Below are 69489 nucleotides of genomic sequence, written 5' to 3' on the forward strand. Positions count from 1 at the left end.
TGTATCAAAGGATGGCTAGTGTCAGATGGCGGGTCCTATGGGTGTACTACTAATGCTCCCTAGCTGAAGCTGTGTGCAGGCCCAGGTCCCAGTCGAGGCTACCTCCTAGGGGCCATCGCCAACTCTTTCTTAGGTATGCTGGTCTACAGCCTCGACAAATCGAGCCTACGTCCCAGGGGGGCCAGGTACCAAGTAGGAATCGGTTACACCACACACAACAGGGACAAGTGGTACACAGATAAGTGCTAATACTGCTTGATAAATAGTACTCAAAAGTACCTTACGAAAAGCAAAAGTATTACATCCGCTTTCAAGCGGAGTCCTAGCTCCATCTCTACTCTGCAGGAATAGACTACTCTGCACCAGCAGGGTCGCGTTGGAAGCTAGCTCCGGGCAGCCTCACCAGCGGCGACGACCACCTCTACTCCGAGCGGCTCGCCTGCGGAAGCGGCCACCTCTTCACCAATGGCTCGCCAGTGACGGCGGACACCTTTGCACCGGTGGCTTGCCGGCAACGGCGACCACCACAGCGCGTGCGAAGAGGTCCTCGCCCCCGTCCTCCTACGGGGGTGAGGACAAGACCATCCAAGAACGCGCCCGCCACCCCCACGGCGTACGACGTCTTGTACGACCCCTCAGGCCGCGTCGGAGCAGTGAGGCCGGCAGCGTAGGGGACGCCACGGATGTGGCGGACCTGCGCACGGCGCGACCATCGCTCGTGCGGTGGACGGACAGCCACGCCCCGCTTGGCGGTGGGTGGCAGCGTCGGAGGCGGCACCAAAGCCATCAAAGCCAAAGAGATGGAGCCGCAGCACGGCTCGCTTCCCACTCCAAAGAGTTGGGGGTGCGAGGGATGGAGTCGTGGCTCAGCCTGCTGCCCACCTTCACGAGGCTGGTGATCATCCTTCCCCCCGAATGCTGGAGGAAGAAGCGGTAAGGAGCGTCGCCTCCACGGACATCCCGCTGAGGTAGGCGATGATGGTCGCCTAAAAGATGAAGCAGGACTCCACGGGTAGTGGCTGGAGGCCAAGCCCCTCCAGCAGCTGCACGAATAAAGATGGGATCGGCAGAGCCAACCCGCTGGGGAGTTTGGAAACAAAGAACACAAACTCTTCGGTGGAAAGGTCGCCGAGAAGACAGACATCAGCACAAGTCCTCCCGGCAAATACCGGCACATCCTATCCAAGTAGGCGGCACACCATGTCGAGCACCCACTCAGTCTGGGCATGCTCGAGATAGACTTACAAGGCCATGGTAAACTATGGCGACACAAAACAGAAACCTTGAAGGCAAAGGGGCGCAGAGAGCTCGAAGGCGAAAGGGCACCGCGAGTGGGAGAGAAGCAAGACATGGCTGCTACTCGAGGGATGAACCCCTTTTTTAAAGGCAGATTTCCCCGCTCGCGCCCCGAAGCGTCACGGGCAAGGTCTCCCCCGATGCGCACCAGGGTTCCCATCCTATGACACGGGGGCCAGGCCTCACAGGTCATACAAGCTGGCCCGAAACGCGAAGAAGGCGAACCGTCGCACAAGGAGCGTGCAACCGCCCCGCGGATGTGCGCCCCTTCATCTTCGCCGCAACCAACGGTCAAGAAGGCGAACCGCCGCACAAGGAGCGTGCAACCGCCCCGCGGTTGTGCGCCCCTTTATCTTCGCCGCAACCAACGGTCAAGAGGATGAACCGCCGCACACGGAGCGTGCAATCGCCCCGCGGTTGTGCGCCCCCTCGGCTTCGCCGCAACCAGCGGTCCAACCTCTGGCATGAGGGCTGTCGGGGACCATAATTAGGGGTACCCTCAAGACTCCTAAATCTCAGCTGGTAACCCCCATCAGCACAAAGCTGCAAAGGCCTGATGGGTGCGATTAAGTCAAGGATCGGTCCATTCGAGGGACGCGATCACGCCTCGCCCGAGCCCAGCCTCGGGCAAGGGCAGCCGACCCCGGAGGATTTACGTCTCGCCCGAGGACCCCCTCCAGCAACGGACACACCTTCGGCTCGCCCGAGGCCCAGTCTTCACCAAGAAGCAACCTTGGCCAAACCGCCACGCCAACCGACCGAATCGCAGGGGCATTTAATGCAAAGGTAGCCTGACACCTTTATCCTGACGCGCGCCCTCCAGACGACAGAGCCGAAGTGACCGTAGTCACTTCGCCGCTCCACTGACCGGCCTGACAAGAGGACAGCATCGCCTGCGCCGCTCTGACTGCTGTGCCACTCGACAGAGTGAGGCTGACAGCAGCCAAGTCCGGCCTCAGGCGCCATAGGAAACTCCGCATCGCCCGACCCCAGGGCTCGGACTCAGGCTCAGCCCCGGAAGACGACGAACTCCGCTTCGCTAGGCCTGGGCATTCGGTTCTTCGGTTCGGTTCGGTTCCTCGGTTCTTGTAGAAATTCGGTTCTTCAAAAACTAGAACCGAAATAGCAAGATAAAGAAATCAGAACTGACTAGTTCGGTTCTCGGTTCTTCGGTTCGGTTCTTCGGTTCTAACCGAACTGTCACAGCCACTCTAAAATTATGAATAGCGACAACTTTTGTGAGAAATTTCAGCAACATCTCCCCACAAACAACGACAAGTGCACAATGACTATAATTTCATAGATAATACATGGATGATTAGAGGTTCAACATAAGTCGATAACACAACATCCGAAGTTACAAACACATGTAACAAATTGAATCTAATACTTTTGAGTTTTTCGGTTCTTTCGGTTCTTTGGAGTGCAGAACCGAAAATATCTCATTTATTTCGGTTCTCAAAAAACCAGAACCGAATTTCATAACGGTTCCTTCGGTTCTGGTTCTCGGTTATTTCGGTTCGGTTCCTCGGTTCCGGTTCTTTTTTCCCAGGCCTACGCTTCGCCCGACCCCAGGGCTCGGACTCGGGCTCAGCCCCGGAAGATGACGAACTCCGCTTCGCCCGACCCCAGGGCTTGGACTCAGGCTCAGCCCCGGAAGACGACGAACTCCGCTTCGCCCGACCCCAGGGCTCGGACTCGGGCTCAGCCCCGGAAGACGACGAACTCCGCTTCGCCCGACCCCAGGGCTCGGACTAGGGCTCAGCCCCGGAAGACGACGAACTCCACTTCGCCCGACCCTAGGGCTCGGACTCGGGCTCAGCCCCGGAAGACGACGAACTCCGCTTCGCCCGACCCCAGGGCTCGGACTCGGGCTCAGCCCCGTAAGACGACGAACTCCGCTTCGCCCGACCCCAGGGCTCGGACTCAGCCCTGGCCTCAGCCGACGGTCTCCGCCTCGCCCGACCCAGGGGCTCGGACTCGACCTCGGCCTTGGAAGACAGACTCGACCTCGACCTCGGAGGAGCCTCCACCTCGCCCAACCCAGGGCTCGGACCGACCACGTCACAGGAGGCGCCATCATTACCCTACCCTAAGCTGACTCATGCTACGGGGAACAAGACCGGCGTCCCATCTGGCTCGCTCTGCTAAACAAGTAATGATGGCGCCCCGCACGCTCTATGACGACAGCGGCTCTCAGCCCCCTTACGGAAGCAAGAGGACGTCAGCAAGGACTCGACAGCCCCAACAGCTGTCCTTCCACCAGGCTCCAGCGCTCCTCCGACGGCCACGACACCACACGAACCGGGTGCCAAAACCTCTCCGGCTGCCACGATGGCATCTACTTAGGGCACTAGCTCTCCTCCGCTAGACACGTTAGCACACTGCTACACCCCCATTGTACACCTGGATCCTCTCCTTACGCCTATAAAAGGAAGGACCAGGGCCCTCTTACAGAGGGTTGGCCGCGCGGAGAAGGACGGGACAACGCTCGCGTAAGGACGCTCGCTCCCTCCCGCGTGGACGCTTGTAACCCCCTACTGCAAGCGCACCCGACCTGGGCGCGGGACAAACACGAAGGCCGCGGGTTTCCCCTTCGCACGCCTGTCTCCCTCCGGCTTCTTCCCCCCTTCGCGCTCCGTCTCGCGTCGACCCATCTGGGCTGGGGCACGCGGCGACAATTTACTCGTCGGTCCAGGGACCCCCCGGGTTCGAAACGCCGACAGTTGGCGCGCCAGGTAGGGGCCTGCTGCGTGTTGATGAACAACTTCCCGTCAAGCTCCAGATGGGCAGTCTCCAGCAACCTTTCCAGCCCAGGACGGTGCTCCGTTTCGGGAGTCTTGAGTTCATGTCCCTCGACGACAGGTACGACATGATACTCCTTCCCCCGCCGCGCGACAGCGACAATGGCGGCCGACAACCCGCCCGCCGGCGGCGGAATCGACGACGTCTTCCCCACGTGGTGGAAGAACAACATTCGGGCTTGTCCCGTCCCCTCCCCCGCCAACGGAGGAGGAGGCGGGGCAACCAAGGCCAAGCAGGAGGCGGCACCTCGTTGGCTGTCGAGCGAGTCGACGGTGCCGGCGCCCCAACGGGGGGCACGTCGGGCATCGACCTCGCGTCTGAGACGAAGACGAGCGTCGTCTCCCCGCAACACGCCAACCCCAAGCAAACGGACGACGCCAGCACGCTCGCAAAGGACTTGCTGGGCGTCACCCTCGTACCTGAGACGACGGTGCAGTCAGCTCCTGACGTGACTTCGTCACCGCCCGTCGACCAAGAGGTACCGACCAATTCCCATCTCGCGCCTTTTGGATTCGGCCTCGACCCACCAAGCGACTTCGCTTCGGTGGACGCTCTCATAGAGGCGAGTCCAAACCCTCTGGGGTATCGTATGCGGTCACCTTGGGACCGGCTGACGACCGACTCGACCTACGGGCCCTCGGGGTCCGAGGGAGATGACGAGCCCGACTTTAGTTGGGATTTCTCCGGACTTGGTAACCCCAGTGCCATGCGGGACTTTATGACCGCGTGCGACTACTGCCTTTCTGACTGTTCCGACGGTAGCCGCAGCCTCGGCGACGAGGACTGCAGCCCAAGTCGTGAATGTTTCCACGTCGATCTAGGGGGTCCCGACGAAGGCAACCATCTTGGTATGCCGGAGAACGGTGACCTCCCTAGGCCTGTGCCTCGCGTTGACATCCTTCGGGAGCTAGCCGTGGTCCCCGTCCCGGCGGGGGGTCATGACCCACAGCTCGAGCAAATCCGCGAGATGCAGGACAGGCTCGATGAGGGAGCAGGAACACTTGAGCCGTTCCGCCGGGACAATGGGCAGGAATGGGCGGGCCAACCTCCGGCCGGAGAAGTGCGTCATCTACCCCAGGGCATCCAGCACCGCGTCGCCAACGACGTCAGGGTAAGGCCGCCACCGGTTTCCAGCGGGGTCGGCCAGAACCTGGCTGCAGCGGCAATACTTCTCCGCGCGATGCCGGAGCCATCAACCACCGAGGGGCGGTGTATCCAGGGAGAGCTCAAGAATCTCCTGGAGGACGCCGCGGTCCGACGGGCCGAGAGCTCCGCCTCCCGAAGGCAGGGGTACCCCTCGGAACATCGCGCCGCGACTTCCCGATTCATGCGGGAAGCCTCGGTCCACACCGGGCGCACGCGCAACACAGCGCCTGCGGCCCCGGGTTGCCTCGGCAACGAGCACCATCACCGCAACCGTCGGGCCCACCTCGACGAGAGGGTGCCCGAGGCTACCACCCCAGGCGTGGGGGACGCTATGACAGCGGGGAGGATCGGAGTCCCTCGCCCGAACCACCCGGTCCGCAGGCTTTCAGCCGCGCCATACGACGGGCGCCGTTCCCGACTCGGTTCCGAACCCCGACTACTATCACAAAGTACTCGGGGGAGACGAGACCGGAACTGTGGCTCACGGACTACCGGCTGGCCTGCCAACTGGGTGGAACGGACGATGACAACCTCATCATCCGCAACCTCCCCCTGTTCCTTTCCGACACCGCTTGCGCCTGGCTGGAGCACCTGCCTCCGGGGCAGATCTCCAACTGGGACGACCTGGTCCAAGCCTTCGCCGGCAATTTCCAGGGCACGTACGTGCGCCCTGGAAACTCCTGGGATCTCCGAAGCTGCCGCCAGCAGCCGGGAGAGTCTCTCCGGGACTACATCTGACGATTCTCGAAGCAGCGCACCGAGCTGTCCAACATCACCGATTCGGATGTCATCGGCGCGTTCCTCGCCGGCACCACCTGCCGCGACCTGGTGAGCAAGCTGGGTCGCAAGACCCCCACCAGGGCGAGCGAGCTGATGGACATCGCCACCAAGTTCGCCTCTGGCCAGGAGGTGGTTGAGGCCATCTTTCGGAAGGACAAGTAGCCCTAGGGCCGCCCACCGGAAGATGTCCCTGAGGCGTCAACTCAACGCGGCGCCAAGAAGAAAGGCAAGAAGAAGTCGCAAGCGAAACGCGACGCCACCGACGCGGACCTTGTCGCCGCCGCCGAGTACAAGAACCCTCGGAAACCTCTCGGAGGTGCCAACCTCTTCGACAAGATGCTCAAGGAGCCGTGCCCCTATCATCAGGGGCCCGTCAAGCACACCCTTGAGGAGTGCGCCATGCTTCGGCGCCACTTTCACAAGGTCGGGCCACCCGCGGAGGGTGGTAGGGCTCGCGACGACGATAAGAAGGAAGGTCACCAGGCAGGAGAGTTCCCCGAGGTCCACGACTACTTCATGATCTACGGTGGGCAAGTGGCGAACGCCTCGGCTCGGCACCGCAAGCAAGAGCGTCGGGAGGTCTGTTCGGTAAAGGTGGCGGCGCCAGTCTGCCTAGACTGGTCCGACAAGCCCATCACCTTCGACCAAGACGACCACCCCGACCGCGTGCCGAGCCTGGGGAAATACCCGCTCGTTGTCGACCCCGTCATCGGCAACGTCAGGCTCACCAAGGTCCTCATGGATGGAGGCAGTAGCCTCAACATCATCTACGCCGAGACCCTCGGGCTCCTATGGATCGATCTGTCCTCGGTCCGGGCAGGCGCTGCGCCTTTCCACGGGATCATCCCCGGGAAGCGCGTCCGGCCCCTCGGACGACTCGATCTACCCGTCTGCTTTGGGACGCCCTCCAACTTCCGAAGGGAGACCCTCACGTTCGAGGTGGTCGGGTTCCGAGGAACCTACCACGCAGTACTGGGGAGGTCCTGCTACGCCAAGTTCATGGTCGTCCCCAACTACACCTACCTCAAGCTCAAGATGTTGGGCCCCAACGGGGTCATCACCGTCGGCCCCACGTACCGACACACGTACGAATGCGACGTGGAGTGCGTGGAGTACGCCGAGGCCCTCGCCGAGTCCGAGGCCCTCATCGCCGACCTGGAGAGCCTCTCTAAGGGGGCGCCAGACGTGAAGCGCCACGCCGGCAACTTCGAGCCAGCGGAGACGGTTAAATCCGTCCCTCTCGACCTAGCAATGATGCCTCCAAGCAGATCCGGATCGGCTCCGAGCTCGATCCCAAATAGGAAGCAGTGCTCGTCGACTTTCTCCGCGCAAACGCCGACGTTTTCGCGTGGAGTCCCTCGGACATGCCCGGCATACCGAGGGATGTCGCCGAGCACTCGCTGGATATCCGAGCTGGAGCCCGACCCGTGAAGCAGCCTCTGCGCCGATTTGACGAAGAAAAGCGCAGAGCCATAGGCGAGGAGATCCACAAGCTGATGGCGGCAGGGTTCATCAAAGAGGTATTCCATCTCGAATGGCTTGCCAACCCTGTGCTTGTGAGAAAGAAAGGAGGGAAATGGCGGATGTGTGTAGACTACACTGGTCTAAACAAAGCATGTCCGAAAGTTCCCTACCCTCTGCCTCGCATCGATCAAATCGTGGATTCCACTGCCGGGTGCGAAACCCTGTCTTTCCTCGATGCCTACTCTGGGTATCACCAGATCAGGATGAAAGAGTCCGACCAGCTCGCGACTTCTTTCATCACACCCTTCGGCATGTACTGCTATGTTACCATGCCGTTCGGTTTGAGGAATGCGGGTGCGTCATACCAAAGGCGCATGAACCACGTGTTCGGCGAACACATTGGCCGAACGGTCGAGGCCTACGTCGATGACATCATAGTCAAGACGAGGAAAGCCTCCGACCTCCTTTCCGACCTTGAAGCGACATTCCGATGTCTCAAGGCGAAAGGCGTGAAGCTCAATCCCGAGAAGTGTGTCTTCGGGGTTCCCCGAGGCATGCTCTTGGGGTTCATCGTCTCCGAGCGGGGCATCGAGGCCAACCCGGAGAAGATCGCGGCCATCACCAGCATGGGGGGCCATCAAGGACTTGAAAGGCGTACAGAGAGTCACGGGATGCCTTGCGGCTCTGAGCCGTTTCATCTCGCGCCTCGGTGAAAGAGGCCTGCCTCTGTACCGCCTCTTAAGGAAGGCCGAGTGCTTCACTTGGACCCCTGAGGCCGAGGAAGCCCTCGGGAACCTGAAGGCGCTCCTCACGAACGCGCCCATCTTGGTGCCCCCCGCTGTCGGAGAAGCCCTCTTGATCTACGTCGCCGCGACCACTCAGGTGGTTAGCGCCGCGATTGTGGTTGAGAGACGAGAAGAGGGGCATGCATTGCCCGTCCAGAGGCCAGTGTACTTCATCAGTGAGGTACTGTCCGAGACCAAGGTCCGCTACCCACAAATTCAGAAGCTGCTGTACGCGGTGATCCTGACACGGCGGAAGTTGCGACACTACTTCGAGTCTCATCCGGTAACTATGGTGTCATCCTTCCCCCTGGGGGAGATCATCCAGTGCCGAGAGGCCTTGGGTAGAATTGCAAAGTGGGCGGTGGAAATCATGGGCGAGACAATCTCGTTCGCCCCTCGGAAGGCCATCAAGTCCCAGGTCTTGGCGGACTTTGTGGCTGAATGGGTCGACACCCAGCTCCCAACGGCTCCGATCCAACCGGAACTCTGGACCATGTTCTTCGACGGGTCGCTGATGAAGACAGGAGCAGGCGCAGGCCTGCTCTTCATCTCGCCCCTCGGGAAGCACCTACGCTACGTGCTACGCCTCCACTTCCCGACGTCCAACAATGTGGCTGAGTACGAGGCTCTGGTCAACGGGTTGCGCATCGCCATCGAGCTAGGGGTCCGACGCCTCGACGCTCGCGGTGACTCGCAGCTCGTAATCGATCAAGTCATGAAGAACTCCCACTGTCGCGACCCGAAGATGGAAGCCTACTGCGATGAGGTTCGGCGCCTGGAAGACAAGTTCTACGGGCTCGAGCTCAACCACATCGCCCGACGCTACAACGAGACTGCGGACGAGCTGGCTAAAATAGCCTCGGGGCGAACAACGGTACCCCCGGACGTCTTCTCCCGAGACCTGCATCAACCCTCCGTCAAGACCGACGACACGGCCGAGCCCGAGAAGGCCTCGGCCCAGCCCGAGGCACCCTCGGCACAGTCCGAGGTACCCTCGGCTCGGCCCGAGGCACCCTCGGCTTGACCCAAGGTACCCTCGGCCCCCGAGGGTGAGGCACTGCGCATCGAGGAGGAGCGGAGCGGGGTCACGCCTAATCGAAACTGGCAGACCCCGTACCTGCAATATCTCCACCGAGGAGAGCTACCCTTCGACCGAGCCAAAGCTCGGCGGTTGGCGCGGCACGCCAAGTCGTTCGTCTTGCTGGGAGACGGGAAGGAGCTCTACCACCGCAGCCCCTCGGGCATCCTCCAGCGATGCATTTCCATCGCCGAAGGCCAGGAGCTCCTACAAGAGATACACTCGGGGGCTTGCGGCCATCACGCAGCACCTCGAGCCCTTGTTGGAAATGCCTTCCGACAAGGTTTCTACTGGCCGACGGCGGTGGCCGACACCACTAGAATTGTCTGCACCTGCGAATGGTGTCAGTTCTACGCAAGGCAGACCCACCTGCCCGCTCAGGCCCTACAGACCATACTCATCACCTGGGCGTTTGCTGTGTGGGGTCTGGACCTAGTCGGCCCCTTGCAGAAGGCACCCGGGGGCTACACGCACCTGTTGGTCGCCATCGACGAATTCTCCAAGTGGATCGAGGTCCAACCCCTAAACAGCATCAGGTCCGAACAGGCGGTGGCGTTCTTCACCAACATCATCCATCGCTTTGGGGTCCCGAACTCCATCATCACCGACAACGGCACCCAGTTCACCGGCAGAAAGTTCCTGGACTTCTGCGAGGATCACCACATTCGGGTGGACTGGGCCGCCGTGGCTCACCCCATGACGAATGGGCAAGTAGAGCGTGCCAACGGCATGATTCTGCAAGGACTCAAGCCTCGGATCTACAACGACCTTAACAAGTTCGACAAGCGGTGGATGAAGGAACTCCCCTCGGTGGTCTGGAGTCTGAGGACAACGCCGAGCCGAGCCACGGGCTTAACACCGTTCTTTCTAGTCTATGGGGCCGAGGCCATCTTGCCCACAGACTTAGAATACGGTTCCCCGAGGACGAGGGCCTACGCCGACCAAAGCAATCAAGCTAATCGAGAAGACTCACTGGACCAGCTGGAAGAGGCTCGGGACGTGGCCTTACTACACTTGGCGCGGTACCAGCAGTCCCTGCGACGCTACCACGCTCGAGGGGTTCGGTCCTGAGACCTCCAGATGGGCGACCTGGTGCTTCGGCTGCGACAAGACGCCCGAGGGCGGCACAAGCTCACGCCTCCCTGGGAAGGGTCGTTCGTCATCGCCAAAGTTCTGAAACCCGGGACGTACAAGCTGGCCAACAGTCAAGGCGAGGTCTACAGCAACGCTTGGAACATCCGACAGCTATGTCGCTTCTACCCTTAAGATGCTTTCAAGTCATTCATACACCTCGTTCACACACAAAGTCTAGTCATCAAGGAAGGGTCAGCCTTGCCTCGGCGAAGCCCGACCCTCCCTCGGGGGCTAAAAGGGGGGAACCCCCTCTGCGCTGAAATTTTTCTCAAAAATTTCGGCGAAGTCTTCCATCAAAAAGGCTTCTGCGTTCCCCGGCTACATCAGTAGCAGGACCCCAAGAACCGAACGAGGGCGCATGTAAGTGGCAAGGCTGACTGAGTCGAGGGACTCCTACACCTTTGGGATGCGGATACCTCACTCGTCACCTACCACAAAAAATGGCTCCTACTTGGGCTAGCCACCCTGCTACTAACGAACGGGGCCGGATATGCAAAATGGAAGGAAAAAGAGCACGACTTTATACTATGATAATAAAGTGTTCGGGCCTCAGCGGCCGCAAAAGACACATGTGCATTCAAGGAAAACTGCTCCAGCAGAGTTAGGCGTTGCCCGGAGAAGGAGCCGCGCCCTCGGCTTCGTCCCCGCCTTCGGCAAAGTCCACCCCGACCTCGGACGACGGCGCAGGCGGGAGGATCTCTGCCTCGAAGGTGGTCGCCAGCACCGCGCTCGAGCCCGCGGCGGCCGCGTCGAGCCTCTGGACTTCAGCCAGGGCGGCTTCATCTTCGTCAGGGAGGCAATACCCCTCGCTGACCCGCTCCAGATCCACGACGTAGTGAGAAGCAAGCACGGCGAAGGCCCGCCTGACACCGTGATGTAGCGCCTCGCGGAGTCTGCCACGCACATGGTCACCCAAGGCCTGCAGGCGACCTTGAGGGGAGCTTCCCGAGGGGACGTCGCCGAAGCCAAAGACCCGGCAGAAGTCCGAGATGGCCTCGGACATGGCCACGTGGTCGGCCTCCCTCTGCTCGGCCGCCTGAGCAAGCGCCCTGGTGGACTCATCAAGGGCAGACTCGAGCTCTGCGAACAGCCAAAGCGCAAGGCCTCAAACACAAGTGGAGGAAACGAGCTGAAACGAAAACCGAAACCAGCCAGGACATACCTCCGGCTCGGGCACGCAGCTCCGAGGATGCGGCTTGGGCTACGACTAGGTCTGCTACAAGGGCTCCGGCCCGGCTTTCGGCCTCAGTGGCCCGACCCCGAGATTGATCCCGCTCATCGGCGACCTGGTCAAACTCCGACTGCCGTCGCTGCACCTCTGCGCGTGCCGCTGCCGCCTCTACTCCCAGATCGGCACAGAGCAACCGAAGGTCCGCCACCTCGGCGCCCTGCTGGGAGAGGCGCGCGGTAGCCCTGGCAAGCGAGGTTCTCAGGGATCGCAGCGAACCCCAGACATCGACCTCGCGGTGGATGAACGACGACTTGGCGGCGCTCAAATCCGTCAGATCCTGAGGGAAGGAAGCGGGGCGTCACAAAGGACGCCTTGATCACGAAAAAAGGTATGCCTAAAATCATTACCTGGAGGATCTTGGGGACGTCCCTGCAAAAGACCTCCAAGGATGACCGGAGCGACCCCACCGTTGCCTCGGCACACTCGCGGAGCTCGTCCCAAGACTGCTCCTCCCGCTCATCGTCAAGAACGAAGAAGGGATCCGAAGCCTCACGGGTCCGGAACCTGAGCAACTGGTGCCGCCCCTCGGAGCTCCGCCGCGCAGGGACAAGGCTGCCGCTCGGCGGGACGGGTCGCGGTTCCACGCCCCCCTCCTCCGAGGCACCGAGTAGCGACGCCTCGGCCATCTCAGCATCGGCGGCGATGGGTCGCTCCACGACCAGGACGACAACGGCTTCGGCAGCAGCCGGCGCCAGCGCCGGCGGCATGTTTGGTGGGCCCGAGGCTACGTTTGCGCCGGCCGCCTCCCCCAGCGCGACGGCCGCCTCAACAGAAGAGCCGGCCTCGGGAACTCGCTCCACGGCAACTGGTGCCGCCTGAGCCCCCCGCTGTGGGGCGTCTTGCGAGAAGGTCAGCTGAACGGCGAGGCCCGACGCGGCACCGGCTGCGGAAGCCGACACCGTCTTAAGGACCTTCCGGGGAGCCAGATCGGTCAGTCCATGACTCCGCTTGCTGAGGAGGAAAGGAAAGTCAGGGTCGGGACATACAAAGGAGGAGCTGAGACGAAGACATTCTAAGGTACTTACCCACTCCGGGCCATGATCAACCGTGCCTGTGGGGAGGTCTCTCGAATCTCGACCCCCGAAGGTACCGCCGAGGTCCGCCTTGCCGCCAGCTTTGGTACCATCCTCGCCTTGGGCACCCTAGACGTCCGGGAGACGGACTGCCCAGGCGCTGCCACGGCGACCTGAGGGTCGCCCTCCTGCTCTGCCGGCACGAGCGACGGTTTTCGGGGAACAGGCACCTCGGCCTGACCCCCCGGGGTCACCTCTACTTCCCCAGCCGAGGGGTCGAGTACCCCCTCGGTCTGCCCCCGCTCTTCGGGCCGGGACCTCGGCGTCCCGACCCCAGGAACCGACGACGCCAGCCTGCTCGGGGGCTGGCATGACGACTCCTGGCCTAGCCTCAAACCCGGGCTGAGGCCAAGGCGGGCAGCCATGTCGTCATCTTCGTCATCGTCTTCATCGTCGTCGTCATCGTCAGGCGTTTCCGACGACGGCTCCCTCGGGAGCCCATCCCTCTCCTGCCGACGATGGAGCTTTTCCAAGGCGTCTCGGGCCCGCGTCCGCTCACGGGCCTGAGCCTTCTTCGCGTCCTTTTTCTTCTTCTTCTCCTCCGCGGCAACCCGCCGCGCTGCTCAGTCCACCGCGTCCTCCGGGACCCGTGGCCGGGAAGGCTTGTGACACCCTACCTCCTGGAGACAGATGAAAAGTCTCGGTCGTAAGGACCAAGGGCAATCCGACGCAAGGAGAAAGAAGGAGCGGACACTCACCAGGGACACACAGCCGCGGTCGGGACGCATCAAGGGCTGAGAAAGGGCGCTGGCGTCCGGTTTACCCAACGCGACGGCCACCCGCCCGTGGAGGACGTCGACAGGAAGGGGATCCGAGGACATCCGTGAGCCCTCCAAGTCAACCTCTGGCGTCATCTCCCAAAGCGGCAACCGCCGCTCCGCCAAGGGAAGCACCCTCCGGCGATGAATGGCGGCAATCACTCCCACAACGGTGAGCCCTCCTTTCCGCAACACCTCCAGGGCCTTGAGAAGGGGCTCGAGGTTCTTATGTCTGTCATTTGGGGTCCCGTAGCGCCAAGCATCGGCGGTGACGGTCACCACTCGTGAGAAAACGACGGGAGCCTCCCGTCATCATTTCGGAGATAGAACCACCGGTGCTGCCACCCTTTGTTCGAGGACGCAAGGACGACGGGAATATACTGCGACGCCCGCGCCTGCCTCAGCTGGAGGATGCAGCCGCCGGCCCGCATTGCCGCGCGGACCCTTCTCTCCCCCGTCGGTGAAGCAAAAAGCTCCGCGGAGAAGAAGTGAGTCCACAGGTCCCAGTGAGGGTCGATCCCCAAGTATCCTTCACAAACCGCCGCGAAGATGGCGGCTTGCGAAATGGAGTTAGGGCTGAGGTTGTGCAGCTCCACCCCGTAGACATGCAGAATTGCCCGCATAAAGCGGCTTGCCGGCACTCCGAACCCCCGCTCGTGGAAGGAGACGAAGCTCACGACATACCCCGGTGGCGGGGACGGGGCGGCTCCGCTCGGGGGGGCATCCACTCCGGCTGCCTCTCATCAGAGAGAGGGCGAAGTAAACCCTCAGCAACGAGGGCCTCTAGGTCATCCGCCGTGACTGTGGAGAAAGGCCATGGGTCACGCGGCGGAATAATGGTCACCCGGTCGGCCATCACCAAGCAGAGGAGGTGGCGGCGGAAAGGACTGGGTGGGCGGTTTCCTTTTCTCTAGCTAATCCCTTAGGTTGCGAAAACCTAAGAAGGAGGCAAGCAGCAGAGCAAAGAACCGTCACCGGACCCTCCCCGAGTATATAAAGACCTAGGCGAGACCTGTTCAACACGTCGCCCGAACCCACCGCGAGATTCAAAACTCAAAGCGAAACGACCGTTCCTCGAACGGCTCGCGCACGCGCAACGGCTGCCCCGCGAACCACTCGCCCCGTCGCATTAACTCCGCGGCGGGACAAGCGGCACCTTTGGCAGGAGGAGCGAGCGACGCTTCACCTTCGCCATAATGACCGCGTCAAAAAAGGTGCGCTGCGTCATCTCGATTTCGTATTCTTTCCCTTTTCCTCTTTCTCTCTCTTACAACAGGGACCGGGAAAGGGGGATACCCCGAAAGGGATCCTTCTCCGCGAAGGAAACGGGCCCCGAGCCCCCCTACTGATCAGAGGTTCGAAGGTCGGCCCCTCGGAGGGGTTCAATAGCCGCCTCAGAGCGCTCGGGCTCCGCGCCCACTACTGGTCAGAGGTTCGAGGGCCGGCCCCTCGGAAGGGTTCAACGGCCGCCTCAGGCCACTCGGGCTCCGCGCCCACTACTGATCAGGGGTTCGTAGGCTAGCCCACGAAGGGTTCACAGCCGCCTCAGACACAGAGCGAGGGATGACCCTGGGTACGTTCGATACATAACCAAGGCTTGGGCTACACTCCCGAGGTACCCTAGGACATTTCCGAGACCAGCGGGAACGATCTTGTAACGGAATCCCATCAGAGGGAGGCATCGAGCCCTCGGACCCCGTCAAAAGGGGACCGGGTCCGGCAGATCACCCGCTGGTACTTTTGGAGCGCGCCTCCGGGCCTCTAGCCGACCCCTAACAAATGGGGCACGGGCGTCCACTCGGATTACCCGTCAGCAGCTCACTGGAGACACCATGTTCGGCGCCCTCCAAGGGCAACATGGCGCTTTTCCCCCTCCTCCTTGCGGAAAGGCGACGCAGGGGCGTATGTAAAAAAGTCGAGTCTGTCCTTGACCGTCCTCTCGCCCTGTGCGGAGGCTCGGGGGCTGCTCTCGCAAACCCGGCTCTGGCCAAACCGTTGACAGCGTCAACATACTAGCCCGAGAACTTGGGACCCGACCGTGCACCCGGGCTACGGCCAGCTCGCATGAGGGAACAACCAGACCAGCCGAAGCGTTGCGAAATGCATTAAGACCTCGAAGGAGTCAAACCACTCCTCCGAGGCCTCGGGGGCTACACCCGGCAGGTGCGCTCGCGCGCACCCACCGGCACAAAACGCAACCAAGAAAGGCTGGTCCCCTTGCAAAAAAGTGCGACAAAAGCCTCCAAGCGAGTATTTACACTCCCTTCGAGGCTCGGGGACTACTGTCGGGGACCATAATTAGGGGTACCCTTAAGACTCCTAAATCTCAGCTGGTAACCCCCATCAGCACAAAGCTGCAAAGGCCTGATGGGTGCGATTAAGTCAAGGATCGGTCCATTCGAGGGACGCGATCACGCCTCGCCCGAGCCCAGCCTCGGGCAAGGGCAGCCGACCTCGGAGGATTTACATCTCGCCCGAGGACCCCCTCCAGCAACGGACACACCTTCGGCTCGCCCGAGGTCCAGTCTTCACCAAGAAGCAACCTTGGCCAAACCGCCACGCCAACCGACCAAATCGCAGGGGCATTTAATGCAAAGGTAGCCTGACACCTTTATCCTGACGCGTGCCCTCCAGACGACAGAGCCGAAGTGACCGTAGTCACTTCGCCGCTCCACTGACCGGCCTGACAAGAGGACAGTGTCGCCTGCGTCGCTCTGACTGCTGTGCCACTCGACAGAGTGAGGCTGACAGCAGCCAAGTCCGGCCTCAGGCGCCATAGGAAACTCCGCATCGCCCGACCCTAGGGCTCGGACTCGGCTCAGCACCGGAAGACGACGAACTCCGCTTCGCCCGACCCCAGGGCTCGGACTCGGGCTCAGCCCCGGAAGACGACGAACTCCGCTTCGCCCGACCCCAGGGCTCGGACTCGAGCTCAGCCCCGGAAGACGACGAACTCCGCTTCGCCCGACCCCAGGGCTCGGACTCGGGCTCAGCCCCGCAAGACGACGAACTCCGCTTCGCCTGACCCCAGGGCTCGGACTCGGGCTCAGCCCCGCAAGACGACGAACTCCGCTTCGCCCGACCCCAGGGCTCGGACTCGGGCTCAGCCCCGGAAGACGACGAACTCCGCTTCGCTCGACCCCAGGGCTCGGACTCAGCCCTGGCCTCAGCCGACGGTCTCCGCCTCGCCCGACCCAGGGGCTCGGACTCGACCTCGGCCTTGGAAGACAGACTCGACCTCGACCTCGGAGGAGCCTCCACCTCGCCCAACCCAGGGCTCAGACCGACCACATCACAGGAGGCGCCATCATTACCCTACCCCAAGCTGACTGAGGCTACGGGGAACAAGACCAGCGTCCCATCTGGCTCGCTCTGCTAAACAAGTAATGATGGCGCCCCGCACGCTCTATGACGACAGCGGCTCTCAGCCCCCTTACGGAAGCAAGAGGACGTCAGCAAGGACTCGACAGCCCCAACAGCTGTCCTTTCGCCAGGCTCCAGCGCTCCTCCGACGGCCACGACACCACACGAACCGGGTGCCAAAACCTCTCCGGCTGCCACGATGGCATGTACTTAGGGCACTAGCTCTCCTCCGCTAGACACGTTAGCACACTGCTACACCCCCCATTGTACACCTAGATCCTCTCCTTACGCCTATAAAAGGAAGGACCAGGGCCCTCTTACAGAGGGTTGGCCGCGCGGAGAAGGACGGGACGGCGCTCGCGTAAGGCCGCTCCCTCCCTCCCGCATGGACGCTTGTAACCCCCTACTGCAAGCGCACCCGACCTGGGCGCGGGACAAACACGAAGGCCGCGGGTTTCCCCTTCGCACGCCTGTCTCCCTCCGGCTTCTTCCCCCTTCGCGCTTCGTCTCGCGCCGACCCATCTGGGCTGGGGCACGCGGTGACAATTTACTCGTCGGTCCAGGGACCCCCCGGGTTCGAAACGCCGACAAGGGCCCAGGCCCACATTTCATGCACCTAGCGCGCCGGTTTCTGCGTACAGAGAAGTCGCATCGCCACTCGCGTCAGTACCACGCCTCCTTGGGGCCGCCGCAGAAGACGGAGAAGTTAAATTTTCAAGACCAATGCAGCGACTCGAGGCACCCCACGCATAGCCCAACAAATGCATTAAGTGCGGAGGTCACGGGTCAGTCAGCCGCGGGGACAGGCGTGGCAGTCAGCGTGACTAAGGGCGGACCGTCAGTAATTGCATCAAATGGGCGAGCCAATCAGTCAAACTTTGGCCCCACCTGCAGGCTCGTATCCTCCCCTAAGGCGGGCCCGGGGGCCACTGTCGGTACCCTAAATCAGGGGTACCCCTTACTACAGTATGAAGACACGGTGCCCGTACGACGATCTCTAGCCGCACGGAGAACAGCACCCGACCCTGCCACGTGGACAGCTCAAGGGGCACCACATGGCGAGAAAACAAGAAGCATCCCAGGATGTACCAGTTGGATCGGACCTCCGCGAGGAAGCACCGGACCCCTGTACGCGCAACCCGGACCCCCGATTACGGTCCGGGACTCCCAAGTAAGCATGCCGGGTCCCTTGGATGGGGTCCAGATCCCTCCGAGTAAGGTCCGGGCCACAACGGGGTCCCGAGACAGGGGATACCCTGGCATAAGCAAGGGTCCGGTACTGACACGTGTCAGGCCTTATCCTATGCGCTTGCGCTCCCCGCTCAGGCGGAGACCCGCTGCTGCCGCGTGGCTTGTAGCCCGTGACATAAGCCAGCGGGCGGAGCCTGACGTAAGGCCTCTAAAGCCGCGCGATCTCTGCATTTATTGCGGAGAGGACGCGTCGCTTGCCCACCCTGATGACAGGCGATGTGCCCCTCAGCATTTAATGCGTCCTGTCCACTCCGCTGGCAGGCGGCGCCAGGGCCATCCTGCAGACGGCGCACCTGTCCAGTCCATTGTCAAACAGTGCGCCCGTGCCGCGCGACACACTGTGCTCATCATCCCTTATACGAGAAGCTTCCCCTGCACGCCGATGCTACGCAGATTTCAGAGGTCAGGGCGCAAGAAGATTGCTCCAGCAACAAACATTAGTAGCTCCAAGTACTACATCTGTTATGTTCCTAGGCCCACATGTCGGGGCTCAGTACCCTTGTGCATGCCCACTTAGCTATAAAAGGGGAGGCATGCAACGTTACAAGGGGAGCTCTCTTAGACCAAGCTTAGACAGAGACTCTCAACTCTCAAGCTTCCACAGCAATCCAACACACAGTAGAGTAGGGTATTACGCTCCGGCGGCCCAAACCATTCTAAATCCTCGCGTGTTCATGTGCTCGGTAATCGCTTAGCAAGACAGGCAAAACGCTTAAACCCCTTCCTCGTCTTAGGATTTAGGGCGGGTGCATTCCGCCACCCGGCTGGAGAATTCCCTCTCCGACATCTTATTTAAATGACACTCCTTAAGATTACTACTCGGGGAAATGACAAAGATCCTAAAGCCCAGTTCGTTTCGTTAGAATTGAGTTTCATTCTAATAATTATAATTTAAACAAAACTAATTATGTTAATATATTTGTATATCTAATTTATTTGTATATTATTCTAAATCATACGAGAGATAGTTATAAACTACATTTATGTTATAGAAAAACAAATAGAAGAGTGTGCTATAAGTTGTACATCAAAAAAGTAGCATTTAATATATAGAGTCAATTTTCATCTCTAACTCCATGAATTTAAGATAGACTTATATATAAACTTTAAAAATTTGTAGAATATCACATTCTAAAAAAATAGTTTACTCCATTAGTTAGATTTTAATTCCTCGAAGTAAAGGAAAATAAACAGGGTTAAGGAAAATTTTGTTTTCAAACTAGCCCTCAATAGGTGTGAAAGACTTTGGGCATCCGCTCCCTTCGGTTCCAATCCATCTTTTTCCTCCTCATCCAAAAAAGGAAAAATTCGTTCAGCACTCTTTAATTTAACCAACTAGAAAATGCCACTCACTAGTAAGACATCTAGGAAACGCTCCTCGAATGCAATTCTTCTCGCATTATAACACCTTGTATATTTGGTCTTTTTATTTTATTTCTAATCTGAAATTAACTTAAAATGAAAAATATTTGTAATCTAAAATTATGATATTAAAAACCATCAATACTGGTGTGTTTGGTGCAATTGAAAAAAAAAATTGGTCGTGCTAAAAAAGCAAAATGTACTCGTATGCAGAATTTAAAAAATAGGAGTTATTCGCTTCGAATTAAATCTAGCTATTTGGACTGCTCCAAATCTAGCTATTTGGACTGCTCTAACTGTAATCTATAAAGACAAAAATATTGTAAAAGCAGTAGAAGGCGGTACAAATTAAAGCTAAGCGAATAGGTTAGTTTTTTTGTTGCGAAGAAAACATGTATTCTGTCTTTGTTCCAGACCATTTTGAAGTTAATTTCAGATTAAAAATAAAAAGAAACTAGACCAAATATACAATATGCTATAATGCGAGAAGAATTTAGGATCTATTTGATTTCTTTAGTCTAAGGACTAAAGTTTAGTTAGGTAATTTAAATTTAGCTTCTATCCTGTTTTGGTTTCAGGGACTAAAAATATTCAAAAGCATTAAATGAATAATAAGAGGACCAAAATACTTTTTATTATTCTCCTGCCATTAGTGCAACTGAATTATAGGAGAGTCAATTAATATGGTTAGTCCTTTTTAGTCACCTATTGAGAGACAGAGAGACTAGAGACTAAAACAATTTAGTCACTATTTTAGTTACACTGTTTAACAATTTAAATACTAAATGAGATTAAAATAGAAGGATTAATCTTTAGTCACTCAAACTAAACAGAGTCTTAGACTCTCTCCAGCAAGGTGCACTATATGCTCCTCTACTCTATATTTAGCGTACTATGGTCAACTTTTTTCCTCCAACAACATGCGCTAAAGGGTCTGGTAAAATAGAGGACGTCCTCAACCACCTCCAAATGTAGCAGCTCCTCTATTCGTGTCTCTTCACTTCAGGTCCGCTATAAATGTACAACAACATGCAGTAGAATAAGTATTATAGCTGAATTAATGAAGAATGAGTAGCAGCAAGCAATACTATTTTAGGTGTCTGCTCAAATATGTATAGTAATTTTTCGAGATCTGCCAAGGAAACTTTGTAATAAAAAGGCATACTATTTTAGGTGAAGAAAAAAATTAATATACATCGTATTTTAATACGGGATATATAAATGATATTTTCCCGTGTGTGTCTCATGCGGGAAAAAGAATGTAGAAAATAAAGTCTGGTAACATTGTTTATATAGAGGATGAAATTTAGATGACACTGCTGGAGTAAAAAAAGATATAGAGGATGAAATCTTTTAAAGAGTGCTGTAAAGAACACAGAATATTTCTTTAGAGGATGGAATTTAAATGACGTTGCTGGAGACAATCTATATCAGCGAGGGGTGTTTTCGAAGGCCATTTTCTATATAGTCAAGTTAATAAGTGGCGTTGACCGAATCGGCTCCCCCTACCCAAAAAAAAAATGGGTGCAGGTAAACAGCTAGTATGAAGTGTGGAGCCGGCAGGCCCCGTTCTGAGAGACTGGGACCGAGCAGTGTGTAGGGCTGGGCATTCGGTCTATTAGGGTAATTCGGTTCGGTCTATTCGGGTTTGTGAAATTTCGGGTTCTGAAAAATGAGAACCGAAATTTCCAAAAATATTTTAGGAACCGAACCCGAATAGACTCACAATTTCGGTTCGGTCTATTCGGTCCACCGAATAGACCCGAATTGTAGAGAGACTAGTATATTTTGTTAAAATATATACAATGAATAATTAATTGAAAGTACTATTACTACAACAAGTGACTATAAAAATTAGCATACAAAGATATATATACTATTGTTAAGATGATATCATTATTTCTAGCTAATAAGTTCATAAATCATATAATAATACCATCACATATTAAGAGTTTTTTTATATTTCGGGTTATTAGGTCTATTCGGGTTTTAAAGGTTAGGAACCGAACCCGAACCCATAACCCGAAATATAGCACATATAGGAACCGAACCCGAACCCGAAAACCCGAATAGACTCACAATTCGGTCTATTCGGGTTCGGTTCGGGTTCGGGTTCGGTTTTCGGTTTTAAAATGCCCACCCCTAGCAGTGTGAATGACTGAATGGGCAGAAAAGTAACGGCAGGCAGAGGCGAGAAGCAAGAAGAAAACTTAGAAAAGCGAGGCGAGCAAGCAAATCGAGGCAAGAAAACGGGGGTTAAGGGCAGGGCCTGCAGTCCCCCTCCGCGGCCGCGCCTCGCCGCGGTTTACAGCCTGTCGTTAGGGATTGCTACCGTTGGTCAAGTCGCGCTGAGGAGACGAGGGCAGGAGGGGCGGTGGGCTGTGGGATGATGGAGGCGGGCGGCGCGGGCGCGGGAGCGGGAGGAAGGGACGAGAGGGTACCGCAGTGGGGCGCGCAGGAGACGCGGGAGCTAATCATGGCGCGCGGGGAGATGGAGCGGGAGACCGTCGCGGCGCGCCGCAGCGCCAAGACGATGTGGGAGGCCGTCGCCGCGCGCCTCCGGGAGCGAGGCTACCGACGAACCGCCGAGCAGTGCAAGTGCAAGTGGAAGAACCTCGTCAACCGCTACAAGGTAACACAATCATTCATCCCTCGTCCGGCTTATCCAGATAACTTTCTACCCTAGTCTCGTAAGGCTAGATTGACTGGTCTGATCTGGACCACCAGGTAACGATGCTCTAATGTACCGTTCATGTGTTGATGGCAAAATGATATGCATTGCTGGCTTGTGACTTTATCCTTAGGCTCAGCGTCCCCAAATTGGTCTTCTATCTTCTACAGGTCTATTTTGGGTTGTTAGCAGTGCGTCTACAACTCTCCCCCACGTTCACTTTTACTGCATTATTTCCACAACCATTTCCATAAGTAAAGGACATTGAGAAACCTTCGTGTTGAATGGAATGATGTTCAATGCAATGTTATTCACATATTCCTTCTAATTTGAATGAGTGTACACGCCCCTGCCTTTTGTTACAAGAAAAAGAAGGGATTGTTCAGTCGTGAAGTTCTGCTGCCTTCTCTTGTTACTGATTAGAAATTGTTCATTTCTTCCAAAATTCAAGGGTGATTAGTATTTCCTCTATATGTTCATGATACTATAGACAACTGATTTTGCAGAATATATCATTGCATTGTGCTACACATGGTGGAACATGATGCTTCCAATTACACATTTTGAAGTAGGTGGATACCTAGTAATACTAAGATTTATAGATAAAATATATTTTATCTTGTACTAATTAATTTACAGCACATCATGGGGTTTCTGAAACTTTTGTTTCTGATTTCATGTTGTCTTCACAAAAATCACATAGAAGCAAGGTTCTGTTACTATATTTTGTATATTTTTTGGCATTAAAAAAGGTGTATTCCACTTTGTTTTGTTCAGAAATAAAAACATGGTACAAATGATTTTAAGAAGCTATGATAACTAAACAGATATCTAAGGTAATGAATTATTACTAGTGATAGAAAGGGGAATCCATCCATCCTTATCTTTGTTGACTATGAGTCTATGATGCATGAAAAGTCAATGTGGAACCTCAAGGGTTTGAGGGGAATTGAGTTGCAAATTATCCAGAATTGGTGGTTCAGTTAAAGTTTAAGATTTTCACTTTTTGAGATCATGGAGTCATTGTGAACCCTAATGAAGACTTTCTTCACATTGGTTAGTTTGCTTGTGAAATTGCACTTGAACTGGCTCAGAATGTGACATTTGTCCTGCATAACGATCGAAACTAATTAAAGAAAAATTATAGATGGCAAAAAGAGGGAGGGGTGTTAAAATTGTGATACTACCTGTTAGGTGTGTGAGAGCATGCATGCATTGATTTGGTTTATTGAGAGAATAATGTACAAAATCTGTGCATTATTGGTGATGTTCCTGATGACCACAATAGTCATGTGTTATTGGTCTTTTGCTGCAATAGTTATAAAAGACTTTGTATTTTGTCTCAGCGAGAATGTCAGGAAATAGACCAATTATATATTTTTAATCAGGAGGGGATGAAAAATTGGAAGTTCCATGTTAGGTTCAGATTGACTCTGCTGTTGGGTTGGTTGGGTGGTGGGTCCAATTTCAAGCTTTGTATTAGAAGTTTTTTCTTTTATGCTTATGAAAACCCAGTTCCTACTTACAGAGACTGATTGATTGTTTATTGTTTGGACACATAGTCGGTCCATCTTTGTCCTGTGGTCTGTCCACCTTGTTTGCTTTGTGATTTCAATGATTAGTTAGTACCTTCATTCTTTAGTTTATTATTAGAGCCCACTCACGTGGGAGCTTCCAGCACTTGGTCTGTCCTTTCTTTATAGGCACGAGCTCATAATTTATGCATCCTTTCGTTTCATCAGGGGAAAGAAACTTCAGATCCAGAAAATGGTAGGCAGTGTCCCTTCTTTGAAGAGCTGCATGGTGTCTTCACAGAGCGTGCTAGAAATATGCAGCAACAACTCCTTGAGTCTGAATCTGGAGTTTCTGTCAAAACGAAACTGAAGCGACCTGGTGGTGACTGGTCATCTCGGGAGTCTGACGACAAGGAAGATGATGGTGAAGAAAGTGACGATGAGAAGCCGATGCACAACAGAAAGAGGAAAGCTGATGACAAGAAACAGCAACATCAAAGAATGTCTGAGAAGTCAAGAACAGGAATTTCGAGCATCCATGAACTGCTGCAGGATTTCCTGGTGCAGCAACAGCACATTGATGTCCGGTGGCGGGAGATGATCGAGAGACGTGCCCAGGAGCGGGTGGTTTTCGAACAACAATGGCGGCTGACAATGCAGAGGCTGGAGCAGGAGCGGTTGTTGCTGGAACACTCGTGGATGGAACGGGAGGAGCGAAGAAGGATGAAAGAAGAAGCACGAGCTGAAAAAAGGGATGCACTCCTGACCACTCTGTTGAACAAACTCCTGCAGGAAGATCTATAGCAGGATAAGCTTGCTCTTCGTTTCATCAGGGTTTAGCTGCAGAAGTGGACATTTTCTCACCTTGTTTTATCAATTCTTTGTAGCTACTACATTTATTGACATGTGATTTGTCAATTTCTTTCAGCATCTGTATTAGGTTCCTAGGGCTCTTTTTTCCAGTTATTTAGTAGAGCAAAGCTAATTTTATGCTTAATTGTGGTTGTAAGTATCATACTGCCAAGTAGGTCTACAGACCAATGCTAATATGCTTGAGAGATAATTGGTTTCTCTGTCAGCAATGGACAGAAGTTTATGTAATCGGCCTGTACAAAAATAAGTTCATGTGGCCTCAAAGGAAAAAAAAACCTGATATAATCAAATTGACCAAAGATAAATCTGATTGTTCGAAAATAACTTCATGTGGCCTCAAAGAAAAAAAGTTCATTTGATATATTTTCTGAAAGATAAGTTCATGTACAGTCGGCAACCGTCATATTCACATGTTTGAGCAAAAATGCTTTCAGCGGGCAACCGTCATGTGCGAGAACAAGTGAACAAATAAGGCCCTGTTTCAATCTCGCGAGATAAACTTTAGCAGCTTTTTCTAGCTACTTTTAGTCATTTGTAATCTAAACAGGAGAGCTAATGATGGTAATTGAAACTAAACTTTATAGCTAAAGTTTAGCAGGAAGCTAAAGTTTATCCCGTGAGATTGAAACGGGGCCTAAGCCCATCAGTCGCAGAAGGCCACTGCCTGGACGGCGACTCCGAGAACGAACCGGGCAGCACCCCAGCGGCAATGGAGGGCCAGCCGCTCCCTCTCCTCCTCGGTCTTCGCCCAGCCCCACCACCCTCGCCTCATCCTCAACCACCCTACCCGCCTCCGACTCCGCGTACACCGTCGCGAGTCGAACCAGCTCGCCGCAGTGCGTTTGAGGCGTCCATCGGGCAGTCAGACGCACATGGCCCTGACCGTAGCGGCTGGGAGCGGGTGCCGACGCTCTGGCGGCGCTGGTGTTCCAGCTGACCGTGTCCTCGCTCCCTTTTCTCTTCCCCAACCGTGCCCGAGTCCTCGCGCTCCCGCCCCCTCTGGGGGCCGCTGCGGTGGTTGAGGCGACGCAGGAGGACTGGAGGAGGACAAGGAGTGGGACTTGGGAGGCTGCGCTGCAGAAGTGGAAGACCAAGACTTACGCGCTCTCGGTGCCCCTCCGGAAAGGCGCGCTACGCGGCTCCTTCCCTCCATCTTGGATTAAGGTCTGGTCGCCCTCATCCACCATAAGCAAAGCATCCCCCATTTGCCAGTTTAGTAGTTAAACCATAACATAACATGATTGCATAAATTTGTGTGAGCATGGAAGCTTGAATGGTGTATGGCCAGGGGCGCTGACCCTGGAATTCATTAAAAGAAAAATGAATGGTGAATGGTGTGAACTTTAGTGAGATGGTCCTTTTCTGTTTGTAGGATTTCGTTGAAGTTCAGGGGAAGAAGCTCAAATTCAGTGCCGAGCTCCGTGCTAATCTTGATGGGATCTTCTCTGAGATGTCACGGTGTATGGACAAGGGTCAAGTTCAGCCAAAGTCCGCAATGGCAGCTGATGTCGTGTCCCTTGGTGACTCCTGGCTTGGCTATGCTATCTGTAAGGAATTGCTAGAGCCTGTCAAGAATGCTGAAGAACAGGATTGGTTCCGTAGACTGAGTGACAGATGGAAGGTGAGAAGTGAAACATTTACTTCTTTACGATGATTATCACTTATGTATACCTCAGAAAAAGTTTGTGATCTTGCATTGCCTTGGTAAATAATTTACTTGTTCAATTTGATTACATTGTATAAACTTGTAAGGGGGTGTTTGAATGCATTAGAGCTAATAGTTAGTTGGCTATAAAATTGTTAGTGGAATTAGCTAGCTAACAAATATCTAGCTACCTATTAGCTAATTAATATTAGCTAGACTGTTTGGATATCTCCATATAATTTTAGCAGCTAAATATTAGCTCTAGTGCATTCATGTTGTTTCTTAATGAAATAGGTGGAACCCCTTTCCGTAAAAAAATATTGACTGCCGAGACATACTTTTTGCTCGTACTTTTTGATTAATGTTGACTATCTTTGCTGTGATAAACCTGATAGGTGTTGAACATTTTGCTTTTTTGTCTGTAGGACTGGGAGGATTTATGGAGGCCCGAACTTGCTGGGAGGATTTCAATGGTCTACTAGAGAGGTGATTGGTGCAGTTCTGAAGCATCTGGGGTCATCATATAACACGGTTGATATGGAAATAGAGGTCAATGGTGGTAGAGCAGCAGTCCTGAATAGCTTTACACAACTACAGAAGCAGGTTTGCAGCAGATACGGCACATCCTTTTTGCCTCTGTCTTGAGTACATACAATCTACTTATGGGCCATCCGAAATTGTGTTATTATTTGTTGATCTGGATTTGACATTGGCTGTCTTTGGCAGGTCCAACTATTCCACGGCATGAACTATCTGAAATCGTTTAGTCTCGGAGATGTATGGGTCGCAGTGGGTTGGAGCAGCGATGTGGTCGTTCCCTGCTGCAAAGCGAATGTCTAATGTCGCGGTGGTCGTTCCCAAGTCTGGCAGCAGCCTATGGGCTGATCTGTGGGTATGTTATGGTTTTCCTCATCCGCAATGCATTGTCGTTTCGAACTGTCCTTTTGATTGTTATGGTTTTATTCGTCGTAGGCAACACCGCGCGCCACAGGATTCCAGACCGACCAAATCGGTAGCCGAACCAGAGGCCCATCTTCTCCACTCATCCACCAGTGGTTCGACTTCTGCCTGCAGAGTGCTAGGAGCCTACCCTTCTGCCAAGACGTCATCCCCGGAGCATCTCCGCACTCCGCTGTACCTCGAGAGCCCCGTGCCTCCAGAGGCCCCTCGAGATAGTAACAAGCGGAGGACGAAGCTGGACACGAACCTTGTCAGGGGAGTGCCGCCGCCCGAGATCCTGGAAAGATGCGAGTTTTTGGAACCCCTGTCAGGTAAGGCGCTGGAGGATTACCGGTAGCTGGTGTCCAGCGTGCAGAGACCTCGGCTCGGTTTGGTTGGGAATGCAGAAGATGTCAGCTGTACTAGACTTCAGAGAAAGATTATAGAGCCACTGTAATGTAATTGACCAAAGGGGGTGCTACTTATCGTTCCGTATATGTTTGACGATCACGTTATTCTTATTTGCGGCAGTGGTGCGAGTGGTCGAGGCAGAGAAATGGGCAAGCAAAATGACGAGCCAGCTGTCCTGCTTCTGATCAGAATTCAGAAACATGAGCTCAGACTTCAGACTCAAGACATGACACTTGCACTTCTTTTCTACTAATTCTTCAGTCGTCTCGTATACGTAAGGGGATTGACACAACACCTCACTTCTCACAAGCGTTTGCCTCTTCAAGTTCACACAAAACGAAATGGGAGAACCAATTTAACCATGTACAGGGACCATCCTAATTGCCGTGGGAAGAATGTCTGACAGCTGACCAGTAAGTAGCCAATACTTGGACGTCAGCGCCGAATCAAATCACTCTAGCAGACAGAGCCTACCATACAATTAGCTCCCGATTCCTGGATACGGCCGATGCAGGTGCCCGGCAATCATCTCTTACAGTTTCAGTTTTCCCAGGTCAATCTTCTGCTTAGGGTATGTGTAGGCTTCGTAGTTTATCTTCTGGCCAAGGGAGCTCAGCTTTGTGAGTGTAGTTATCAGGTCAACCTGTCATACATAACAAACAAGCACAAGTCAGAATAGCTGTGCACTGCCAGCGCATACAGATCAATGAGTCCTTACCTCATAGTCAGTCCGGGAGACGGTCTCGCGGCTCCGCTGGTACTTCTCCACCCATGGACGGCAATCCGGATCAGCTATCAGTCGTCCCTCCGTAGCAGCCTGGTCAGGTCCAAGGAACGCTGACATAACAGCAAGCTGCAAAAGGAGCCTTCTTCTGTTAAACATGAGACTGCTTTGTAGTTTTTTACTCTCTATTGTGATCAGTTAAGACAGTTTATTTCAGCGGTCTAATAAGGAGGTAGTAGTGACCTGGCGAGGACCCAACCCAACAGCGACGAACCTATCCTTCATCTCCTGCACAGAAGCCTTGCTCCAGTCAGGCACTCTTCCCTCTGGATCTGCTTCCTGTGCGTCTGCTCTCCCGAACGTTCTATCGAACAGACCCCACTGTGGTGACAAATTGTCAAAACGTAGAGAAAAATAAATTGAACACTTTAAATTACGAGCAGCTTGTGCAGCGTATATACTGAACATATGCAGCAGCAGCATATGGCATAAGGAGCGATATGGCATAGTGCATACCTGCCCATTTGAACCATATGCAGAGTACAGTGTTCTTCCCTTCTCTTCATTTCCACCACATTTGGCAATGGCAGCGTCAAGAAACGATCTCTTCAGTGCTGATTGTGCTGTTTCAAGAAAAAAGACACAGTCCTTAATTTAAAACTAGCCCATGTGCGGAAGAGCCTGCCAGTAAAGATCAACAAGTTTCACGATGGTTGTAAACTGCACTGGGAATTGTCGAACCTGCAAACTGGATCAGATCTGCAAACGAAATGGGACCTCCCTTGGAAAAGGAATCGATCTCCTTTTTGGCTTCAGTCAGCAAATCCAACGCGGAAGAGAGCCCACTGTTCTCAGGTCTGCTTGTTTCTGGGCTTTGTTTCAAAAAACTAAGTATCAAATGCTGGAGCAACGGATGGTCAAGGTCGAGAAACTTGTCACTTGTTAGATTATCTTCAGCTGACCATTTCCTTCCCTCAAAACAAAAAACAAACAGAAGAACTGAAGCAGAGAAGGGGGAAAAAGAGAGAGAATGCTACCTAGCCTGATAGATCCATTTGCGCCTCCAGTTTTTGTGGTCTGCAGAAGAATTAAACCAGCTCTCTAAACCAACGGAGGGACCCAAATGCTAACGATACAAAGCCATTCAGAGACCAGACCTTGTCGTATGTCATGGCATCATTCAGTGCCATGGTCAACAACGATGGAACGAGCTCTGGCTTAGCCTTCAAAAGATTATCAGGATCACTGTTTCAGGCAACAGAGAGTGATAGATAGGTGAAAGGAAAACACAAGGAACTAGGGTGTCTCACCTTTATGGCTACGTAAAGGGTGTCTTTGATTTTTGCTGCAAAAAACAGTCAAAATACTTCAATTTTGATGGTGAGAATAAAACATAGCATTTTCAAGGGGGGAGCAATGGAAATAACAATACGAGTTGACCTACATTGGAACTCCGACCTTTGTCTACGCTCAATGAGATCAGCTGCAGTAGCCACTCCAGAGAAACTCGTAGAGCCGTCGATCATTTCCTAACCCAAGACATAAATAAACGAAGTTCACTTTATCACCTCTGAACTGAAACAAAAGGTGCGTTTTCTCAGAAAAGTTTGCTGGGGCAACAACTTGATGCTCTCCCATCATGCTACATTTGTTTACTTCGATGGCACCAATGCACAAAGGGCATTGATCTTTTTATCAAAAAAAAATAAAATAAAATGGTAGCACTGACACGTACCAAACCAATAGCGGTGCCGACGCAGGTGCCGATGAAATCTCTCCGACGGAATCGAAGGCGCTCTTCATGGGCATAGGCCTCCATAGCCTCAACGTCAGCCCGGCAGCACACCCGGATCTGCAGAGGCAAACCAAGAATCACGCGGTTCCCTCGGGTTTGAAATGGAACCTGCACAGGCAAACCAGTAAGTTCAGGGGGCGAACGTAACGTACTTGCGGGTGCCTCCGTGTCGGAGTTGAAATAGAAGAGCAGGCAGCGACGCCGCGGGCGACGAGCGCCGCGGTGGAGAGGAAGTTCGCTCCCGCCATTTCTCTGCTCGCCTCTGACGCCGGCTTGGCTGGTTGAGCGCTCTCGCGGGAGGCAGGCTTGCTCACGCTTTGGTGCGGCAGTAGCAGAGGATAAGGCAGCGAATCGGAGATCGCCCGCTGCGCCACACGTTACAGATCGCGGGCTGCACCCTCCGCGTCCCGTTTGCCTGCATCACCGTTATCTCTACCAGAATGTGATGGTGACGGCATGCATATGACTGCCAGTGGCAATGTGGCATCATGTCACCATCAACAGTTTAACGGGTTGGAGTACTGGAGCAGTTTGTGAGAGGGGAACGATCGAACGGACGGGCCCCTTCCGAGATGATCATGCGGTATATCATATGATAATCATCAACAGTTGATTAATTTCTGGCTAAAACGGTTTCAAAAATTATAATGCGTTAGTTCAAAGGATACATCGTTCATATCGACTGAGGTACAAGCCCAAATGCATAATAAGCATATACAGCTTAAAATGCGCGGCAAACAGAACGGATGCCATTCTCATATGAGTAGTGGGGAGTTGCTGCTGCATCTTCAGTACCGCATTTGGACACTTGTGGAAACCGTGACATTTTACATCTTCAGAGACGGAAACATCATCTCTGGTAAGATTGGTTCTCCCTCCGCTTCACATAGCGGGTCCGGTCACTGTACCGTGGTCGATCCTGAGCTCTCTGAGGCACTGGCTCCACCCTTCTCTGCCTTTCTGGAGATCGCTGAACGATTTCACCGTTCACAAATAACTCAGCTGCGAAGGAAGATAACTTCATCAAAACATAAAATATGTTTGTATTAAGAAACGTAAAAGAAATGCCAATGACAGTCTGAACTCGGGAAGGATTGAAATGTAAATGACACCACACTTGATAAATTGGGAAGCGACAAGGCATTGGATAAAAAAGCTTTGAACTGTAGTCTATGAATACAACAATTGAAACCGTGACGCTTCCAATAAAAGTGAAATTTCATGCCGTACGGCAAGCTAAACAAAAATAATCACAGATTCACAGGAAATGTTGAAATTGAAACTAATTCTATAACATTGAATAACAAAAAAACTAAATGTTATTCGCAGTTTCACACTGATTTGCATCTCTTTCAAACAATATTGCTTCACTTAGGTCCAAGAAACGTGCAATACACAATAATATGATTGCTAGATTAAAAACTACTATAGAATGAATCTAGGCAAGACAAAAGTTATTGGGAAACAATAATAGGCAAGTGGAAACCATACAGCACAAAGTGAGCTTTTCTTCCAGCACAGTGACAATTCAAAGATATATCAGTAGCTAGCATGAATTAGTCCTCAAAAAAAATGAAATGAACAACACTCAACAAAACCTACAGGACACTTTAAGCAATAAACTTACCACCATAATCCTTGTTCTCAGCATCAACGTAAGAGTCAGGAAGCACAAAAAGAACCCCTGGAAGGCCTGTTTTATCCAAACACAAACCACAGTTAGCGCATCTAGTGAATTAGTGATACATGTAGTGCACTAAAAGTTCATAAGATTTATATCTGTGAATGCTTTAGAAACAAGCACGTGCATATCATGTCACCGAAGAGAGAATAAGCATAGTACATTTCTAGTGGTAGAAGTCAACACGTCACTTTACCTGATATAATTGCTCAACGAACATTATAACATACAAGTAGTACCTAAGCTCAACCAAGTAATGTGCCAGACCATAATAAAATACAATTAGTACCTAAGCTAAACCAAGTAATGTGTCATGGACCGAATCATAAATAGACTGCAAAACCGTAACAGTTTAACATAACTAGGCATTCTGCACAAGCAGAAATCTTAATTTTCCATGCCATCCATCACACTATGCAACTATCAACATTATAGCGCAACGCAAAATACATTAACTGAAACAGAAGATGAAATCACATTGCACGTATTTACTCTTGAACAAGGAACCAAACAAGTCACCTTCGAGTTTGTTGGAGGTCTCCTCGTCAATTTCGCATCCGAATCCAAAATAGCGCTCGCAGGACACATTATATATCCTCTTCTTCGCCTCCTCTTCACTGCAACAACAGACAGAGAATTATCCAAAACTGTTTCTCATCCCGCCAATCATCCAAACATGATATGTGATTGAACCAGGAGTAACACTTACCTCCCTACCACCTGGGCAAGGGTCTGGATGTAACAATCTATCATTTGCTGCTTGGTGGCGCCCTCGCCCCCGGGCTTGTCCATGACGATGAGCCAGTGCTCGTAGTCGCAGCCAGGGAACAGAGGCGCCATTTCAGTCGGTGCACGGTCACCGCCCTGGCCCGAACGCAGCGGGGAATAGGTGGAATCCGGCCGCCGAGCCATGCAGCGGACGCACCCGACGCCAGCACGTTGCCGCGCGGGACGGATGGAAGAGGAGGACGGGAGGCGCCGAGACGGCAGCAGCGGCCGTGCCGGGCGTGCGGCGACGAGGGCGCGTGCTGCGGTGGCCATGGCAGGACGGGAGGGGGAGGGGAGGAGCGGAGGCGGAGGTGAACTGGCGAGAAGTGGGATTTGGAATTGGATGGGGTTTTGAACTTTTGGTGAGGGACACGGACGATCGGAGATATTTTTGCTGTCCTGTCCTTCAGCCTATTGAGTATTGACACTCCCATGGGCCGTCCGTTAGCCTGCGCACACTCGGACTCGAACTGAAGGCCCAAACAGATAGCATAGTTCAAAAGGCCAGTCCCTCCTTATATATAGGCAGATAGGCTACGCTACAAAGGCGGCAGATATTCATAGCTACTACAATACGTACTAACAGTGAAACATCCACCGGCTAGAGTACTTTCAAAAAATGGGATTATTTCGGAGCTCAAAACAAACTCAGTCCAAGCTCATGAAACCTGAAACAGCGGCGCAAGTGAATGTGCAGTTGCAATAAGCACAAGACCACAAGTAACAAGGCCAAGGCCTACAGCCACCTTTCAATGTCCTAAACGGCGCCGTGGTCTACTGCCCGCCGTCAGCCCTGCCATGCCGCGCCGCCGCCTCAGCCGCTGCCACCAATGCATCTTCTTGGCCCGCACCCGGCTCAGGCTGGCCTTCCTCCTCAGCTTTATGCCTGCCGCCGGTGCCCTCCGCTTTCCCTTCAGGTGCCGCCGGACCGCGTCAAAGAGAGCGCGCATGTTCCCGCCACCGCCGCGCCTCTTCTCCGCCGGCACGCCTACCGCCGTTCGGATCCTCGTGCTCTTATCTTTCCCTTCCATCGCGCGGTGGAACATGCTCGTAAGGAACTGCCACGGCGAGTTGTGGCCCGCGCCGCGGACGACGCTCCTGGACCTGGACGAGGGGCCCTCCTCCTGGCCGCCCCCGAGGTGGTGGTGGTGGTGATGGTCGTGGCGGTGATGGAACACCGCGCCGATTTTGTCCTTGAGCATCCGCAGCCGCGCCACCCGCTTGTCCAGGACTTCCTGTCGACGACGCCTCCTCGTTGAGCGCGACACCTGCTCAGGTGCGTACACCGGCGGAGCAACGCCCCGTGTCACCACCGGCGGCGAGTAGTAGTAGGGGTTAGCAAAAGCACGCGGCGCCGGCGCCGGCGCCGGCGGCGTCGGGCTTCTGGAGGCGGCGCACGATGAGCTTCTGCTACCGCTGTACATGCTGCGGTACATGTCCTCGCTGGAAACGTCGTCGCTGCCTTGTTGCCTCCCGCGTGAACGTGGAGTCCTCCCTTGTACTGCTGATCGGCGCAGGGAGCGCTCCGTGAAAGGAGTGCTGCTTGTTCTGATGCGGCTTCGAATGGTCGCCACCGTGTTGCTCGAGGAAGAGCGTTCCGGCGTAGCCACGCCGCGTCCGGCACGCTCCACGCCATGAAGCGACGCCATGCTCACGGACAGCCCAGAGTCCAGCCTCTCGAAGAGAGGCACCGAGGAGGAGCTATCCGCTCCCACGTGCCGCGGGATGGTGGCGCGGCCATGCAGCCTTGACGATTGCCCCAGAGACAGCTCACGCGACACGGAACGCCGCCTGCTGCTGCTTTCCAGCGCCCACTGGTCACCACGGCCAGAGCTGCGATAGATACTGTCCCGGCGGTTGGCAAACGGAGTACTTCCGGTCACCGTGCCATGTCTCGACGTTCCAGCCACGGAGAACCAGTGGAGGCTGAGGTTGGAGTGCCGTTGCTCTTGGCTTGGACGATGCCGTGCTGCCGGCAACGTGGTTCTCGACGAGCGATTGAAGGGGAGGCGAGCAAGGGCAAGGGTAGGCTCTTCAGGCTCTTCCGCTGCATGGTGAAGGCCGTCGGCGTGGAGGCCGGATCGGCTTGACACCGTAGAGTGTTGCAGGTTAAGCTGGCGCGATCGCTCACTGGCCAGGAGGCTGGGTCTGGGACTGGGTGACGCCACTGGCCTCAGGCGCGGATCGGCATGCCCTGTCCGGCAGTCTGATCGCATGGAGAGCTCTCTCTCTAGCGCTGGGGACACTAGAGAACCTGATAACATCTGCAGAAAGACAAATCTTAATTTTGGTTGGCGTTGGCATTTCACCAGAAGATAGTACTGTGAAGGTGTGGCCGTCTACAATTAATGGCACAACAAGAAAAGAAAAAAAACAGGTTACCTTTGCCTGCCTCCGCACAGCGTCCTGGGTGGCATCTCCTAGTACCTTCATCAGGAGAGCCCTGGATGCCTCATCTAACTGCACAAAAGCAAGAACAAGAACAAAGCGACTGTTTGCATTACACTGCAAACGTATTTCTCTCCCACAGAAAAAAAAACTTTAGACTTTGAACTTTTGGTCTCGCAAAACAAACATCGAAATTGGTTCGCATCGCTTCAGTTTTGCTCCATGCTTGCAGTTAGTCAGTGAGATATGGAAATCAGAAGTATTGCTTCGGTTTAGGGTCTACCATGCCTGAATTTAGTTTTCACTAAAAACAAAACCTGTCTTAATGTCTTCGAGTTCTCTCTCGCTTCTCACAAGACAACAGTGAAGCCATGAAAAAAATCCTTACATCTTCATCTGCAGCAACACCCTTGTGAAGCAGCATGTATAGTCTCGTGAGCGCCTGCAGATCAGACGAAATCTCCTCCGTCGTCTCCGCTTCTTCGGGCAATTCCATTTCAAAAATAGAACAAGGAAATGAATGACTAAACTGCATGGAAAGACGGCGAAGAACAAAGGTCGGATCAGCCACTAACCGTTGCTAAGAAACGATGAACTCGACGGCGTTGTTTGATCTGTTTTCTTCGGAGACGTCAGAGTCAGACCAAGAGAGAACGGAATCACCGAATCAGAAGCGGTAGTAAGATCCTGCTAAATGCTGTACGGTAGGTAAGAAACTCTACAGAAAAAGAAAATTGCTGAGAAGGTGGTGCAGTTTACAAATTACGAGTACTGGCACGAAAAACAAATGGGTTTTTTTTGAAGGTGGTGCTATCGGTTTCAATGTTGTGCTCGTTTTTACCCTCTGTAGACTGGAAGAGCAAAACTGAAAAAAAAAACACGACTAAGATTAAAAATGAGTTGCTCTTGCTCAGTAGAGCAAGGCGGGTAGCACCATCGAGCAACTTCTTCAGAAGGGCCTTGGACGTCTCATCTAACTGCACAAATGTAGTGTCATCATATGCTTCAGAACTGCAAACGTATTATATTTCTCTACCACCACACACAAAACAAAAGGAAAACGGAACTGTGACATCGAAATCGCAGGGCTTCCTTTCGAGTCAGTTTTCCCTCATCATTGCAGTTAGATCTACCGTTCTCGTGGTATGTCTGGACAGAGTTTTCGAATGAAAGAACGAGATTTGGTTTGTTCTCACCCTTTGGAGCAGCCCGTATAGCTTCTTGAGCGCACGCAGATCAGAAAGTACTTTCTCCATCCCTGTTTCTTCTGGCACTCCACCATCTGAAAATTTTACAGTAAGAGGTTGCAGATTAAGCCCATCGTCTTCCATTCCCCAACAAAAGGGGAAAAAAAGTAGAGAAGGGAAAGACGGTAGAGAACTAAAAAACAAAATTCGAGCGGAAACTTACCGCCGTTGCTGCAAGGCAATGATACAGTTTTATCCATCTACTTTGGAAACACGATTGAATAAACCAATAGAAACGGTAAATAGAAATCGAGAGCAATAGAGATCCCACAAAATTCAGTGCAGCGAGGAACCTTAAAAAGGTTTTTGCTGTAAGAATGCAAAACATGTTGAATAATTTGACAAATTCCAGATTAAATTCCGAATATAAATCATGACAAAATCAGAAGCACTGAAGTAAAAAGTCAAATCAGATGATGCGAACTGATTAGACATACTGATAGATGGCGCACGCCGGAATCAGCAGGGTCGACGACGTCGAAGTAGCGAAATCAGTTGAGTTGAGATTTTATAGCGATCGGTTAGGATAAACGTAACAGCCAAAAACCAAAAAATCAAACGACAAAATGTAGCCGCGTCCCCGCAAGGCGAGGGGCCGGATTTCGGCGGACCATTCACGCGCATGACGTGCGCCCGCGCCCTTCACCCCGTCCCGGCCAGACAAGCGAGCACGTGCGCGTGTGGCTCTCCACACTCTCTCCTCTCATCCATGACTTGGTGAGTGAGTGTGGCTTTCATATTTAAGCTAGCTCTACTCCACTAGAACTAGCAATATGGTGTTATTGGTTCCACCTATTCCCTAGCCATACACTTATATGGGCTTTTGAGATTTTCCAGAGATTTAATTGAATTTCTCAATTTGGGGCTTAGCCCATAAATCCTAACAAAACAAATGGCGCTCGGTCGAGCGGTCGGTTCGAGATAATTGTATTTTTGTCACTTACAATGTTGTATTCTTGTTATAATTACTACTGTGTCTATGAATTATGGGTCCAGCTAAGTCTATGAAATGTGAGTCTAATTATAATTTTACAAATATGTTTCTTAGTGAAAGCAAGTATCAGAATCTCTCTCGTTCGGTTCCTCCTGCACCAGGAACTAACGAATGGGCAGGAGTTTTGCCGGCGACCGTATGCGCTAGGCCTTGTTTGCATGGACCAAGAAGCCCAATTAGTCAAGTCGGAAAATATGTATGGACCAAACGGGGGAGTGGGAGTTAGATAAGGAACTAGCTAGGGTTTAAACAACGGGAAATTTAGATCTATATCATTAAAATATTATAATTTTAGATATATATCATTGCTATCTTACTTACATATGGATTTTATATAAGCCAATAATATTTAGAGACAATGGTATGTATCTAAAGTTACAATTTTTTAATAATACAAATCCAATTATTCCTTAAACAAACTATAGGCATCCATATTTGCTAAAAAAAACTATAGGCAATTAGCCATACACCCGAATTCACCGATACCGTCTACGTTCCACAAGACACGTATCTCTGATTTTATGCGTTTGATGTATGCTTATAAACACGTGTCATAAATCAATGATAATGCCCATGGTTGCTTTATAGAGACACTCCCCTCAATTTGTTTGGGGGTCATACCCACCGCGATTTTTGGTAGAGAGAGATTTCGCTATCCTAGCTAATAATCACCTACCGTAAAATGATTTAACAAATTTTCTATTAACTAGCTCAGTGCCCGTGCGTTGCAACGGAATCATATAATATCTCGATAACTTATATATACAAATGTGTGTTATACTGTTATGAGATGGAGGACGACATCCACGAGCCGTCCGGGATGACGTTGAAGAGAAACTCGGGCCTGTGACGCAAGAGCACTCACCTAGTAGTGTAGTATACAAAATTTAACAAGACAATTTAAAGGCAAAAATTTAAGAATGATCCTTCATAGACTACTGTAAATTCATGACTAAAAGCTCACTGTAATTGACTTGCTTGAAGAACACAATAATATCACTGTGAATATGTGATACAACTTAATCACAATAGTAAAATTACATCTGATGTTGTATTTGGTAAAAAAAATATTTTTTAGAGCTCAGAGCCAACAACTAAACTCAAGTGTTACAAGGTACAACGAACCTTACTATTCAAATTATTAATATAAAAACTCAAGACAGGTGTAATCCTCAAACAATCATAAGCAATGTGTATAGGAATTTTAGACATAATGGTGCCTACCACATGCTTTAGTATTCAGATTATTAACACAAACTCATGACATAATGACCAAAAAATATTAACACACAAACATGGACATAATGTTGTTTAGGAATTTCAGACATATATAGAGGTCAAATAAAGGAATTTCAGACAATGAACAATTATCATCATCAATAGGCTAGAGTTCAAATTCTTAATATATGAACTTGACATATAATAGTGCCTCTAGCAGTATCGCCTTAGTTTAAAAGCAGTAATATGGCATAGAGAGGAGAGGAGAGGAGAGAAGAGAAGAAATAAATAATATCTATTGCTTTCCATATAAACTCACAAAGTTATATATATTCCAATCCCATGGAGAGATGAGGGGAGGAGAGCTACAAAAACCAATCCTGTTCTGTTTCTCCTTTCAGGCCTAACCCTATGCAGCAGCATATTCATCCAAGAAACCAACAACCTGTAACATATCCCTTATTATCCTACCCATTACAAACTTGTCATTAAAATTAAATTCAGTACTGACTAATATTATCTCGATCAATCTTCAAGGATATCGAGCTCGATTTTGCTATGCCACAGAGAATGGTGCATGTGGACCCTTCTTCCTTATATGCATCAGGTGGTCTAAAGTTGGCTTTAACCTTTAGCGCACCTTACATTAGAGATTTGGACATCAAAAGAAAGCTAAAACATTCTGAAGCTTTTAGATCTCTAAGTTTAGAAGAGGGAGGCAAACATGCCCTAGAATATTGGAGATCGCAGCTGCTGCTATCACCAAGTAACACACTAAGATATCAAAGACCGCAACTGCTGCTATCACCGTTTAAAGTACAGGATTCAGTGGTGGTGCTTTTGCTTCTACCTTAACAACTAAGATCTCAATCCATCTTAATTTATCCAACCGAACTCTGAATGAAAAAAAGGAATCGTATTTTAGGAATGATTGACGAGTTAGCACAATGCAGGTTCAGAACCTTTAGTTATTTCCAAAATAAAGACTTGCATGTATGGCTATAACAATTTATACTTTTAAAAATGGATACTTATTGAGACCTGATAACCCCATTTAGCTAGCTTAGCAGGAGGGAGCATGCTAACTCATAATGCCTTGTAATTACTAAATACTGATGAACCAGCGGAGCCATACCTCATTGACATCCTCAAGTAGCTCTGACAAACAAATTAGGGGACATGACAAACAAATTAGGGGACACTATCTCTGTGTATCTGCACAAGGGCCCAAGAGAGGTGGGATCCAGCCAAAGGAACGAAGCTCTCAGCTCCCACACCGTGCACCAGTGAATGCGAGCAGCTAGTCTGGCCTTCCAGTAATCCGATCTGCATGTAGTGTGATCCAGGATTCACGTGGATAAGAATGAAATCAAGAGAGCGCTAGCTAGGATCACACGCCAATAGCATAAGGAAGGAAGGAATGAGCGAGCGAACCTTGAGGAAAACATCGCCGATGGGCTTCTTTGTGTGGCTCTCCGTCGTTGGTCGCAACCCCCGCCACCGCCCTCACTCGTCGCACATCGCGCTGTGGCCACGGTCGGGGCTGCCCTTCCGTCCGGTCGACCGGTCGAGCATGTGGCGATCAAGCAGGACACGAGGAGGAGGTAGCGGATTTATGGTGACGGATCGGGGTAGCGGGGCCAAGTGTGGGTTGTTGGGTTGTTGCGCCTGTGGGCATGGCAGGCGGGGGTGGGGGCGGGCGGAGGGATCATGAGCTAGAGGGGGAGATCGTGGAGGGAGTGGGCAGTTTGGAGGGAGATCGTGGGGGATTCCTTTGCGCGAGCGTCTGGGAGTGAGCGGGTGCTCCTGAGATGGCCTAGATCAACGATGAACAGGAGAGCATGGGACGGAGACGGCGCTAGCAGGAAGAGCTAGAGGCCAAGGGCTCGCTGGGCAGAGAAACCAAGAGAGACTGACCCTAAAGCCAAGCTGGGTCAGGGTAAGAAGCGTGCGGCCTCCTGGTAGCTACTTGGGCTGCACCAAAGAAACACAGCCCACGTGACCTATGTCGTCGTCACGGCTTGCACATTTTTATGACCATATCGGCCAGCCAACATAGCTTCTACCGGTTTATAAGCCTTCCTTCTTCAGAGAAAGCAATCGTGGTCAAATGCTCCTGCCAGTATCAAATTGAGGCAACCTTTTGCGTGAGCAGACATGGGTCCGGTGTGTGCACAACTAAGGGTGGCTGTCACGTGGGCGCCCGTAGTCTGCAATGTGGGCCCAACGTCCGGAGTGTGTGATGGTTTGCACGATAGGAATGGCTGAATGGGAATGGGGGATTTTGTCACATGGGACCGGAGTGCCCCAAGTCAGGAGTTGCTCGACGTCCCGCGTCACAGAATGTGATGGTTTGCTGGACAGCAGCGACGGAGGAGCCATTATGGCTTAGTGTGGCATCAGTCATACCTTACTTTTAATAACACTCATATCTTCTACTATAACAACAAAATAAGACGTGGTGTGGTGGATATGTGTCTCTAATCTAGCAATAGGTCTTGAGTTTGATTCACAATTCTTACAAATTTTATTTTTTACTGCCAAACAGGGACGAGGGCAAAACAGGAAATGAAAAAAGGCAGAACAGAAAATGGCAGGCTACCCTTACAGCCTTAATAAGTAGTAGAGATTATCAAGTTATTCGTAAATATTGTTAAATCATTTAAGGATGCGTCGCCTAGTTGACGAATAGATTTCAGATACAAGGGGTTTGATCCACCGCACGAAAAGCAAATATAAGAATACCACACTTGGTCCAGAAAATCCCACTCTAGTATTTTCCCCCATTTTTTCAGTCCAAAAGGAAAAGAATATGGTGTGGCTGTGGCTGTGTGATCACAACGTACGGGTGGGTGCAGCTCTGTGTAGAATAAATCGGGTACTCATAGTACACGGTTGTAAAGAAACCTCCAAAATAATCACGGTCACGGGATGATGGACTGGATTTAGGGCCTGTTTGTTTACCCCATGGATTATATAATCTGGATTATTTTTGGAGGATTATATAATCTGGATTATATAATCTGAGTAGTCATGTTTGTTTACCCAGATTATTTGAGTTGTTAATAGGATTCTTTTGTATGAGGAAGACAAGAATGCCCTCTATATTTGTACTAGGTCGAACCAGACAAGGGCACCTGGAGCCCGGCGGCTAGGGTTAGGAGGAGTCGAGGAGGAATTATGCTGGATTTGCTAGTCGCTGGATGCCGGATAGGCGCAAAAACGATTCGGTGGATTATAATGGCATTGGTGGGTAATTTCTAGGAAACTTGAAAGGGTAGTGGGGAAGTGGGAAAAAAATAATCTGAAATAAGCACCTCCTCACTTGCTTATGGATTATCATAATCTAAAGGGTTAGATTATATAATCTGGACAAATAAGCTAGACTGTTTGTTTGCCTCTTAGGATTATTTAATTAAGATTATATAATCTGGGGGTAAACAAACAGGCCCTTAAGATTAGGGACCCATTAAACCAGAATCATACACCTCATCGATATAGCTTTATTTCCCTTGCCCTTTTCCAGGGCACACCCCCTCCAGCTCTCCGCCGTCGGCCATGGGTCAAGCCTGGGGTAATCTCCAAGATAGGCTCCAAGGTAACCCGCCCCTCAACTCAATCGTGTGGATTCCCATCTTATTCGCAGCGATCGTCCCCAGTCTCGCGAACAGTCGAATCGCTAGAGATGAACGACGAATCGATTCGGTGCAGGGCGGCGGTGGAAGGAGCACCAGGTGAGGAAGATCACCGACAAGGTGTTCGACCGCCTCACGGAGGACGCCCAGAAGCGCGACAAGGAGGCCCTCAGATTCGAGGAGGTCTACATCGCCGTCCTCTGCGTCTACAAGTACAGAAGCGAAGCGGGCCGTATGCTACCTCGTAACACCCTGCAGTTTTCATCTGTTTCTGACTGATTGGTGCCGTTCTTGTCGGTGGCAGTGACATCAATAAGTACTTGCCGGGGCCGCACCACGACCCCCCGTCCAAGGAGAAGCTCAGGGCCATGATGGAGGTAACCACATCCTTCTCCTTCGTTTAGATTTTGCTGTTTCAGTATGGCCAATCGAATATCGTGTTCTTCCGGCTGTTCCTTGAACTGGAAGCAAAGTGTTCTTGATTTATGTGTTTAATTATGGTCACAAAGTCAGTGATTTGATTTGGAAGTCTAGAAGTAATTATTGTTTTTTCCCCTTGTCGAGATCCCAGTTGCTTCAGCTGCCACAGCCTACAGGTAGTTCTTGGGTTGAGTCATTGAGTGTGGTTTATCACTGGCTTGGTTCCTGCAACGCGCAGGAGTACGACGTGAACCTGGACGGGCTCCTGGACCGCGAGGAGTTCGCGGAGTTCATCCGGAAGCTGACCGCGGACTCGCTGTGCTCGATCAGCGTGAAGCTGCTGATCACGCTGGTGGCGGCGCCGGCGCTGGCGATGGCGACCAAGCGGGCGACGGAGGGCGTCCCCGGCGTGGGCAAGGTGGTACGCAAGGTGCCCAACGCGCTCTACGCCTCCGCCATCACCCTGGGCGTTGTGCTGTTGCAGAGATCAACCGAGGGCGTCGAGTGACTCGCGCTGCTGAAACTGCAATGTCGTCGGCTGTGTAGATGGAGCAGCGTATCTAGGATAGGTGTTGGTTCTTTACGGCTTGTGCGGTGAATTGATCTGTGTATCAATTCGATGTGATTTATCCTGGATTTGGGACAAATAGTTGTGGATCCTTGTGAATTGTCTTGCTTTTTTACCTTTAAGATCCGGAACAAGGCTCAATAAGAAGAGAGAGAGTTACATGCGTCAGCGGCGCAAACAACTGTTCAATTATACAGGCTATCAAGATGGGGAGCGGGGAGGGACGACTAGCTCCAACAAGGAGCTCTAAAGGGTCCTGTACCCTAAATTTAGAGGACGAGGACGTCCTCTACTCCCTCCAGCAACGTTCTCTAAACGGTCCTCTAAATTTAGAGAACGCTGCTGGATCCTCTATATGTAGAGTTTCTCTAAACGGTTCTCTATCTATTTGAATACTTTAAACAACCGGTTTAATAAAACTAAAATATATACAATACATTTAAGAGTATGACAAATACGTATGTACAAAAATTAAAAAATTAAAAATGTCTTTAATATAAGTATTTATATATAGAGGACGTGATTTAGAGGACGTTGTTGGAGAGAAAGTAGATATAGGAGATGAAATCTTTTAGAGAAGACTGTAAAGGACGGATATAGAGGATGTATATAGAGGACGTTGCTGGAGACAGTCGGTTGGCTCCAACAAGGTCCTCTAAAGGGTTCTCTACCCTAAATATAGAGGATCAAACGGTTCTCTATGCTCTCCAACAACGTCCTCTAAACGGTCCTCTAAATTTAGAGAACGCTACTGGATTCTCTATATATAGAGTTTCTCTAAACGGTCCTCTATCCATTTGACTACTTTAAATAACCGGTTTAGCAAAACTAAAATATGTACAATACATTTGAGAGTATGATAAATACGTATGTACAAAAAATAAAATTTAAAAATGTCTTTAATATGGATATTTGAGTATAGAGGACGTGATTTAGAGGACGTTGTTGGAGAGAAATGAGATATAGAGGATGAAATCTTTTAGAGGAGACTGTAAAAGACAGATATAGAGGATGAATATAGAGGACGTTGCTGGAGACAGCATAATAGACTCACATCCATGGGTACAATGAGGGACGATGGGCCATAACATCTTGGCACGCACCTGAAGAGCAACATAACCAATCTACACCATCTGATTCACCTAAACAAACTAGCAACTATAAACTGGAGGTGTCATTTCACCGGTCACATTTTTCAGTACGTCGATGACACCATTTTTCTTATTCAAGATTGCTTGGAAGGAGCCAGGGACGGATCTAGCGGTGGGACGGACGGGGCTCGAGCCCCCCCTACCGTTTCGGATCCCATGGAGCCCCACTACAGCCTCCCCTAATCTAAAATATATACAATATAATGTAGAATGAGTTTTTTATACTGCAGTAATTTAGTTCAGTCCCTCCTAAACTTTTTTCTGGCTCCGTCCCTGGAAGGAGCCAGAAATCTTAAATACATATTATGTTTGTTTGAAAGCATGTCAGGGTTGAAAATAAATTTTCACAAAAGTGAAATTTTGTGCTTTGATAATGCTAAAGAGATAGACTATTTGTATGTTGATATCTTTACTTGTCCTATAGGAAATCTTCCTATGAAATACTTAGGGGTGTCAATTGATAAGAAGAAGATTAATAAAAATCTTTGGATCCCCATGATTGAGAAGCTGGAAAAAAGACTAGCTGGGTGGCAGGGTAGATTCCTGAGTCTTGGTGGTAGACTTACTCTTCTAAATAGTTGCCTTTCTAATGTTCCTTATATATGCTCTCGATTTATCCTGTCCCTAAGTCAGTTATAAAAAAGATTGATATTCTTAGGAGGAGGCTTCTGTGGCAGGGGGGTCGTCAGTCCAAAAAATTTCATTTAGCTGATTGGGAGTCAGTGTGCTCTCCCAAAAATCAGGGTGGATTGGGTGTCTTGAATCTGGAGTTTATGAATGATTCCTTACTATCTAAATGGCTTTGGAATATTGAAAATTCGAAAGGCTTATGGCAAAAAATTATTGCCAGTAAATACATTAAGGGAAAACACCTTATTTTAGTTAAGCAAAAACAAAGTGATTCTCATTTCTAGGGAAAAAATTTTGAGTTTACGTGACAATTTTTACAAATACTGTAAAACTGAAGTTGGTAATGGCTTGAAGACTAGTTTTTGGAAAAGTAATTGGATTGGTAATCAACCTCTGTCTTACCAGTTTCCTGTTCTTTTTGACTTGACCTATGACAAAGATGTTTCTGTTAATGATGTTTTCACATCGAATTTTGAGTCTCTTACTTTCAGAAGAAGGATTGTGGGTAATTTGAGGATATTATTCGATGAAATGATAAGTTGTTGTAATCAGGTAATACTATCTGATCAAGAGGATAAAATTGTGTGGAATCTGGGGAAAAAGGCTTCTCAGTTAATTCTTTGTACAAAAAGAAAATGGAAGATCAAATTTTGATTCCATATAAGTTCTTGTGGAAATCTAAATTGCCTCATAAAATCAAGGTTTTCTTCTGGTTAGTGGTAAGAAATAAAATTCTTAGTAAGGACAACCTGAAGAAAAGGAACTGAATTGGTTCTTTGAATTGTTGTTTCTGTGGGGTGGATGAATCTATCGATCACCTGTTTTTTCAGTGCCCCATTGCTAAATATATGTGGAGAGTGATTCAAGTAGCCTTGAATTTAAGGATGATTCCGAATAGTATCAACAATCTTTATGAAAATTGGTTATGTAAACCAAAAGACAAAATGGCTCATTTGGTGTTATTTGGTTGTGGTGCTTTATTCTGGGCTATTTGGCGCACTAGAAATGATTGGTGCTTTGGAAAAAGTCATTTACTTGATCCTTCTAACATCATTTTTCTTTGCTGCTTCTGGCTGGATTCTTGGGCTACTCGTCAGAAAAAGAAGGAGCAAAGAATGGTGGTGCTAGGAAGCAAGCTAATCCGAAAGACGGCAAGTGAAGCTTTCGGTAGGGCCTTGGGGTGGTGCCCTCTTGACAGGCGCATTTCTGGTTGATCTGGTAGCTAGAACTTGGAAGATGATGTTGATAGTTGTCTGTCTTTTGTTGGCTAGATTGTTCAGTTCCTTTTGTGGCTTCTGCCTGTCTGGATGGGTTGTAAATAAGAAAGTCTTATGTAGTTCATCGTAGGCCAAAACTTATTCTGCTATCTTAGGCTCTTCACTGATCTAGCTTGATAGTGGTTAGAGTCTAGATAGGGTCCTGGCCGTGTTCGATCTTTTGGGATGTTGTGTCGCGGGGTGACGGTTGTTTCAAACTTTCCTATTTCTTAATGAAATAGGGGGCTTCGCCCCTTCGTAAAAAAAGTTCACCGGTCACATGCAACAGCTCATTTGAGCAACAACATGATCCTATACCACCAAAAAACTTCCTGGAGGACAGACAATTCAACTTCTAAACTGACGATAACAACTCAAATTGTTTGTGTTGGTGTTTGACTAAGCCCTCGTTTGTTTCGGATTCTGGTCGTCAAAATCATTCTGTCAGCTAAACGCTCCACTTCTAATCTCGTTTTACTGTGAGAATCGTTTCTGTAAAAATCTACCAGAATCATTTTGTCAGCCAAACGCTCCCCTTCTCACCACGTTTTACCGTGAGAATCGCTTCTTTAAAATCGCTCAAATCAATGTGAAAGCAGAATCTGCCGATTCGTCGCAGCTGAAGAAATATGTCGCTTTCTAAAGCCTAAATCGTGCAGACCGACTCATCTTCCTCCGCATGCAAGCCCCGCGATATCTAGATTCTCGTGACAACTAGATTATCTAGAAATCCAGATCCTCAGAAAAATTGTACCAAATAGACTCTAAACCTGACATGCATGGAAGAAACTTCTAAAGTGAAGATAACGACGCAAAGCGTCAATGCGCGTAAGAAGCACGGTGCGTTGCGGTCCACGTGGCTCGTGAGCTTGCGCTGCAACAAATCGGTATGGCCATGAGTTTAGAGTAGATGAAGAGTAACATATCATGTTTTTTGATTTTGCGAACGAAAACGAAACATGCTACAAAAGATAGTTCGATAATTTTGATAAGATAAGGTTAGTGCAAATTAGAGCAAAAATAATGTCGGAATACAGTGATTATCATGACGTATTAACTAACAGTGTCATCATAGATACTAGGTCTGGACTTTAGACTCTTATCTTATTATTCACTAGTACAACGAGTGTGCGTTGCGGCGGCACACAACTGAGCGACATGTGAGGCTCGAGTAAGCCTATGTTGAACCCTCCACAAAAAATGCTCATAAAATAAAGTCAATATAAAAATGAACATATGGTCCACGTATTAGATATCAAACTGGTACAAACAAATACACTTTATCTTAGCCAAAAGGGCGAGCAAGATGGGTTTAAAAAGAGTCAGTCCTCTCTTTTTATAACCCGCACGATCGTTCATCCCCTTCACCTAGCAGAGTGGTACTATGTAGAAGCGATGCGCTATATATGACTTTCTATCATGGTATCATATTGGGCTTGAGTGGTTGCTTACGATCCATATACACTACAAGAATATTGACCTTCTACGACATTACGATGCTATCATACATGTCACAGAAGGTGCGTAATTAAAGGTCTTCTAGGATATTCTTATTAAGGCACATTATAAATTATGACGTTCATAAAAATATTCCTCCTTAGCAACATCGTAAATTATGATGTTTCGTCATAAAGGGCCTTTATTTACGCACCTTCTATGACGCTCATCATTCCATCAGAACGTCATAGAAGGTCAATATTCTTTTAGTGATATATGGTAACGACCTATTGGTAAGCGTGAAGCGGGAGAGGAACAGACCTATGCAATATGTGGGAGTGTTGTGTTACATGCGACTTCCTCTCATGTTAGGTTTGGGTGATTTCTCAAGGTTCATCTATATGCGTAATGGGCCATTGGTATGCAAGAAGTGGAGAAAAACTGACTGACGCACTTCACGCGTGACGCACGACGTACGAACTCGTACTTTAAAGGAGTAGAGATTATGTATGGGTATTTGTCTAATATATATTATTGTATAGCCTCTTTGGACACATTTATCTTTATTTCATATAACCTGTCGAAAGATTTTTTTTAACATCTAGGACCTTCTTTCCTTCTACTATGTCTTTATTTCCTCTTATAGAATCCTATTCTTTCACTGATGTCCCCTTGATTCCTATTGCTCTCTTCGATCCAGTTACTGGTTGCTAACACGTAGGGAACTAAATAAGACAAATCTATGTTGATACATGCTACACAACTGAGCGACATGTAAGGCTCCAGTAAGCCTGTGTGTTGAACCCTCCGCCCAAAAAATACTTAAAAATAAAGTTAATATCAAAGTGAATATGTGGTCGACATACTAGATATCGAACCGATACAAACAACTCAGCTTTATCTTAGCCAAAAGACCGAGAAAGATGAGTTTAAAAAGAGTCAGGCTTTTTTTAATAGCTCGCACGGTCGTTCATCCCCTTCACCTAACAGAGTGGTACTATGTAGAAGCGCTGCGCTGCATTAGCTTTATGTCATGGTATCATATTAGGCTTGAGTGGTTTCCTACGATCCATATATGTAGTAATGACCCACTGGTAAGCATGAAGCGGGAGAGGAACAGATCTACGCACTATGTGGGGGTGTTGTGTTACGTGCGGCTTTCTCTCATGTTAGGTTTGGGTGATTTATCATGGTTCATCTATACACGTAATGTCCCCGTTGGTAGGCAAGAAGTGGAGAAAAACTGACATACGTACTTCACACATGACGCACCACGTACAAAACTCGTACTTTAAAGTAGTAGAGATTATATATGGGTATATGTCTAATATATATTATTGTATAGCCTCTTATGGACACATTTATCTTTAGTTCATATAACCTATCGAAAATATTTTTTTTACATCTAGAACCCTCTTTCCTTCTACTATGTTTTTCTTCCTCTTATAGAATCCTATTCTTTCACTGCTATCCCCCTGATTCCTATTGCTCTCTTGGAACCAGTTACTAAAACAAGATAAATTTGCTGCTCTAAATTTCAGACGTGATGCGGACTAACGTGAGGTTGCATACAGATACAACGCAAGGGACTTATGGGCCTGGGCCGAGCTGGGACGGGGGCATATCCCAGAGCTACAGAATGTAGGGCCTCTCTTTTTTCCAACACAATGTTTGGCCCCCATGGGCCATGGGACACGTCACACGTCAGACCTAACGACCTGTTGTACTGTGCTCTCAATCTCTGGACACGCATCATCCAATGATGATTCAAGCTCGTACAGCCACATGCTAGCGCTCCGAACTCGTGATGAGCGCTCCACTACCACTAGTGAGGACACTGTGCACACCGATCCACTCGCATGTGAGCGTCCGCCGTACGGTCGCAGCTGCCTGGGGCTGGGACTGGGGTGCAGGCTCGCTTGGACGCTACTTTAACACGTATCCACGCTAGAATCATTGGCCATGCAACATGCCAGCGTCTCATGTCTCACGAGAGGTGCCCAGCTTTTACTAGCCGTTGACCCTGCAAAATTACGTCCTACCCCATTCCTGTCGGGTAGCATGCCATCCGCCGCAGTGCACGTAGCACGGTCGCGCCGTGGCTTGTTACCAAGTTTGTTTGTCCGTTTGTTGTTTGTTGGGATGGGGTCTCACGTCTTCAGTGTTTCAAGTGGCAGCGGCACGTACGTGCAGACAGAGAGAGAGAGAGAGAGACCGCCCGGGCGCCTTGGAAACATTTTTGTATTTTTCAGGTGCACGTCGCCCCTCGTCAGTTGGTCCTCTGCGTCAGCGCCTGTCTGGCCGACCGGGGCGGCGTGCTCGCAATCGCAAGGCGCACGTCCGCCCGTGGCCGTGGGACGTCGACGCCTGCCGTGGCAGCTAATAACATTAGGGCCTCCTTTAGAACGCAGCGAAATCTTACAGAAATTAGTCAAAAACATAGGCGAGCGGGACGCGGTGACGATTCCCTTTTCTATTTTTTTATTAAGGTGTGTGGATTAGATAGAATTCTTTATCAGTCCTTTATCATGGAACGAATAGGTTCGTTGCCCTTGCCCCGCCGGTACTTGGAGCCAACCGGCCTGTCGGCGCGTGGGCAACAGCGACGTGCGCGGGCCGGCCGGGGACACGCGCACCGGCGTCCACGAGATCCCTCCGGCCGTCGGCACGGCCCCAGCTCCGTCAGACCGCCCGCTGGCCGCTCCTTCCTACTACAGTAGTAGTACCAGAGGCGAAGTAAACCCGGCACCAACCAGGCAATCACCCACCTAACCCAACCCTCCTCGCGTCACGTGATGGGGGTGGCCCGCGCCGCATCCCAGCCACCCCGCACCCACCGGCAGCACCCCGCGGGCGCGCACACCACTCGCTCGCCAAAGTGACGCCGCCCGCCGGGCTGTGGTTTGGGTGTGGGGACGACGTGGCTTTGACGGCGGCCGCGGTTGCTCGCGGCGCGCCAGTCCAGTCGGCAGCACCAGCGAGTCCACATGCCGAGGCAAATACTAGAAGAAAGACGTGCATGCCCGCTGGCTAGATTGCCCTGCCCACTGCCCAGTGTGTTCTGGTTTGTACGAGCCCGGGCGCCGGGCGGTAATATAACGCAGACAAATGTCGTTGGTCTCGTCCATATGGATTGATCCGACCGTGAAGAACAGAGCAGAGCAGAGCAGAGCAGAGCAGGACGACTTGAGTTGCAGGAGAAGTCAATGCGGTCAATACAACTGCACAGTCCTCGAGATGGACATCGTCGTTGGGCCCACGTGGGGTGCAGGCCCGTGGCCTATGGGCGCTGGGCCGCCGGCCGGCTGGCCTCCACCCGGCGCCGCTTCGGGTGAGAAGTGAGAACAGCTGGAGCACGACGTCGAAACGGCCTCGAGTTGATGCAACGCCAAGTTATTCCGTCTCTCGTCGTCAGTCGTCACACAGTACTACCCGGAACTTTTTTGTCCTACAAGTCAACAAAAAAGGTAAAGGTGCGTGTGGCAGGCTTCGATGCCACGAACGTAGAGTCGCTCTCGGCGCTCCTGCAGGGAGCAGGAAAGCAACGCAGTCCTGTAGCTAAGGTTCGATGGGGATAGGAGGAGCATGGGGATGGGAGTTGCTGTGTGCTTCCTGTACAGTCCAAGACCCGACGACTTGCTTTAGAACCACCACCAACTTGGTACGTGATGCCACAAACGCACGCTAACGAAAGCGGTAGAAAAATCTCGCAGAACTACTAGGCAATTGTAAACCAGTGATATGCCTCTGTCCGCAGCCGGAGCGGAAGCTTGCCTCCTCCCGGTCCATCACCTGTACCAGCTGTCCTACGATGCCCAACCAGCGGCGAACGCCTTCTACACGCGCCCGGCGCCCCACATGGTCGCGGAGGCGGGATACACGCAGGGGGAGGGGCCCGTCCCCCGTCGCGTACAGGTGCCCCGACCGGCGTACCAGCGATCGATGAGGTGGCCATGGCCATGGCGTACAGGTGCCCCGACCGGCGTACTGGACCATGCTAATCCCACATGGTCTTCTAAATAAAACTTTGCCATTGCCCGTTATCTGCTCCCTACGATCCATTACCCGCCTGCGTCGCAGATGTTTTCGAGGCGCGGTGTATAGAAACTAGAAACTGGCAAAGGGAAGCCATTTCTGGAGAAGAAATAACACATGCTGCTGACCCCTGACTAGCCAGTCAGCCCTGCTTGATAGTGATATACCTTGCAATTTGAATATGTGTAGGGCCCGTGCCAGGTCCAGCTAGCAGTAGTAGTACTGGGGTAGCAGGCTACGATGTCTACCTGATTATGGCCCTGTTTGTTTCGGCTTCTGGCAGCTTCTGGCCACCAAAAGCTGCTGCGGACTGCCAAACGCTCAGCTTTTCAGCCAGCTTATATAAAATTTGTTGGGGCAAAAACCATCCAAAATCAACATAAACACATAATCGGTTGAGTCGTTGTAATAGTAGGAATCCGTCACTTTCTAGATCCTGAGCCATATGAACAACTTTATCTTCCTCCACACGTAATCGTAATTATACTCAAATTCTCTTCATAGCCAGATTCTCCCCACAGCCGTATTTTCAGAAAAGCTGGTCAGGAAAAAGCCGAACCAAACAGGCCTATGTGTAGGCTCTAGCGCTCTTGTTGCAGCTTTACCTATATTTTCTTTTGCCGAGGCTCTATGTTTGACTTCTGGTCAACCTCTGGGCTACGGTACACTGTTGTTTTTGTATCCAGGCCTGCCATAGTCAGGCTACGGTGTCTATCTGATTAAACTAAACGAGGCGCTGGTTCTGGAAGCGTCGCGAAGGCCAGTTCCGTCCGTGGAGCTTTGAGCGGACAGCTTTGCGAGCGAGAGGAGACATCAACCGGTGATTGACGATCGGACGGTTCAAAAAAATTTTGACGATGTGCATGGCCTTATCATTGCCGTTTCTGTTCGGCTTTAATATATAGGAAATTTGTCGTCGTCTAATTTATTTTTTTTTAACTAAAATACGATAAATAAAAAAGAACGGTGAGACCAAAGTTTTTTTCCTTGCACACAGCTACAGTCTTATTTTCTTCATTATTACAATTAAATACTATATGTCTAAACACGTGTTCGATTGGAAACTGATATAAAATATACTACAGTTATGTTAAAGCATACATTAAATTTTAGTATTATAAACTGTAGTTTTTAGAAACAAAGTTCTCAAATATGCCCTACCTCTTATAAAAACTGTAATCATATCTAGATGCATACTTAATTTAATATAAATTTTAAACTCTAAAAATGCACATGCACCTCACATGTCACGTATTACGAAGTACCTGGAGCGAGAGTAGCGTTTCTGTTACGAGAAATAGCTGTGCGCGGTGCATCCATTATCCATATACGCGCGCGCTGCCTTGTAGGAGTGACGATGCGTCTATGAGGCCATCACTCCTTGTTGTGTCTGACTTTGTATAGGAGTGAATGCCTGCCGTGCCGCCCGATGAAGCAACTTCGAGACGGATTTGACACGACGAAGTTAGGACACTGGCAGCGCAACACCTAGAAATGGATCTGGAATGGATTCCAGCTCGTCGTCTCTCCTCTCTGCGGCTCGTCCGTACATACACAGTGGTTCCAAGAGAAGAAGAAAAACAAACATATGACGACGCGACATGGGCAAGCAAGACATGTTCAAGTGTTCAACTTCGACAGGCCAGCCAGCCATGGTCAGCCTGTGATCCATTGATCCAGACTTGAGATCTACAAGCATACATGCATACTCCGTCCATCATTCATGAGAAGTGCAGTGGTTCCCAACCATCATTCTGCAAAGACTAGAGCCAATTCCTTTATGTTGTTAGACACGTATAACAATCCATTGTACTTATGATATTTATGCCCCTCCTCTTTTCTAGTGTTTGGTGTAACACATCAGTGACCTTCGTTATGTTTTCCATAAGGAGTAGAATAAATACAGAATCAAAAGCTACGATAATCCAAGGTGCACCTCTAGCATCACCAGGAGATCGAATACCTCAGTAACAGACCGATCAATTGCAATACTACGTAGAACTAGGCCTCATCAATTCGTTTCATTCTCCTCCCATGATGCAAAACTTACCGCCGCCAGTTTCTTCAATTTTATTTTGCACATTTCGAGCATATATGCTAAGGAGTTCGGTTTGGACTCCATGTGAAGTATACTTTGCATTTTTGGAGCATTGTTCAACACAACACCATCCACATCCTTGTTACAGGAAGCTAAAAGCTATACCCATTCTATGAAAAAGTTGCCTTGGTTAGTTGAGTACAGAGATTCATCATGGCCTTTAAATGAGCATGCTTGGAAAGATTAGAGGAACACCTCCCTCCGCCTACCGCCTGGACGTGGTCACCGAGCAGTTGAGCACGGCGAGGGGCCGAGGACGCGAGGGATTCCACCGCCCGCCAGCTACTAGAACGCGATCCGTCGGGTGTCGGGCACTCTGGCGTCGGTGCCGTCTTCGCCCTCCACGTAAAATGCGTACGTGGTCTGCAGTGGCCGGGGTCAACTGGTCAAGCGTTTAGTGGCGGATGCCCCTTGGCCCCCCTCGCTCCGCCGCTGGTCACAACGATGTCCATTCTATTTGTAGCAATCTATACTACTTATTAAGAAGGTAAGAGTAGTCTGCTGTTCTGCCGTTCTGCCCTCCTCGTTCCGCGCGCAGAAAAAAAATCAAACCGTGGCTGCTTAGGGATCGAATCTTGAATCTATTGAGTAGAATGTCTAGCCTTCCACCCTCTAGCCAACATGACTCATGTTGAATTATGTACAACTTCAACTAAGACGTCTTTTGTGTTTAACCCACCGTCCACTCTGTATGCTCACCGAGTCTAGAAAAACATTTATAGCTTGGCCCCTGATCTTTCTGGAATTTGGGACGCAGTCCAGGAGATAAAGAAAATAGGGAAAAAGAGTTTAGAATTTGATTTTTAGTTTAAAAATAATTGCAGGAACCCATTTAATTCATGGAAATTTCATATTAAATCCAAATGAGTTCATTCCAATTTCTATAATTCTATAATATTATTTTTATCACATAATACCTATGTTTTGTCATGAAAACAACAATAAAATTGATTTCCTAATTAATCATATATCAAATACATAGAAACTTTGGAAATTCGTAACTTCCCATTTTAATTCCAAATTGAACTGTTCTATTTGTGTTAGTCTCGTATGAATATTTACTACGCAGTAACAACATTGATTATACCATGTTTCATATTTTTATAATTAGATATTTATTTATCCTATGTTAATTGGGTTAATCTATGTCTATGTCTATTGGATTAAATTATTTAATATATTAATATAGTATTCTAACTTTATGGTTATACGATGTTTGACCATTAGTCTTGTAAATACACACTTACCTTTTTGTTTAAGCAAAAGCGTATGGTGGTACGTGTCCGATGACTAACGATGTACGATGGAATTTCTTCCGGTATGTGTGAAATGTGCTCTCCAATAATAAGACCATGCAAATCGTGACATATATCGAAGTCTGCATGATACTGATGGTTGCAATGTAGTGGTGAAACAGGTAGATTATAAATAACAAAATTTATGTATGGCCAGAATCACAAATTGATTATGAAACATTTTCTCATAACGGTATAACACATATTTTGTATATAAGTTATCGTAGTATACTGGTATTATATATTCCCGTTGCAACGCACGGGCATTCAGCTATCATGTATAGAAGTCTGCACGGTACTGTTGGTTGCAATGTAGTGATGAAATAGTTAGATTGAAATAACAAAATTTATGTATGGCTAGGATCACAAATTAATTACGAAACATTTTCACATAACAGTATAACACACATTTGTTCATAAGTTATCATGATATTAAATGTTTCCGTTGCAACGCACGGGCACCCACCTATATGTGTTTATGTCTACATCTATGACAGGAAACACATCTACTACATCTCTCTCCAAGCTCACTTGCTACCATTGCACAATGCGTAGTAGTAGATAAGTATCACTGAGATTCTTGAATTATATTTTTGGATGGAGGTAATATTATTTAAAGAAGAGCTTTGCATGCTATTTCTTTTGTTTGAATAATGCATTATACTTAAATTTCCTTTTTTACATGTGTGATATTTTTTCTTTGCAATATTTTTTTCCATGGATCAGACTTGTGAGTCATTTTCATAAACCAACGCCAAGCATGAATCCATGTTTCCTACATCAAACCCCGAACAAACTCCATGAGCAGGAGGCACTCGCGTTGTCATCGCTCATCGATGACGAGAAGAAGCTTGGCGACTGTCAGTTCGACCTTTAAAAGCAGCCTTACGTGGTCGCATGCGCCGCTGTGTACGACAAGCTCCCACGAAGCCGCCGCTTGGACGCGGTCCAGAGCAGCTGCACCGCGCTGTCCATCCACTACAGGAAACGCATAAATTTTCGTGGGCCGGGCTATTTTCGTCGGTCGGCCCACGAAAATACAACGTTATTTTCGTCAGCCCTAGTGACCCACGAAAATATGGCCTATTTTCGTGGGCCAGGCTATATTTTCGTCGGCAGGCCGACGAAAATACGAAAGTTATTTTCGTCGGTCTCCACACCGACGAAAATGCTGTCTATTTTCGTCGGTCCCAGCCCGGCCGACGAAAATAAGTCCTTTATTTTCGTCGGCCGCAGTGAGGCCGACGAAAATAGATGCCGTTAATCTTGAATCCCAGCCTCACCGCACCTTCTCTCTCGATCGTCTAATCTCTCGCCGCCGCACTCTGCCTCACGCGCCGCGCGCCCGCCTCGCGCCCTCGCCGCTGCGCCCCCGCCGCGCCGCCACCGCGCCGCGCCCTCGCCGCTGCGCGCCCGCCGCGCGCCCTCCCCTCCACCGCGCCGCGCGCCCGCCTCGCGCCCTCGCCGCTGCGCCCCCGCCGCGCCGCCACCGCGCCGCGCCCTCGCCGCTGCGCGCCCGCCGCGTGCCCTCCCCTCCACCGCTGGCGTCGCTGAACCACATCAGCATCGTGTGCCGGTCGGTGGAGGCGTCGCTGCGCTTCTACACGGACGTGCTCGGCTTCGTCCCCATCCGCCGCCCCGGCTCTTTCGACTTCGACGGCGCCTGGTACGTGTCGTGTCTGTATTGAATCTATCTATATCTCTGTAGTACGTGCGTACCTTCAATCGATTTATAATTATATGATGGTATATGTTGGCGCCGGCCGCCGGAGTGGCTGTGCCGACGACGATCTCGCAACGTCCGCGGTGCTCGCGCTCGCGTTGAACACGACGTTGCCCACTCACTCTCTGAACTGAACGAGCGAAGAATATGGGGCTGCCAAACGTTGCAGCTGACTCGGTTCACGACTCCATTATTTAATCTAGCGATTACAGGTCTGAGACCTCGGATTCCCCCCGCCACGCATGTTCACGCTGCGACGTGCCCGCCTAACGCGCGGGAGCGATTTTCGTGCAGGCGTGGCGGTAATCTCTCTGACCGCACAACGAACGCAGCGCTGCTCTGGCCTCTCAACCGCTCGACTCATGCAGCTATTTCTTAGGAACATAAACATGCATCTAAATGCAGACTCCTAATTACATAATGACCAGATAACTATGCATGAGATTTGGTTAACATTTCACCCCCTAATCTCACTGCACCTCAATTACTCCTAGCTGCTGGCGTAGTTCGACGAACCTGACACGCCCAAGTGCCTTCGTCAGTATATCTGCAAGCTGTTTACCTGTGCTCACATGTTCAATATCAACTTCTCCCTTCTCAACACAATCTCTGACAAAATGATATTTGGTGTCGATATGCTTACTCCTGTCATGGTGTACTGGGTTCTTGCTTAAAGCAATTGCCGATTTGTTGTCAACCAACAGCCTTACCTTTGGTGCTTGAATCCCCAACAATTCACCAAGTAGCCTGCTCAGCCAAATACCTTGGCATGCTGCATTTGCACTGGCAACATATTCAGCCTCGCACGATGAGAGTGCCACAACTCTTTGTTTCTGCGACACCCAAGTTACCAGGCTGTTACCCAGCAAGAACACTGAACCACTTGTGCTTTTTCTGTCATCGACATCACCTGCTAAGTCACTGTCGCTGTAACCCAGAAGCTTGGTTTCAGTTGTGCCCAGCTGCTTATACACACACCCATAGTTCACTGTCCCTGCCAAGTATCTCAGAATTTGTTTGACTGCTGCCCAGTGCTTTGCTCTCGGATCTTCCATGAACCTGCTGACAATCCCAACAGCAAAGGCAATATCTGGCCTTGTATTCACTAGGTACCTCAGGCTCCCAATAATGCTCCTATACTTTGTCTTGTCAACAGGTGGCGAATCATCTTTCTTGCTTAATTTCAGCCTATTCTCCATTGGAACACAGCAAGCATTACAGCCTTTCATCCCTGCCTGCTCAAGTATTTTCAGAGCATATGAACTCTGACATAATGTAGTCACCCCATTCTTTTGTTCCACCTGAATACCCAAGTAGTAACTTAGCAGTCCTAGGTCACTCATACTGAAGCTGTTCTTCATTTCCCTTTTGAAAGCTTCAATGGCTCCATTGCTTGATCCGGTAATTATCAGATCATCGACATATACCCCAATCAGCAGCAAGTCTGTACCATGAGTCCTTCTGTACACAGCATGCTCTAATGGATTTCTGATAAAACCAAGCTTCAACAATTCCTTATCAAGTCGAGCATTCCATGCTCTAGGAGCCTGACGCAGCCCATAAAGGGCTTTCTTCAGTTTGAGTACCTTCCCATCGCCATTCTTGACAACAAAACCAGGAGGTTGATGTACATACACGTCCTCAATCAGATCACCATTCAGAAAAGCTGATTTAACATCCATGTGATGCACTTTCCACCCATTCTGTGCAGCTAAAGCGATCAGCAACCTTACAGTTTCAATCCTTGCCACTGGGGCATATACTTCATCAAAATCCACCCCCTCACGCTGAGCATACCCCTTAGCAACCAACCTAGCTTTGTGCTTATTTATCTTTCCATCAGGGTCTCTTTTTACTTTGAAAACCCATTTCAGCCCTATAGCTCGGTGTCCAGGTGGTAATACTGCAAGCTCCCAAGTCTTATTATCCTGAATTGAATTCATTTCAGTGACCATGGCTTCCCTCCAACACTTTTCTTCTAATGCTTCATCTACACTTCTAGGCTCCTCTGCAGCAAGATAGCACAGACCGCTATACTGAAAATCAGTGACTTCATCAGTGTCGTCATATACACTTTCTAGAGTTCTGAACCTCAGCTCTCCACTTGCTGCATCTGTGGGCGGTGTGGCAAACACCACTCCCTGCTCAGTTGGACTTCCTTGTGGTGTATTCTGATTTGAACCAGCACTATAACCAGTGTCTATCTGCCATTGACTTTGATTGGGTGACTGTGGATCTGAATCATCGGCTGCTGTTGTTTCTTCTGTCCCATTCTCTGCACTTTCGGTTGCTGTTCCTGGTCCTGCAATACTGTAATGCTCCACATCAATTACAGATGTTGATGGACTCGGCTGATCTGTACCAATCCAGTCCCAAGCTTTTGCCTCTTCGAATATCACATCTCTTGATATATGAAGCTTCTTGGCTACTGGATCATACACCCTGTAACCTTTAGTACCTTTCTCATAACCAATGAACACCATGTTTGCCCAACATTAGCACCAACATTAGCACCTCAGCGTTACACTTGAAGCAGTATCCTCTTTCTAGATCACTGTACAGAACGGCGAACCAGTGCTTCTTCAGGGCGTGTCATCGAGAGTACCCAAACGGGTAAGCAATTGACCCAACCCCCCAACAGAGATGGTTGTAGCATCCCACGGAGATCAAGAGGTCCCTCTTCTTGGACCTGCCTTTGAAGATCCCCTTCTCGTCATTGCGCCGACAAGCACAACAAATCCAAATAGCGAATTTGTTTTGTTGCTTTCTTCCGCTGCGCATCGGGATGTTTTTCAGTAATAAAAAAGTGTATTCTTGGATTTATACAGTACAGTGAATTAAGTGATGATGCCGTTTTAGGTGCTTAAGATATATGTTTTTTTTCATCAGGAAGCTGATTCCACCTGTGTTAGTTCCAATTCGATGCCTCGTGCTATCTATATTATCTCCCTGCACTAATTGACATATCAGAATGTAGATTAGCTGTTCTTGTCTGGAAGAAATGTGCTCAAATACAATATTAGAAGTGCTTAATGCCATAGTCCAAGTGTTCCTAGACTATCAGGAAAACTGCGTTCCCTACCTGTTTCCTTATTTCTTCATTATTACTGTGACAGGGACATAAGCAGTGGCTGGCAGAAGTACAGTTCCTTGGTGTTCTGGAGCACCCAAATCTTGATAATTGTTCTACATCCGGCTTTCACAGGTAGCTAGTGTTTTCTGATTAGGCTAACTAGTTACATGCTCTATCATGGCTTTTCGGAATTAGTGTGGATGAAAATATTGTTTAGCATATACTGGTCAGCATATTGTTTATTATGTAGCTATCGTGTAGTTTTCTGTGTTGGCAACCATCATGTTGTTGTTTATTTGCAGGTTTTAGAAACATCACTTTATAGGGGAGGTGCTGCCGAATTTTTTATTGACAATAATATTTTTTGTACATAGGTGTTCTTCCGACTAGATCTTCTCCACCGTTAGCTAGACTCGTACATTATTCTCAAGTATACATTGTTTTCGTAATTTCTCAGGTATACATTATTCTCAGTTTTAATCGTTAACCGTAGCGAACCGTATGTGTCACCCGTTCGGGAACGGCGAACGTCACACTGGCTTGTGAGGTTTGCCGTTCCGGAATTGTCCACGTATTTTGGACAGCCTGAGAGTGTAGGCCGATGCTTGTGATTTGTGACATGTGCCTTACGATTGACGGGGAATTTCGGTTGTGTAACCCAGTTGTTCTCCAACACACCGTGTTCAGGCGTGTGCTTGGAGAGCAGCGGGGTTATGCTGCCGAAATTTCACGGCAATCGTAGGCTACACGTCACAAATCACAAGCATCGGCCTACACTCTTGGGTGGGTTTAGGGCCTTTACCTAATAGGGAGTTCACCTAAGCCACGGACGATCGTTGATGTTATTTGTCTTTTGTTTAATTAGCCTTTGAAATGGACGGTGATCGGAGGGTGATGTATGACGGGTGGAGAAAGGATGGGGCACATTCGAATGAATGGATGGTTGTAACAAAGGCTTTTCTTGAGCATGCTTTCAAAGACGCAACTGGTCGTCTAGTGAAGTGTCCTTGCAATCGTTGCGAGAACAAGTGGCCTCAGAAGAAGGAAGAAATGGAGAAACACCTTTGCAAAAGTGGGTTTATGCCGAACTACCTTGTATGGTACTGGCATGGAGAGTGTATTAGACACGTTGACGCAGAGGTGGAACTTGATGATGATCATGATAGGATGGACGACATGTTGCATGATCTTGGTAGGGAGGTTGAAATGAACGCTGAGGAGCCGGGGCAGCTTCCACGCGATGCTCAGGAATTCTTCCGGCTACTCGCCGCGGGGGAAGAGAGACTGCACGAGCACACTCAGATGTCAGTTCTTGGGACTCTCACAAGACTAATGGCGATAAAGTCGAAGCACAACATTTCAAACAGTGCTTACAACGACATCGTCCAACTAATGGGCGAGGTTCTCCCGGAGAATCATAAGTTGCCAAAGAATATGTACTTCGCAAAGAAGATGTTGGCTGGTCTTGGGATGACATATGAGAAGATCGACGTGTGTCCCATCAGTTGCATGCTATTCTTTGAGGAGGATGACAAGCTGAACCGTTGTAAGCATTGTGAAGCTTCTAGATATGTCGAGGTGACAAATGATGAGGGTGAATTGGTAGTTACGAAGGTCGCAGCTAAGCAACTTCGTCGGTTGCCCATCATTCCTCGGCTTTCAAGGTTGTTCCTCAACAAGGAAATAGCTCTGCATATGACATGGCCAAAGAATGGTGTACGTCTCGTCACTGATCCAGACATAATGGTCCATCCGTCGGACGGTGATGCGTGGAAGGCAATTGACGAGTTTGATCCCGAATTTGCAAACGACCCTAGGAGTGTACGGCTTGGTCTATCGACGGACGGATTCACACCTTTCAATACCAGTGCAAGCCCTTACTCGTGTTGGCCTGTCTTCATTGTGCCATATAATCTTCCTCCTGAGTTGGTCAATAAAGAAGAGTTCATGTTCCTTGCACTAGTCATCCCAGGCCCCGAGCATCCAGGGCCAAAGCTGAATATGTTTGTTCGCCCTTTAATTGAAGAGCTGAAACAATTGTGGAGAGGTGTGAAGGCTTATGACAGCCATACTGAAAAGGAGTTTACCATGCGCGCTGCTTATTTGTGGTCAGTGCATGATCTGCTGGCGTATGGAGATTGGTCTGGATGGTGTGTTCATGGTCGGTTGTGCTGTCCCATATGTATGAATGATACGGATGCATTCAGATTGAAGCATGGTGGGAAAGTGTCATTCTTTGATGCTCATCGACGTTGGACTCCATTCAAGCATGATTTCAGGAATTCGCTTACTGCATTCAGAAGTGGAGCCAAAATCAGAAATGGGCCACCAAAGAGGCAAACTGCACCGCAGATAATGGCATGGCATGCTTGTCTGAAGCAAGGAGAAAATGATAGGTTTCAAGGCTACGGGGAGGACCACAACTGGACCCATATTTCATCAATATGGGATCTTCCGTATGCAAAAGCCTTGATCATGCCGCACAACATAGACTTGATGCACCAAGAGCGTAATGTTGCTGAAAGCATCATAAGCACATGTTTCGATGTGACTGATAAAACGAAAGATAATATGAAGGCAAGAAAAGACATGGCTGAAATTTGTAAGAGACCGATGCTCGAGTTGAAAGTAAGCGATAAAGGGCATGAGAGTAGGCCGCGAGCTGATTACTGCCTCAAGCCAGATGAAAGGAAAGAAATATTTAAGTGGTTGAAGAATCTGAAATTTCCAGATCGATATGCGGCAAATCTGAAATGGGCAGTCAATCTGAAGACCGGTAAATTGATCGGTTTGAAAAGCCATGACTACCATATTATTATGGAGAGGCTGATGCCCGTGATGTTTCGAGGCTATTTTAAGGATGAGCTTTGGAGCATATTTGCAGAGCTGAGTTACTTCTATAGGGAAGTATGCGCAAAGACGGTATCGAAGAGGTTGATGCAGAAATTTGAGAAAGAAATTCCAATTCTTATTTGTAAATTTGAAAAGGTTTTCCCGCCAGGATTCTTCAATGTGATGCAACATCTAATTGTGCATTTGCCTTGGGAAGCTTTGGTAGGCGGACCAGTGCAATTCAGGTGGATGTATCCTATAGAAAGGGCGTTGAAAAAGCTCAGGGCGTCTGTTCGCAACAAGGCTAGAGTCGAAGGGTGTATTGCGGAGGCTTTTGCCCTTAAGGAGATATCTCAATTCTCAACCAGGTATTTCGCTCGAGCCAACAATGTGTTTGCTCCTTCAGTGCGACTTCATGTCGAAAATGAATCGCCCCAAAGCACCCTTCAAATTTTTGCGAATCCGGGTAAAGCAGTTGGAAAAGGGAGTGTACGTCACATTGAAGGATCAGATTTGAACACGCTAATGCTATATATGTATAGCAATATTGACAGCACACAGGAGGCGTTCGAGTAAGTTTTCCTCATAGTTACTTCCATTTTCTCATCTCATAATTTCTATAGTGTGTAATCTCCATGTTTCTAATATGTCCAGCATGTTTGATGAAGAATGTTGGAAATCTACTAGTAAACCTACGGCCATCCAATTAGAAAATCTTCGACGTGATGGGTTGAAAGGTGGACCAAACTTCGTGCAGTGGTTTCGTAATTATGTTAGTAATTGTCGTTCTCTCATTGTCCATACTTAATCTTTGAATTTTGGACTTCGAAGATATAATGCATATACTAATTCCTTGTATAGGTTTCCAAAAACTCTGTGCACCCGGACTTGCAGCAAATGGCACATACCTCTGTGTCCGTCCGGAACTATACTCGCTATGATGTAAATGGATATCGCTTCCGAACCGCGAAATTGGAGAAGAGTCGACCATTGGCAGCCACCACCAATAGTGGTGTGTTGGCAAGTTCATATGTTGACGATGACAAAGTAGTGGACTATTACGGTGTTCTTCAAAACATTGTAGAGTTGATTTTCGATGGCCCCAAGGAACTTAAAGTCGTGTTTTTCGAGTGCGACTGGTTTGATGCTCATAGTGGGACTCGTGTCGACAAGTATGGTAATGTCGAGGTGAAGCATAGCTCTAGGATTCCGAGCAGTATGAGCGATGTTGTCCTTGCAAATCAGGCAAAACAAGTGTACTACCTGCCATATCCTCACCCAAGCCTTAGGGCTTGGTGGGTTGCAATCAAAGTCAACCCACAAGTCGTCGCTCCAGAGAGTGCTGACTACGTGAGTACGAGCAGGGACAACGATGATGCTGTTTTTCAACCAGAAGCGGCGTCGAATCAAGACATAGCTCACCGATTCCATGTGACCAATGGAGAAGGACTAGAAAATCTCTGTTGCAATTCAAGCGACTTAATTGAAGAACCTAGGTCAAAGCGCAAACGACCTGTCGTCGTTAGAAGATCAGTAAGGATCCAACGAAATCAAGAGCGTATGAATAAACAACGAGCCGAAGAAGCATCATCGGATGCGGATGACTTTTGATTAGTATGTTTCTTTTAGTTAATCAATTAAGCTATGTATTCCAATTTCCACATTATTAATTTTCATATTATTTGTTTCATATAATGTGGTTTGACATTAATTTATCTACAGTTGAACATGTTCAAGCATAGGAGATCGAGGAGGAGTGGGGGCAGCGCGGCCAGCGAGGACAGCTCGGGCAGTGGGCTTTTTCAGGGCACCTCACAGAGCCGACAGAGGCAGCAGCAACTTCTCGACTGTCTAGACGAAGTGCAGGGTGAGGAGGGTGAGCAGGAGACTCCTCAGCAGGATGCTCATGTGCAGGGTGAGGAGGGTGAGCAGGATGAGGAGGGTGAGCAGGATGAGGAGGTTGACCCTATGGGGGCAGGCAGCGCGGGCGATGCGTCAGATGGTTCTACATCCTTCAGGTATTATTATGCATATTAGTTTAATTGATATTAGTTTTAAATCATTTCATCATATTTAATTTACTTGTATACTTAGGTATAAGAAGAGCAATGCGCTTGGTCCGAGGCCTGCTGAGAGGAGGCTCATCCGGCCGCATGGAGAATGGTGGGGCTTATTTCTGTTGTGTTAATTTTTTAATATGAACGTGATTGCACTGGTTTACTTGTTTTATTAATGTTTGTAGGTCATGGGAAGACTTGACTTGGGACGGTACAGGCAGACGTCCCAAGGTGAACGCGGTGTTGGGTAGCCTCTGTCGCTTCTACTACCCTGGCATGGTGGAGCTCAATGGCGAGAGGTTCGCGGCTATGCAGTGGGCCGACTGGGGTCTGAAGGACTATGTCCAGCCAGGGGAAAGCAGTAGCGGAGGGGGAAGTTCAGAACAAAAACCAAGGACTTGTCAGGTGGCTGTGTGGGACGAGTTCTGGGTGAGTTTACTTTCGTATATAAGCAATTCACTGCATTATTGCTTCTCCTAATCTTACTTTAACTTAACTTCTCCATTGATATGTAGGGGAGGTTCCAATTGCCGGATGACATCGAGGCGGATCAGGCTCAGTGGGCACGTGTGAAGAGACACTTTCGGAAGTGCGCTGATAAGGTCATCAAGGATGCCATGTACAATGCTCGCATCGCGGCCGTTAACTACTACTACAAGAAGATAAAGGGGCAGAAAATGAGCAAAGCATTAGGGGCCAATGAGATCTACCTCACAGAGGAGCAGTACCTGGAGAGCGTTGTGGATTGGCTGGCGAAGGACATGGAAGCCTGGAGGTGGTTGGCAAAGAGATGGGCGTCGCCTGAGTGGATTGCAGAGTCCAACAAGCACCGTGTCAACCGTGGCACTGAAGGACCGGGGCATAGGTACGGCGCCGATGGACACCTTGGTACCGCACGCCGCATGGTAAGTATATAAATCAAACTTGTATGTTACATCTATGAAAATTCTATGGTTTAACTCTTCTTTTTCATGCAGGAAGCTGAAAGTGGAGTTGCTCCAAGTTTTATGGAGGTTTACGTGCGTGGTCACCGTGGCCCTGATCCGGCTAACCCTGATGTGCTATGCAGCGAGGCGGCAAGGGAGAAAATGGTAAACAAGTTTGTATTTACGAATTAAATTGCATATTTTGTGTCTAACTCCAACTCTAACTTTCTTTGCAGAATGCATATGGGGAGGAAATGACTCAACGCCATGGGCCTGACTTCGACTGGATGCATTCAGACTTAGATGTCTCAGCGTTGTACCACAGTGGTGGGGGTAGAAAGCATGGCAGGTGAGGTGTTTGTGTTTGATTCGACGATTTCATTAACAAGAATGTGTCCACTTAATGGCTCAACTATGTGTATCATGCAGGTTTGCCTTTGGCACCGGCGTTGTGGATTATAACAGGACAATAGGTCAAGGGAAGGCATCGTCTTCGGGAGGGAGTTCTCGCTCCTCCAGGTCTGCTCGAGAGGCTCAGCTGGAGGAGGAGACTCGGGCAGCACAGGAGCAGGCTCGAGCAGCACAGGAGCAGGCTCGAGCAGCGCAGGAGCAGGTTGGGCAGCTGACGCAATATATGGCTTCTTATTTTCAGGTAATTCGTCTATCTCATCACGTGTCGTCATTGAATTCAAAGTATAATGTTGCGATTCTAACGTTGCATCCATTTGCAGGAAATGACTACTAGACTCGGCCCTGATATGAACTTGCCCGCTTTTCGCCCTCCCCAGGTAACACTATCTGAACACTTCAATTCCATAGCAACTCTTTTTTATTATCAAAAATGGCTCGCAGGCACAAGGATGGGGACAGTGGCCAGGACAAGCTCCAGCGTCGCAGCCACCCGGGACCGGTGTTGGGTGGACGCAGGCACCTCCAGGCACTTGGACGCCTCCACCACCCCAAGGATCGCAGCCAGTCCGGGGATGGGTGCCACCGGTCTTCCAGCCACCGGCGGGCTCTCAGCCATTTCAAGCGTGGATGGCACCGCCACCGACGGGGTGGGTGCCACCACCTCTGGGGTGGCCAGCACAACAGTACCCGTGGATGCATGCAGGATCACAGGTGACGTTCCATGTTTAATTTTATGCAAATCGTGACCAAACATTAGGGATAGCAATACACAACCTTATTTGAATGCTTGATGAATTGCAGGGTTCAGTGTCAAATGCTCAGGGATCGGAGGGTGCTGCCAACGTCCAAGGCTTCCATGGTTCTGGAGGGAGTGGCCACCTTCCTGGTGGCGGAGGAGGGAGTGGCCAAAACTCCCACAGCCCGCAGGAGTGAGTTTGATTATAGACTATGTATGGACTATGTATACACTTTATTATAGATGTGATTATGGTATTGAAACTGTATGAACTGTATGAACTATGTATGGACTATGTTTGAAACAATTATGGTATTGCTTGTGAACATGGTTTGTGAAATCTGTATTGCTTGTGAAATCTGTATATGTCATTGTGGATTATATGTATTTTGCTGTGAATTAAAAGGTGCAGAAAAATCTGTTTTGGGGGGGGTATCATTAATTTTCGTCGGCCTGTTCGGAGGCCGACGAAAATAAAACAGCTATTTTCGTCGGCCCAAGAGGCCGACGAAAATACAGCAGCTTGTATTTTCGTCGGCCCAAAGAGGCCCACGAAAATAGCTTGTATTTTCGTCGGCCAAAGAGGCCCACGAAAATAGCTTGTATTTTCGTCGGCCAAAGGGGCCCACGTAAATAGCTGCTGTATTTTCGTCGGCCTTGGACAAACCGACGAAAATATGTTATTTTCGTCGGTGCCGATGAAAATAGTTGCTTATTTTCGTCTAACATATTTTCGGCGGCTATTTTCGTCGGTATGCCGACGAAAATAATCTATTTTCGTCGGTTTAAGCTTATTTTCGTGGGTTTTTGGCCCATGAAAATTTAGGCGTTTCCTGTAGTGATCGTTAAGCAGGGGGCCTCATGGTTGTCGCCAACGTCGACGACTCTCGGGTTGTTCTGGACACCGCATCTGACGACGACGCCATCACGCCGTCCAGCTCATCGTCCACCTGAAGCCCAACCTGCCACGTAAGTCGCTACTGACCGGACATGAATTCTTGTGTGCTGAGAAGATGGACGTTGCTGATGTTGTGTGAGTGTCCTCGAACATGATGTATGTAGTGGAATAGCGCATCCGGTGGTGCAACGGCCAGGGGTACTACCTCGCTGATGATCCCGGGGTGCACTTCGTTTGGCAGCCCAACCAAGAGTCATCGGTACTCGTCATGTCGCATGCGTTCGACGACTAATATATCGAGGATTGTGGCGTCATCTTGGCGTCGGAGGTGACACAGAGGAGGATCGACAACAGTGACCAGTTCGTCATCCTCGCCACCATCAGGGTAGCTTTTGTGCCGGCTTGCCTTTAATTCTCTTCGCAAACACATATACACTTACCTTTTTGTTTAAGCAAGAGCATATGGTGGTGCGTGTCTGATGACTAACGGTATACGAGGGAATTTTTCCGGTATGTGTGGAACGTGCTCTCCAATGATGAGACCATACAAATCGTGGCATATCGAAGTCTGCATGATACTGATGGTTGCAATGTAGTGGTGAAATAACTAGATTAAAATAATAAAATTTATGTATGGCTAGGATTATAAATTGATTATGAAACTCATAACAATATAACACATATTTTGTATATAAGTTATCGTAGTATACTGGTATTATATATTCCCGTTGCAACGCACGAGCATTCAGCTAGTAATATTTTGATGGCATGATTAGTCCCGGGAATATGGTCTGGGCTTTTCGGTCCAGCACGAGCACGGCCCAAAAATAGGAGCCCAAAGCACGGTCCGACACAAAATAATATGGGCCGGGCTAGCACGACACGAAGGCGGGCCTAGGCCGGACCTCAAATTTCGACCCGTCAGGCCCCCAGCACGGCCCGCATAGATGGGTCGGGCTTGGGCCGGCACGGCCCAATTAAGTCTAATTTGTTTAATTCCTTTAATTTAGTAAGATATCAACTTTATATTATTGTTATATTTGTAGTTTATGTGGCTAAATGATTCTAGAATTGTTTAATATCTTTAATTTAGTAAGCTATGAACTTTATATGGTTGTAATATTTTGATTTTATATAGTCAAATATACAGACCGGGCTTGGGCCGGCACGGCCCAACGAAGGCACGACGTGGTTTAGGGCCAGGCTAGGCCACTGTTTTTACACTTCGGGCTGGCACGGCACGACCCAAAAAAAAAATTGGGCTTTCCTAGCCCGAACCCGTTTGGCACTAAGTACTATGGACTTAGGCCGAGCTGGCCCGGCGGGGCCCAATTCCCAGCACTAGCCATGATCGATAACGTCGAGTCATGCAACTTGGATGAATAGGTTACGGCATCGTTTACCAATGTCTAAATACGATAGTAGTATTATCAGAGACGTGGACGTGTTTTTTTAAATAAATAAAATACAAAGAAAAAACGACCGCATGGTTTGTGGATGCCCGGCCGCGCGGGCCAAGGTTGAAGTGCCCCGGACTGCGCTGCATGCGATGCGAAGCAAAACGTCAGGCGGTTAGGAGTCGTCGTCGTGCGTGCGCCTCGCCTGTGCATCTGTGGTCGTCTGATCGTTGCCGAGTGGCTGCAGCCTGCCGGTGGCGGGACTTGGTGTGGAGCGGTTACCTCTGACCCTCTGCGGGACTGCGGCTCAGCGGGCACGTGAAGTGCCCCGAACGTACACATTGGATAGGTTTTTTGTTCGCGGATCAGTTCAAATGGACCGTGATGTAGTACGTTTTTTTTTCGTCTCTAGGTACTCCTATTTATTAACCGTACCGGATATGTTCGAAATCAAACCTCAAACACTTTCTCTGCATGTTCGTTGAGACAATGAGACGTGCTTACCTACTTCATCGTA

General features: G+C 49.8%; 6 protein-coding genes and 1 pseudogene across 6 annotated transcripts; 3 read left to right on the forward strand and 4 right to left on the reverse strand.

Annotated features, from left to right (window-relative positions):
* Nucleotides 1–21686: 21686 nt before the first annotated feature.
* Nucleotides 21687–24859, forward strand: LOC100283016 (uncharacterized). Its single transcript, NM_001155918.2, has 2 exons — nucleotides 21687–22158; nucleotides 23940–24859. Exons 1-2 carry the CDS (start codon nucleotides 21913–21915, stop codon nucleotides 24513–24515), a joined length of 822 nt encoding a protein of 273 aa, NP_001149390.1. The 5' UTR covers nucleotides 21687–21912; the 3' UTR covers nucleotides 24516–24859.
* Nucleotides 24860–25261: 402 nt separating this feature from the next.
* On the forward strand, nucleotides 25262–27678 carry LOC100384363 (putrescine-binding periplasmic protein-related). The gene is made up of 5 exons (NM_001176909.1): nucleotides 25262–25748; nucleotides 25957–26205; nucleotides 26655–26832; nucleotides 26956–27121; nucleotides 27202–27678. Exons 4-5 carry the CDS (start codon nucleotides 27009–27011, stop codon nucleotides 27524–27526), a joined length of 438 nt encoding a protein of 145 aa, NP_001170380.1. The 5' UTR covers nucleotides 25262–25748; nucleotides 25957–26205; nucleotides 26655–26832; nucleotides 26956–27008; the 3' UTR covers nucleotides 27527–27678.
* A 94-nt stretch (nucleotides 27679–27772) lies between these two features.
* Nucleotides 27773–30370, reverse strand: LOC100272974 (Thylakoid lumenal 29 kDa protein chloroplastic). The gene is made up of 11 exons (NM_001147425.1): nucleotides 30251–30370; nucleotides 30039–30155; nucleotides 29748–29832; nucleotides 29614–29648; nucleotides 29461–29526; nucleotides 29341–29380; nucleotides 29045–29170; nucleotides 28820–28926; nucleotides 28547–28684; nucleotides 28298–28432; nucleotides 27773–28222 (listed from the first exon to the last, which is right to left on the reverse strand). Exons 1-11 carry the CDS (start codon nucleotides 30344–30346, stop codon nucleotides 28112–28114), a joined length of 1056 nt encoding a protein of 351 aa, NP_001140897.1. The 5' UTR covers nucleotides 30347–30370; the 3' UTR covers nucleotides 27773–28111.
* A 349-nt stretch (nucleotides 30371–30719) lies between these two features.
* LOC100283114 (uncharacterized) lies at nucleotides 30720–32868 on the reverse strand. Its single transcript, NM_001156016.1, has 4 exons — nucleotides 32489–32868; nucleotides 32299–32396; nucleotides 31726–31791; nucleotides 30720–31100 (listed from the first exon to the last, which is right to left on the reverse strand). The coding sequence occupies exons 1-4, from the start codon at nucleotides 32818–32820 to the stop codon at nucleotides 30949–30951; spliced, it is 648 nt and encodes a 215-aa protein (NP_001149488.1). The 5' UTR covers nucleotides 32821–32868; the 3' UTR covers nucleotides 30720–30948.
* A 428-nt stretch (nucleotides 32869–33296) lies between these two features.
* LOC103648416 (uncharacterized) lies at nucleotides 33297–36382 on the reverse strand. The gene is made up of 7 exons (XM_035965043.1): nucleotides 36349–36382; nucleotides 36132–36217; nucleotides 35820–35912; nucleotides 35512–35622; nucleotides 35324–35428; nucleotides 34930–35007; nucleotides 33297–34811 (listed from the first exon to the last, which is right to left on the reverse strand). Exons 1-7 carry the CDS (start codon nucleotides 36380–36382, stop codon nucleotides 33297–33299), a joined length of 2022 nt encoding a protein of 673 aa, XP_035820936.1.
* A 5466-nt stretch (nucleotides 36383–41848) lies between these two features.
* On the forward strand, nucleotides 41849–43195 carry LOC100284204 (EF hand family protein). Its single transcript, NM_001157099.2, has 4 exons — nucleotides 41849–41992; nucleotides 42106–42241; nucleotides 42334–42406; nucleotides 42688–43195. The coding sequence occupies exons 1-4, from the start codon at nucleotides 41953–41955 to the stop codon at nucleotides 42955–42957; spliced, it is 519 nt and encodes a 172-aa protein (NP_001150571.1). The 5' UTR covers nucleotides 41849–41952; the 3' UTR covers nucleotides 42958–43195.
* A 3993-nt stretch (nucleotides 43196–47188) lies between these two features.
* LOC111590987 (uncharacterized) lies at nucleotides 47189–47364 on the reverse strand (annotated as a pseudogene).
* Nucleotides 47365–69489: the final 22125 nt, after the last annotated feature.

This window comes from Zea mays, chromosome 2 (assembly GCF_902167145.1).
Source record: "Zea mays cultivar B73 chromosome 2, Zm-B73-REFERENCE-NAM-5.0, whole genome shotgun sequence".
Lineage (NCBI taxonomy): Eukaryota > Viridiplantae > Streptophyta > Magnoliopsida > Poales > Poaceae > Zea > Zea mays.

Bases quoted from the DNA above. Each gene is read 5' to 3' on its own strand.
- LOC100283016 (NM_001155918.2), top strand. From the start codon at position 21,913: ATGATGGAGGCGGGCGGCGCGGGCGCGGGAGCGGGAGGAAGGGACGAG. The intron at 22,159-23,939 runs GTAACACAATCA...TCGTTTCATCAG, and splicing joins ACCTCGTCAACCGCTACAAG to GGGAAAGAAACTTCAGATCC.
- LOC100384363 (NM_001176909.1), top strand. From the start codon at position 27,009: ATGGGTCGCAGTGGGTTGGAGCAGCGATGTGGTCGTTCCCTGCTGCAA. The intron at 27,122-27,201 runs GTATGTTATGGT...TATTCGTCGTAG, and splicing joins GCCTATGGGCTGATCTGTGG to GCAACACCGCGCGCCACAGG.
- LOC100272974 (NM_001147425.1), bottom strand. From the start codon at position 30,346: ATGGCGGGAGCGAACTTCCTCTCCACCGCGGCGCTCGTCGCCCGCGGC. The intron at 30,156-30,250 runs GTACGTTACGTT...TTGCCTCTGCAG, and splicing joins CGACACGGAGGCACCCGCAA to ATCCGGGTGTGCTGCCGGGC. The intron at 28,927-29,044 runs GTTCGACAATTC...TTCTTGAAACAG, and splicing joins AGATCTGATCCAGTTTGCAG to CACAATCAGCACTGAAGAGA.
- LOC100283114 (NM_001156016.1), bottom strand. From the start codon at position 32,820: ATGGCCACCGCAGCACGCGCCCTCGTCGCCGCACGCCCGGCACGGCCG. The intron at 32,397-32,488 runs GTAAGTGTTACT...CTGTTGTTGCAG, and splicing joins CTTGCCCAGGTGGTAGGGAG to TGAAGAGGAGGCGAAGAAGA. The intron at 31,101-31,725 runs GTAAGTTTATTG...CTTCCTTCGCAG, and splicing joins TGAGAACAAGGATTATGGTG to CTGAGTTATTTGTGAACGGT.
- LOC103648416 (XM_035965043.1), bottom strand. From the start codon at position 36,382: ATGGATAAAACTGTATCATTGCCTTGCAGCAACG. The intron at 35,913-36,131 runs GTGAGAACAAAC...ACATTTGTGCAG, and splicing joins TATACGGGCTGCTCCAAAGG to TTAGATGAGACGTCCAAGGC. The intron at 35,623-35,819 runs GTCGTGTTTTTT...AGCATTTAGCAG, and splicing joins GCAACTCATTTTTAATCTTA to GATCTTACTACCGCTTCTGA.
- LOC100284204 (NM_001157099.2), top strand. From the start codon at position 41,953: ATGGGTCAAGCCTGGGGTAATCTCCAAGATAGGCTCCAAG. The intron at 41,993-42,105 runs GTAACCCGCCCC...GATTCGGTGCAG, and splicing joins TCTCCAAGATAGGCTCCAAG to GGCGGCGGTGGAAGGAGCAC. The intron at 42,407-42,687 runs GTAACCACATCC...TGCAACGCGCAG, and splicing joins AGCTCAGGGCCATGATGGAG to GAGTACGACGTGAACCTGGA.